The 72,089-nt window shown below is 44.5% G+C and overlaps 2 protein-coding genes across 2 annotated transcripts; one reads left to right on the forward strand and one right to left on the reverse strand.

Annotated features, from left to right (window-relative positions):
* Positions 1-5,362: 5,362 nt before the first annotated feature.
* On the forward strand, positions 5,363-7,448 carry LOC127314282 (BTB/POZ and MATH domain-containing protein 1-like). The gene is made up of 2 exons (XM_051344729.2): positions 5,363-5,469; positions 6,212-7,448. The coding sequence occupies exons 1-2, from the start codon at positions 5,363-5,365 to the stop codon at positions 7,374-7,376; spliced, it is 1,272 nt and encodes a 423-aa protein (XP_051200689.2). The 3' UTR covers positions 7,377-7,448.
* A 38,402-nt stretch (positions 7,449-45,850) lies between these two features.
* LOC127317236 (uncharacterized) lies at positions 45,851-46,990 on the reverse strand. The gene is made up of 3 exons (XM_051347761.2): positions 46,933-46,990; positions 46,333-46,849; positions 45,851-46,253 (listed from the first exon to the last, which is right to left on the reverse strand). Exons 1-3 carry the CDS (start codon positions 46,981-46,983, stop codon positions 46,003-46,005), a joined length of 819 nt encoding a protein of 272 aa, XP_051203721.1. The 5' UTR covers positions 46,984-46,990; the 3' UTR covers positions 45,851-46,002.
* Positions 46,991-72,089: the final 25,099 nt, after the last annotated feature.

Here is a 72,089-nt window from a genome sequence, read left to right on the forward strand (position 1 = left end):
GTCATACTATTAATTGCTTTGCATGTTGGTATGAATACTATTAATTGCTTCGCATGTTGGTATGAATACTATTAATTACCTTGCATGTTGGTATGACTAAATGAAGCTATCAAGAAACTATCTTTGCATGATGGTTAACTCTTATCTTTTACCATATGCTTTGTTCGTTGTAAATATGATCTTATGTATACTTACAAACTACCACCGGGAAATATTTCCTAATACCTCTTGTCCTAGGACATTTGGTAATCAATTATGAGGTAGATATTTATTGATCATATCTACATTGGCTCTTGTATTTATATTTCCTTATTTATTGCCATGAATTTGTTGTGCTTTGACTCCCATGTGTCTTCCTTGCATCTTATGGATCTAAGTTGTCTATTCAAACTTTCTTAGCATTGTTAGAAGATATAGGTAGCGTGATGATCCTAGTTTTGTGCATTTTGTATTCATATAAAAAATCCTAGATAATGCACCAATCTTGGGGGAGCTCTTCTATATTTATTAGAATGCTTAACATCTCTTGATCTTTATCAAAAATTTGGTTTTGGGAGACATAAAATTTTCTTTTTGGTACTTTGTGCCATCATAAAAAGTTTCGAGGGTTTGGTTTATTTGTTAGAACCTTGCTCTCTTGGGAGTTGGTTATCTCATTCCTTTGTGTTTAGGTTTAATTAGCTTCTTATAATGAGATAAGTCTTTGGAGTCAATCTTGTGTTGATTTGATTCTTTGATATATTTTGGACAACCATTGTCTCTTGGTTTATTTGGTGTTTTGTCCAAATTGTATCTTCCTTTGGTTCTTGAAAGTATTGTGCATGCATATTTAATAAATGTATATCTTATGGCATGTGTCACTTTCTTTGATCCAAAATATAGGGTAAACTCCATCAAATCCTAATTTGGTTAAGATGTGCATAAAATTCAATTTCATATCTATATGCACATAGAATTGTGGAGTTTGTCCTATATGTTGTAGTGTCTAACTACTTCGGACCTAATTAGTCTAGGGACCATTTTGTACTTACCTTTGTGTTAGGTACAATGGATATGCATTGAATGCTTGTCTCACTCTTGGAAAGAAGTGGTGACTCAATGGTAACTTGAGGCAAGCTAGGATGGTCAACGAACAAATATCTACTACATCCACACCAATGCTATCTTGGTAACAAGTATCTTCTCATGCATACTTTTCTTGTATCCAACCTTATTGTTGCATCTTGGCATGAATCTCTTGATTTGCAAATGTTGTGCTTCTTGCAAAAGTCTTAATGAAATCTCTTTATCGTGAATGTGAGTAATTTGAGATGAGTGCATTTGTTGGGAAGTATTTTAAATCATGCTCATGATTCATCCATCCCAACTATGCCTATCTAGCAATTTTGTTGCATATCAATTCCTCAAGGCTCTCACATGTGCAATATAGATGAAAGTGCAAATTTAGTTACTTCTTTTGGTATCCCCGTTTGTGATACTTGTTGCCTTTCTCAAATGCATCCCAACTATCTTCTTTCCCTTGTTGATATTTGTGATGTATTTTAGATGTTTGTGGTTGAAGTTCATGAATGTACAATAAGATAAAATTGAGCATTTGGCCATGCTATTAAGCAAAAATTCTTATTGGTATATTGCATGACTTCGTCTTGGATATCATGCTATTTTTCTTGCGTATCTATTTTGTGTGTGCATGTTTCTTTGTGGATAAATATCTTTGTGATATTGCCCACTTAGAGAAACTTATACACATAAGAGATGATACATCTCCTTTTGATATCTTATTTATTTATTGCATGTTGATTGGTCATGCCAAGCAATATAATTCATTGAAGACTATGATGATGCTTTTTGCTCATCATTGTAATAGTCTTATAATATGCTTTATCATGACTTTCACATATCCTCTTGGTTGAGCCTTTTTATTATGGTGCCTCTTACTTGTTGCTCAACTATTTGTTTGTTGCAAGTGTTAAGCTTATTGTTCTATCTATGATCTATTGCAAATGTTTGTGTTTTAAATGGTAATAAGGGAGTGAGGATTCCATGTTATGCATATTGTATTCAAATACAACATTTTAATTTATGCATGTACCTTGGGGAGCTTCCTCATTTGATTTAGAGCACTATCTTGTGGCGATCATTAGAGTTTGATTCACTTGGTATCTTTTGTTTTTGAATGATATTATGGGAGTGATGATTCCATGTTTGTGCACTTTATACTCTAATGCAAATTGTCTAGTTTTGTGCACAAACCTTGGGGAGCTTCCTCATATTATTTAGAGCAATCTTCTTGATCTTATCATAATATCTATCTTTCTTTTGGTATCTTCCTTGTGGTTCATTTGGTTGCTTGCTTCATTTGTTGAAGCTTCTTGACTTTGTTATCTTTTTGCAATCTTTGATCCTATCTATAGTGTGATTCCTTCCGAATGTTCGTCATTGGATATGTGCATTTGATTCCACTCAAATTATGAGAAATGCACACGCTATGGAGGAAATCTCACTATATTGGTCTTCTAAATTTTTCACCCATTTCGGCAATTGGTGCCAATGGGGGAGAAGTTTGGAGGGTTTAAGGGGATTTGGTTATGTCTTTGCTTTGTGCTTAAGCATGTGCTTTTATTGCATTGCATCTTGTTGCTTTGCATAGTTGAATATTTAGAGGAAACTCCACTAGACTTTGAATGCCAATATATGCAATGAAAGTCAAGATCATTCACACATGCATATATTATGGGGGAGTTTGCTCTATATATTCAACTTATTTGTTACTTCAATTCCTTATATAAACCCTCTCAAAGAGATTATCATCAATTACGAAAATGGGGGAGATTGAAAGTGCATGGAGCCCCCATGTGTGGTTTTGGTAATTAATGACAATCCCTATGGACTAATGTTTGCATTGAGTTATATTTGTAGGAGTTGTCCATAGGCAATTCTTGAACCATATGTTGGCTTCAAGGTTGCAATAAGAAGAAATTGATGAAGGATATCAAGTGTCAAGTATGTCTTGAAGATGAAGATGAAGTGAGCCCTCAAGTTACTTCAAGACATCAACATGATGAAGAATGAAGAAATGAAGTGCAAGTTCAAGATGAGCCATCTCGAAGAGATCCTTTGCTTGAGTCTTGCCATCCATATGGTGATCATGGATATGTGAAGATGCGCCGAAGAAGAAGCTCTCCCATGCTGGATTATGGGGGAGCAATCCACATGGTGGTCATGGTTATGTGAAGATGCGCCGAAGAAGAAGCTCTCCCATGGTGGATTATGGGGGAGCAATCCACAAGACTTCGTCAAGCAAGCACAAGCAAGAAAGGCGTTCCATCTTCTTGAGGTCAAGATCGTCTCATCGAGCTCAAGTGGAATGCGCAAGTATAAGGTTTGCTCTTGATAGGGTTTGTTTCTCACCGGTCTCATAGTGTAGTTGGAGACCGGTTTATAGTTTAGTTGCCGTACTATCAAGAGGGCTCTCGAGTGACTAACTCGATCGTATCGTTCGGAGAGAGCTCAAACCTTTGCATCCTTGCATCATCTTTCTTGGTTGTTATTTGGACCTTATCCATGTGATGTTTTAGAGCTTGTGCTTATTCTCATGACAAGCTCTAGTTCATCGAAAACGGATTTCGCATAGATCACTTGTTGCGTTTTCAAGTTTGGTTCATCATCTTTCTTGGTTTTATTTGGATCTTATCCATGTGATGTTTTAGAGCTTGTGCTTATTCTCATGACAAGCTCTAGTTCATTGAGAATGGTTTTTGCATGGGCAACTTGTTGCATTTTCGAGATTGGAGGTTTTACCGGTATGTCTTTTTTAGATAGGTCAAACCTTTCATCATTTGTTTCTATCCTACCTTGTTGGACTATGATGGTTTCCTGCATGATCTTGTAGAGCTTGTTCCTAGCTTCAAAACAAGCCCAAGATCATCAAAATCGGAGTCCGGATGCTAAAGTTATGCCCGTTTTAGTTTTGGTGTTTCTGCAGTTTTGCCAGGCCGGATTTTTCAGAAATATCCGGGCCGGATTATCCGGGCCGGATATTTCGGAAATATCCGCCCCCCCCCCCCCCCGAAATCGGCTAAGGACCGGAAGAAAAGCAGCTCTGGATAGGGGCCGGATTTTTGGCCGGATTTTGTCCAGGTTTTGTCCCTGAGGCCGAATTATCCGCCCCCCGGATAATCCGGCCCCAACTTGGGCCGGAATATCCGGCCCTGGTTTTGCCCAAACGGCTCGATTTTCTTGGGGGTATAAATACCCCCCTTCTTCCTCCTTGGGCTGCTGCTTCTCTCACTCTCTCTCTCCTACATTGTTGAACTAGAGAAGCTTGCTCCATCTCTCAATCCCTCCATGATTCTTGCCCCCATTTGAGGGAAAAGAGAGAGGAGATCTAGATCTACATTTCTACCAATCAAATCCATCTCTTTGTGAGTGGAACTCTCTAGATCTTGATCTTGGTGTTCTTTGTGAATTCCTTTGTTCTTCCTCTCTTATTCCCCCAATAGCTTTTGTAGCTTTGTTGGAATTTGAGAGAGAAGGACTTGAGCATCTTTGTGGTGTTCTTGCCATTGCATTTGGTGCATCGGTTTGAGTTCTCCACGGTGATTCGTGGTGGTGAAAGCAAGAAGGTTGTTACTCTTGGGTTCTTGGAACCCTAGACGGATTCTAGGCCTTTGTGGCGGTTTGTTGGGAGCCTCCAATTAAGTTGTGGATGTGTGCCCCAATCTTTGTGTAAGGCCCGGTTTCCGCCTAGAAGGAAATCCCTTAGTGGAACCGTGACCTAGGCCTTTGTGGCGAGGGTCACCGGAGATTTAGGTGAGGCGCCTTCGTGGCGTTCGGTGTGTGGTGTGAGTACCGCATCTTGGGGTGAGGCCTTTGTGGCGTTGGTGTGCATCGAGCAACCACACCTCAAGGTGAGCCTCTTGTGGCGTTCGGGAGCACTAAGCCACCGCACCTCTCCAACGGAGATTAGCACTCGCAAGAGTGTGAACTTCGGGATAAATCATCGTCTCCCGCGTGCCTCGGTTATCTCTATACCCGAGCTCTTTACTTATGCACTTTACCTTGTGATAGCCATCGTGCTTGAAGTTATATATATCTTGCTATCACATACTTGCTTGTATTGCTTAGCATAAGTTGTTGGTGCACTTAGGTGAACCTTTTCTTAGAATAAGTTGTTGGTGCACATAGGTGAACCATAGTATATAGGCTTTGGGCTTGACAAAGTAAACGCTAGTTTTATTCCGCATTTGTTAAGCCCATCTCGTAAAAGTTTAAACCGCCTATTCAACCCCCCCCCCCCTCTAGGCGACATCCGTATCCTTTCAGACTTTCAGAAGGGGATGGGAGCACCTCGCGATGGGACATGGCAGCACCATCGCCATGGATGTGGTTACTCTACAGAAAACTTCCCGCCCCGCGAATAGAGAATGCCATTCAACCGCCCCCAGCACGTGATCTATTCTACTTGAGGTGAGAAGATTGTGGTAGGGAGAGGAAATCTAAAACAGTTGTGTGTTCAATCTGACTGTGTTCAAAATGGAAAAGAACATATGTTTTTTCGATAAAGAAAAAAAAGAAAAAAAAACATATGTAGGGAAATTTGATTTGATTTTTGGGAAATCTTCGCACACGCGCACACCTTTGCACTTTTTGATTTTTTATTTTTTATATCTCGAATAGGGGGAAATAGTTTGGATATTTTTTGCAATTTCAAATTTCAAATTATTTTAACATTCAAAATAAATTCTTGAAATATATATATACGTAATGACATAGAAATCCAAAATATTTTCTCCAGATTCTAGTTGTTATGTTCGAGTGATCTGCAAAATTCCAAGTTCAAAGATTGTTTGGTGTGAGAGATACAAAAATAAGAAGTTATTTGAGAGGGAGAAAAAAGAGCTACCACAAATCTTGATGCAATATAGATGGTACGGATACGGCCACGCGCGGAGCATCTGCTCTAAAAGTCCACCTTGATTTTTCTTTTTGACATGTTGATCTGATTTAATTTGAACGGAAAACAGACAGATTTGATTTGATTTGAGTATAAGTTAAGCCGTCCGAGTAAAACCTCCCAAGTCGTGCAAACCCTCGCCTGTTAAATCGCCTCGACACCAAGTCACCAACCCCGTCCCCCTCCCGAATCTCCTCGCGCGCCGCCCCCCCCCCCCCCCCCCCCCCGCGAGCGTACCAAATCGCCTGGTAGCAGTTCTTGTTCTCCTTCCCCGCTGATCTCCAATCGAGCAATGGCCGCGTCATCCCCCCCAAGCCCAAGCGTTTCGGGCTCGACCTGCACCCCAGAGACCGCGCGGGGCACACACTTGTTCAAGATTGACGGCTACAGCCTGTACACGGGCCTCGGGGTTGGCAAGGTCGTCGAGTCCAACACCTTCGCCGCCGGCGGCTACGATTGGGTCATCTGCTTCTACCCCGACGGCGACGAGGAGAGCAGCAAAGACTACGTTTCACTTTATCTCGAGCTCAAGACGGAGAACGCCGAGACGAGGGTGCTCTACGATCTGAGGCTGGTCGACCAGGTCCGGACGGCCCCGGCTTTCACCTGGCCAAAATCTTTCCATGAAGGACCCCGTGTGTTTAGCACCCGTGAAGGCAGTTCTGCCTCCTGGGGCTACAACAAGCTGATGAGGAAGAGCGAGCTCCAAGAGTCGCCCTACATCCTGAACGACGCGCTTGTCGTGGAGTGCAATCTCAGCGTCATCAAGCTCATGCCCCCGCACGAGGAGTCCGATGTCAAGCTTTACAGCATCACCCCCAAGGTGCCGCCCTCCGAATTGGTCGACAACCTCAGTAGATTGCTGGAGGCAACCGAGGGCGCCGACGTGTCTTTCAAGGTCAAAGACGAGGTTTTCCCGGCTCACAAGATCATCCTAGCGATGCGGTCGCCCGTCTTCTGGGTGGACTTCTACGGGCCGATGAGGGACGAGAGCAGGCGCAGCGTGACCGTCGAGGATATGCAGCCCGCCGTTTTCAGGGGACTGCTTCACTTCATCTACACCGATTCGCTGCCTCCCTTGGATGACCTCGATGACGACGACGACGGCAACGATGATGAGTATGATGAAATGCTCAGGCATTTGCTGGTGGCGGCGGATAGGTATGGCATCGAAAGGATGAAGCTGATGTGCGAGAGAAAGCTTTGCCAGAATCTCTACGCCGGGACCGTGGCCACCACCTTAGCTTTAGCCGACCAGCACCATTGCAGCCACCTCAAAGATGCCTGCATTCAGTTTATCAACTCTTCAGATAGAATGGATGATGTGGTGGAAACTCAAGGGTATAAGAACCTCAAAAGGGACTGCCCTGCTATCTTTGCTGATATATGGGAGAAAGCAGCAAAGACTCGCAAAATCTAGTAAGATGGCCGTGGATCAACTACTTCAGCCTAGTTGCTTCAGTTCACATCGTACCAACCTGAGATTAGCTTCTATCAACGATTATTTTGCACTCGTCTAAGTTTAGCAAGTATCAGACTATCAGTATCATTCTCTAAGATTTTTTTGTTTCGTTCAGTAGCTGTACATTATTGTTCAATTTTTTCCAGTTGTGTGCAGTGCGCTTATTTCTAAGGCCATGTCTATTGTGAAAATGTGAATATTTATTAGCAGTTAGCAGCATCATGGCAAGTTATTTAGCAACATATATAATTGATTGGTGCTGAATTTTGAAATTATCAAAGTGCTGATGATGCACTATATTCCAAAATATTAAGCTGTTTTGACATGTGTTTCTTTTGTTTATTCGTAGAATGGTAAAACTTTGAACACCTAATTTAACTCGAGATCATTTAAGCTTTTGGAACGAAATCAGTCCAGTTTCAAAAACCGTTTGCCCAGTCAGCCTCGCTTTTATTCTTTTCTTTTATCCTACATTTGCAGACTAGTTGAGAAAAGACATTATGGATTTGTTTCTTCTATGCCCAAGCCCAAGTCAGTATAGCTGCTGAGCGGTTGTTCATCGAAGGTCGTTGCCATATGAAATACAGTGCAAAACCTCTCTTGAGCTTTCGTCCAAAATTTGATCATGCCATGTTCTGAGATTTGCTATTCTTCACTCTTCAGAAACTAGTGTCCTGGACATGGCGTATGATTTTTTTTCTTCAGGTTTTCAGTTTGATCGTAAAATCTGATCGTGCCAGGTTCTGGAGATTTGCTGCTCGTAAAAACTTTGAAACCACGATTGGGAATAGACAGGAAACCGCTCCCGTCGCTCCCCCCCCCCCCCCCCGTGGGGCGACCGGGGTGCCCCCGCCTCCTCCACCTCTAGCGCCGCCCCTCCCCCCTTCCCCCATCGCCGCCGCCGGCTCTCCCGCCGGCGGGCAAAGCCCGGGCGGTGCTGACGGCGGCGGCTTTCCCCTCCCACCGCGCGCCTGCAGGGCCCAATGGGGCGGTCCGTGCCCTGGCCGTGGTGAGGCCCGCCGGAAGCGGCTCTGTCCAGCGCAGCTCCAGCCGTGGGGGGGCGCGAGGCTGTCGGCCGCGGCACGGAAGGGTCCTCGCGCGCGCCGCTGCTTCGTCCTCCGGCGGCATGGACGCCTAGGGTTTGCTCGTGGCCGTGGGATCTGGGCTTGTGGGCCCAGATCTGGGCCTGTTAGGGCCCGGCCGGCTCCTCTCGCTGCTGGTGGCCTTGACCGCTGGTGGTTGCCAGCGCCTCAGCCATGGCTGGCCCTGTTGTAGGTCCGTCGGGCCCGGGTCCGGCGACCGTAGTGTCCATTGACGTCGGAGTCCCATGTTCTCGGGGGCTCTCCGGCGGTTTTGGTGTAGCTTGGGGGCTATGTCCTGGTTGGCTATGTGGGATGGGTCCCTGGGCCGCCGCTTGCTCGCCGGCTTGGCAGCTTGCCAAGTACTGCAGCTGCCTCGGTGGCTAAAGTCTGGTTTTTCCCCCTCCGATCAGTTTGGCCGTGCCTGTGCAGGTGTTGACGCCCTCGGGATGGTGGGATCGTCGGGTTGCCGCCGACCTAGCGTCGTTGATGTCTAGATCTGGGCCTGGCCGGGCATTGCCAGCCAGTTGGCGTTCACCTTGCGGTTGAGTCTAGTTGGGGCTAGTTCAGGTTTCGACTTTGGTTGGGGCGCGGTAGTGATTTCTGCTCTATCTGCTCTACGTCCTCGCGATGGTGTCCGGAACATTGATCGGGTTTTGGACCTCGGTGAAAGATGCACATGGTTGTCGCATGTGCCGGTGACGGCGGCACCTGCGGGTGTCGTTCCCTTGTTGAAGGCGTCCCGATGATGTCTCTCCTGATCGAAGTGATGGGCTTCGTCCCTCCGTCTCAGCCTACTTTTCTTGGGGGGCTCGCTTTGGGCATGCCTCTCTCGAAGTGTCTTGTGGATCACCCTGTGACCTCCCGCTGGTGTCGCAGCCATCTCGTAGCGTCGGCTTGGCTACTTTTACACGGTTTGCTGCGGTAGCTGATGTCCTCCCTAGCGCCTTGGGAGGCTTTGCTAGGTCGGCGTCTGGTCGTGGTCTTGCCAGTGTGCTTATCCCAACGCCAGGGGAAGATGTTGTGTTCTTGGTCTGGACCTAGTCCGAGCTCCAGGGGTGGTGGCTCTCGGGTCTGGGAGAAAACTTTGCAGGACCTTTGTCTCTGCCGGCGACGATGATGCATACTTGCGCCATTCACCTTATTGGAGGCGGCGCCGCAAGACCCCTCCCTCCTTTGGTTCCTCATGCTCTGCCAGGTGGTCGGCCCGTTGTTGAAGTTCCCCGTGGATTGCAGTCTTGGTGCGGTGGAGGTTTGTTGGTGTGGACATGGCCGCGATTGCTCCGGTGCTGCAGAAGACAAGGCTCCCTCTTCATGGATCAAGTTGACGCTTCAGCGGGTTTAACATTATATGTGTTGTCTTTTGATTGGGTTTCAGTGTGCGCTTGGCGCGTGTGTGTTGTATTCCTAGCCGGTTGATGGCTTCGTTAATTCAAAGCCGGGCTCATTTCGAGCTTCCGTCTTTTTTTAAAACTTTGAAACCTTAGTTTCCAGTGTGCTGGGATATAAGATTTTGGAACTTAACTTGTTCTAAACCAAGCAGTTCTTTTTGGGGAAAGGACGATATTTGGAGTTTATAAGCTGCTAATTTTTTTCAAAATTTTCCTCCTTCATTTTTCTTTACAATCCTGCTGATCCTAATAAAGGAAGTAAGATTTTTTTTCAAAATTTTCGTACGTCATTTTCTTTCAAATTTGGAAAATGATTGATCTCCCTCGGGATCCCTTGTATCGCAACCTCCTGGTGCGTGGCCATTGGATGCGAAGCATTAGACGTGACATCGACACATCCGCGTGTGTGGGCTCGAGGTACCTCCTTTCTCTGCCCAACCTTATTCTCCCGACACAACCGCACGCAGCCATCCATCCAGCCTGCGCGACGCCAGCCCTCACCGCTTGCGCAGCGTCCGGTCGCAACAATCCGCGCGCCGCCGTTGACCCCGCGCCGCGCAACACCGTCGCTCGACCCGCCAAGCCGGCGAGCTCTTCTTCGCCATCGCCGACGAGCCCGCTTCTTCCCCTCGAGCCGCCGCCTCACCCTCCAACCACCGCCCCTACTTCTTCCAGATGTGCCGCAGCGTCGGGCAGTACGAGCTGCTGTCGTATCGATGGAAGATCGCCGCGCTGCCTAGGCCCATGCATAAATAATGATAGAACAATGCAATTAACTATAAGAACTAGTTCTATATGCTGCTAATATGATAGAACAATGCAATTAACTATAAAAATTTAGTATGTTCGCTGCTCCTGACTTTAAGATTATAGCTGAGATTATTCTGTTTCTTTTGTTGAAAAGGCTAGGTTTAGGAAAAAAATGTTTTGGCGGTGATGATACCTTGCTTATGAGCCTATGTAAGATCAGTTATCACTACATTAGTGAAGTCTCAAATTTTAGTATAATAGTTGATCGGTTACAAAAAAAAATATGTTACAGTATATTCCACATGCGTCAATACTATATAAATTGTCCGCATTCGTTTTGAAAATCAATTTTTACTTTACACTATTGTTTTCATATGTTTCATTTCTTTATTTGGAGGACGGTAAATATTTAAAATTATAATTTTTAATTGAGAGCATTTGAGCTCTCAGAACAACACCTGTGAATCTCCAAAACCATTTTGTTCGGTTGGACTCATTGTCTTTTTTCTTTTTCTTTTGCTTACCGTGCCACGTTTACTCCTCTACAGTTCTACATTGTTAAGCCACTTTGAGACAGATGATTGCCTCTAGACTTGACTAATTGTCGCGTATCTAGTGTTGAATAAATCTTGTGCGTCAGTATAGCGTTTTTTTCAGAGTTTCAGTTTCAGTTTCGTCAGGAAACTGTTGTTCGTCAGCCTGTTGTCGACAACAGTTAGTTTCCCTTCAGTTAAGCTCTTAGAGGTGGACCGGGGTTAGTGGTTTTTTTTTTTTTTTTGAGAATACGGTGACCTTTTTATTCCTCCATAATGTTCATGGGTTAGTGGTTAGTTGAATCCCGGATTTACCTAGTCTAATCAACGCACGATCGGGCCGTGGGGATGGCACGGATCAGTTGGATCGATGTGCATGAGTTTCACTCACGTTAGTTGGGCACGATCTCTGTAATCTATCTAATAATAAAGCAAAAAGGGTTCGCCATGATGCGGCTAAAAGGATTCCCTGAACTTCCTTGCAAATTCCTCCCAGGTAAATACCTTTCCTGCCGGATAAACGGCTACAATGTTGTCCCACCATGATGCGGCAGGTCCACATAGCAGATGGGTAGCATATCGAACCTTCTCTTGGTCGTTGCATCCAACAGTGTTGAGCATGCGCTCAGTATCCATCAGCCAATCTTCCGCGTCCATTGGCTCGGGCGCGTATGCGAAAGATATCGGCTTGGTGTTTTGGAAGTCTGCTAATGTGACTCCAGGGTTCTCAGGTCTCTCCACCCTGTTCTGCTGTAGCAACTCTTGAAAGAATTTATTCTGCTGTTCCAGCGTTACACGCTGCCTCTATTCCACCAGCTGCATGTACTGGATAAAGTTTTGCTGAGTCATGGGTGGTGGTGTGATGCGTGTGGTTGGCACGTCCGTTGGGAACCCCAAGAGGAAGGTGTGATGCGCACAGCGGCAAGTTTCCCTCAGTAAGAAACCAAGGTTTAATCGGACCAGTAGGAGTCAAGAAGCACGTTGAAGGTTGATGGCGGCGAGATGTAGTGCGGCGCAACACCAGTGATTCCGGCGCCAACGTGGAACCTGCACAACACAACCAAAGTACTTTGCCCCAACGAAACAGTGAGGTTGTCAATCTCACCGGCTTGCTGTAACAAAGAGTTAACCGTATTGTGTGGAAGATGATTGTTTGCAGAAAACAGTAGAACAAGTATTGCAGTAGATTGTATTTCAGTAAAGAGAATTGGACCGGGGTCCACAGTTCACTAGAGGTGTCTCTCCCATAAGACGAACAGCATGTTGGGTGAACAAATTACAGTTGGGCAATTGACAAATAAAGAGAGCATGACCATGCACATACATATCATGATGAGTATAGTGAGATTTAATTGGGCATTACGACAAAGTACATAGACCGTCATCCAACTGCATCTATGCCTAAAAAGTCCACCTTCAGGTTATCATCCGAACCCCTCCGGTATTAAGTTGCTAACAACAGAGACAATTGCATTAAGTATGGTGCGTAATGTAACTAGTGACTACATCCTTGAACATAGCACTAATGTTTTATCCCTAGTGGCAACAAAGACATCCGTAATCTTAGTGGTTCTTGTCACTCCTCCAGATTCACGGAGACATGAACCCACTATCGAGCATAAATACTCCCTCTTGGAGTTACTAGCATCAACTTGGCCAGAGCATCTACTAATAACGGAGAGCATGCAAGATCATAAACAACACATAGATATAACTTTGATAATCAACATAACAAGTATTCTCTATTCATCGGATCCCAACAAACGCAACATATAGAATTACAGATAGATGATCTTGATCATGTTAGGCAGCTCACAAGATCCGACAATGATAGCACAATGGGGAGAAGACAACCATCTAGCTACTGCTATGGACCCATAGTCCAGGGGTAGACTACTCACACATCACACCGGAGGCGACCATGGCGGCGTAGAGTCCTCCGGGAGATGATTCCCCTCTCCGGCAGGGTGCCGGAGGCGATCTCCTGGATCCCCCGAGATGGGATCGGCGGCGGCGGCGTCTCTGGAAGGTTTTCCGTATCGTGGCTCTCGATGCACGGGGGTTTCGTCACGGAGACTTTTTATAGGCGGAAGGGCAGGTCAAGAGGCGGCACGGGGCCCCACACCACGGGCCGCGCGGCCAAGGGGGGCCGCGCCGCCTAGGGTGTGGCCCCTCCGTGGCCCCTCTTCGTCTCCTTCGGACTTACGGAAGCTTCGTGAGAAAATAGGCCCCTGGGCTTTGATTTCGTCCAATTTCGAGAATATTTTCTTACTAGGATTTCTGAAACCAAAACAGCAGAAAACAAGAATCGGCACTTCGGCATCTTGTTAATAGGTTAGTTCCAGAAAATGCACGAATATGACATAAAGTGTGCATAAAACATGTAGATAACATCAATAATGTGGCATGGAACATAAGAAATTATCGATACGTCGGAGACGTATCATGGTGGTGGTGGAAACTGATCTCTGGCTGCACCCTCAGCCTCTTCCTTTTCTTTTGCTTCGCGCTCCATGCGCTGCGCTTCAGTCTCGTTTCCTAACGTTCCCAACATAATCCCCCTAGTTCTGCAACACAAGATGATACTCATAATTACTCCGTGCGCAAGTTTTCTGAGCTCAACTTTGTGCACAGAACTAGTCACGCAATGGAAATCAAGAAGCAAATCCAAATCATACAAAACATATACCCTGTATATACATACATAAGTGGTCTTATTACAATACTCAAGTCGATGTGAGTATGCAAACTCACTTATTAAAGTATATGTACAAATTTATACAATATTACAAACTATAATACACGTGGTACTTGTGTATTATAGCCACGCCTCCCTTGGTGGACTCTAGTCGATCTTCACTCCCGGTACATTCCAGGCTTCCATCCGGTCGAACGTGTCGTCCTCTGATGACCCACAAGTATAGGGGATCGCGATAGTCTTCGAGGGTAGTATAACCCAAATTTATTGATTCGACACAAGGGGAGGTAAAGAATACTTATAAGCCTTAACAACTGAGTTGTCAATTCAGCTGTACCTGGAAAAGCACTAGCAACAGGGGTGATGTGAAAGTAACAGTAATATGAGAGCAGTAGTAACAAGAATACAAAGAGCGTAATAGCAATATGAGAGCGATGGCACGAGAAGATAGTTGATACTACTTCCAATGACATGTAGAACGAGTATATAATGATGAGAGATGGACCGGGGTTCCCAGCGATCTACACTAGTGGTAACTCTCCAATAAGTGACAAGTGTTGGGTGAACAAATTACAGTTGGGCAATTGATAGGAATCAAAGCATTAAGATAGAACATCAGGCTTATTAATTATGTAGGCATGTTTTCCGTATATAGTCGTATGTGCTCGCAATGAGAAACTTGCACAACATCTTTTGTCCTACCAGCCGGTGGCAGCCGGGCCTCAAGGGAAACTACTGGATATTAAGGTACTCCTTTTAATAGAGTACCGGAGCAAAGCATTAACACACCGTGAAAACATGTGATCCTCACATCACTACCATCCCCTCCGGTTGTCCCGATTTCTGTCACTTCGGGGCCATTGGTTCCGGACAGTGACATGTGCATACAACTTGTAGATACAATCTAAGCAACAATATAGAGCTCAAATCTAAGATCATGCCACTCGGGCCCTAGTGACAAGCATTAAGCATAACAAGATTGCAGCAACAATAACTTCACAAACTTTATAGATAGACTAATCATAATGTATCATCCATCGGATCCCAACAAACACAACACCGATTACATCAGATGAATCTCAATCATGTAAGGCAGCTCATGAGACCATTGTATTGAAGTACATGGGGGAGAGTATACCGACATAGCTACTGCTAGAACCCGTAGTCCATGGGGGAACTACTCACGGAGCATGATGGAGGCGGTGGCGTCGATGGAGATGGCTTCCGGGGGCACTTCCCCGTTCCGGCAGGGTGCCGGAACAGAGTTCTGTCCCCCGACTGGGAGTTTCGCGATGGCGGCCGCGACCCTGGAGTCTTTCTGGAGTTTCGTCAATTGGTACTGCGTTTTTAGGTCGAAAGGGCTTTTATAGGCGAAGAGGCGGCGCAGGGGGGCACCTGGGGGCGCCACACCCTAGGCCGGCGCGGCCAAGGCCTGGCCCGCGCCGCCATGTGGTGTGGTGGCCCCCTGGCCCCTCTCCGACTCTTCTTCGGTGTTCTGGAGCCTTCCGGGAAAAATAGGAGGTTTGGCGTTGATTTCGTCCAATTCCGAGAATATTGCCCGAACAGCCTTTCTGGAACCAAAAACAGCAGAAACAGAACTGCACCGTGGCATCTTGTTAATAGGTTAGTTCCGGAAAACACATGAAATCATCATAAAGTGTAAGCAAAACATGTAAGTATTGTCATAAAACAAACATGGAACATCAGAAATTATGGATACGTCGGGGACGTATCAGCATCCCCAAGCTTAGTTCCTGCTCGTCCCGAGCAGGTAAACGATAAAAAGAATAATTTCTGTAGTGACATGCTACTTACATAACCTTGATCATACTATTACAAAGCATATGAAATGAATGAAGTGACTCAAGGCAATGATCTATAGTTGCTAACAAGTAGATAACATATAGCAAAACTTTTCATGGAGAGTACTTTCAAGACAAGCATCAAAAGATTGCACAAGAGTTAACTCATAAAGCAATAGATTCAAAGTAAAGGCATCGAAGCAACACAAAGGAAGATATAAGTTTCAGTGGTTGCTTTCAACTTTCAACATGCACATCTCATGGATAATTGTCAACACAAAGTAATATGATGAATGCAAATATGCAAGTATGTAAGAATCAATGCACAGTTGACACAAGTGTTTGCTTCTAAGATGGAAGGAAGTAGGTATACTGACTCAACATAAAGTAAAAGAATGGTCCTTCAAAGAGGAAAGCATCGATTGCTATATTTGTGCTAGAGCTTTGGTTTTGAAAACATATAGAGAGCATAAAAAGTAAAATTTTGAGAGGTGTTTGTTGTTGTCAACGAATGGTAATGGGTACACTAACTACCTCGCCAACCGGACTTTTAAGAGCGGCTCCCATTTTATTTTATTTTTGGGTGGCACTCCTTCCAACCTTTCTTTCTCAAACCATGGCTAACCGAATCCTCGGGTGCCTGCCAACAATCTCATACCATGAAGGAGTGCCTTTTTATTTTAGTTTTATTATGATGATGACACTCCCCCCAACCTTTGCTTACACAAGCCATGGCTAACCGAATCCTTCGGGTGCCTTCCAACAATCACATACCATGGAGGAGTGTCTAATTAGTTTAATTAATTTGGGACTGGGAATCCCATTGCCAGCTCTTTTTGCAAAATTATTGGATAAGCGGATGTGCCACTAGTCCATATGAGAGTCCGTCAAAAGTAAATGACAAGGTTGAAAGCTAAACACCACATACTTCCTCATGAGCTATAAAACATTGACACAAATCAGAGGTGATAAATTTTGAATTGTTTAAAGGTAGCACTCAAGCAATTTACTTTGGAATGGCAGGAAATACCACATAGTAGGTAGGTATGGTGGACACAATTGGCATAGTGGTTGGCTCAAGGATTTTGGATGCATGAGAAGTATTCCCTCTCGATACAAGGCTTAGGCTAGCAAGGTTGTTTGAAGCAAACACAAGTATGAACCGGTACAGCAAAACTTACATAAGAACGTATCGCAAGCATTATAATACTCTACACTGTCTTCCTTGTTGCTCAAACACTTTTACCAGAAAATATCTAGACCTTAAGAGAGATCAATTATGCAAACCAATTTTAACAAGCTTTACGGTAGTTCTCCACTAATAGGTTTAAACTACATGCAAAAACTTATGATCTACTTGAGAGCTCAAAACAATTGCCAAGTGTCAAATTATCCAATACATATGAGGCATTTTCTTCTTCCAACCAAATAAAGATAAGTATTGTAGCTTCCAACTTTTATCATTGAACATTAAAAGTAAAACGAAGAACAAGTGTTCATATGAAAAAGTGGAGCGTGTCTCTCTCCCAAACAAGGATTGCTAGGATCCGATCTTATTCAAACAAAACAAAAATAAAACATACAGACGCTCCAAGTAAAGCACATAAGATGTGACTGAATAAAAATATAGTTTCAGGGGAGGAACCTGATAAGTTGATGAAAGAAGGGGATGCCTTGGGCATCCCCAAGCTTAGACGCTTGAGTCTTCTTGAAATATGCAGGGATGAACCACGGGGGCATCCCCAAGCTTAGACTTTTCACTCTTCTTGATCATATATCATCCTCCTCTCTTGACCCTTGAAAACTTCCTTCACACCAAACTTCTCATAAACTTCATTAGAGGGGTTAGTACTCAAAAAATTTGAATCCACCTTGGTCCTGTAGTGGCACATTGCAAGAACTCAATAAAACATTAGCTACAGCTCTCTACGTCTAGAAAACCTCGCTTAAAGTCCACAAGAGACAATGCAAAAAACAGAGACAGAATCTGCCAAAACAGAACAGCCAGTAAAGACGAATTTTAATAAAATACTTCCGTTGCTCAAATCAGAAAACTCAAAACTAATGAAAGTTGCGTACATATCTGAGGAACACGCACGTAAATTGGCATAATTTTCTGAGTTTCCTACAGAGAATTAGACCAAGATTCGTCACAGATAGAAATCTGTTTCTGCGCAGAAATCCAAATCTAGTATCAACCTTCGATTAGAGGCTTCACTTGGCAAAACACAAAACTAAGATAAGGAGAGGTTGCTACAGTAGTAAACAACTTCCAAGACACAAATATAAAACAAAGTACTGTAGCAAAATAACACATGGGTTATCTCCCAAGAAGTTGCTTTCTTTATAGCCATTAAGATGGGCTCAGCAGTTTTAATGATGCACTCGCAAGAAATAGTATTTGAAGAAAAAGAGAGCATCAAGAGGCAAATCCAAAACACATTTAAGTCTAACATGCTTCCTATGCAAAGGAATCTTGTAAATAAACAAGTTCATGAAAAGCAAAGTAACAAGCATAGGAAGATAAAACAAGTGTAATTTCAACAATTTCAGCATATAGAGAGGTGTATTAGTACCATGAAAATTTCTACTACCATATTTTCCTCTCTCATAATAATTTTCAGTAGCTTCATGAACAAACTCAACAATATAACTATCACATGCAGCATGCTTCTCATGATTTCCAAACATATAATTTTTATCAAGTTCAAGAATAGTGGAATTAAAACTTTCAAACTTACTTTTATTAATAATATAACAAGGTAGTTGATCAATCTCAAGAGATATGGGACACATAGATAAAGTCAATAACTCTCCAATCCCATTTTCATTAGTAGTACAATTAATAGTATCAAGTAACATAGGACCATCATCTAGAGCTTTATCATAAACATTTGCTAAGCAAAATTCTTTAGTACCATGCATTTCGACATCAGGCACAAACAAAGCATTATCATAAGATTTATCAAAGTAGCATGGATTATCATAAATAACAGTAGCATAATTATTCTCACAAGTATTACTCATAGGTACTATTTCAAGAGAATCCACAGGAACATAACATTCAACCTCTTTCGGTAAGCATGGAGGACAATCAAATAGTGTAAGAGATAAAGAGTTACTCTCATTAGAAGGTTGGCATGGGTAGCTAATCCATTCTTCCTCCTTTTGTTCGTCGCTCTCCTCTTCTTTTTCATCCAATGAGCTTTCAAGTTCATCAATTTCCTCCTCTTTTTCATCCAATGAGCTTTCAGGTTCATCAGTTTCTTCTTCCACAGGTTCCTGCAAATTGTGAGTGCATTCTTGTGCATTAATGAGTCTCTCTTTATAATCAATGATATAAGGATTATTACCGAAGCATTCTATGCAACAATTAAGGATAGAAGAGACATAATCTTTAAGGTCCTTACAAACAACACAAGTTTCATAATTCTCAACCATGAAGGATTCGATCTCAGAGGCTCCCATAAACACGACAAATTGTTCTACCTCTTCGAACCCATAATGAATATAGCAATTCCGATTATAGTTCTTAATTAAAATTTCCTCACTAAAGCCACATTGAAATTTAAGATGTTTAGTATCCTGTTGAGAGCAACAGTTTATATCATGGCGTTTAAGCAAGATTTTAGCAATTGTATTCACTTTTTCTATCATAGCACTCATTACTTCACCCGCTCTTGATTTCTTATAATTATTATAACATTCTATGAGCTCCAAATAGGTTGTAGGTTCTCCCATAACAGCAGTTTTTAATTTTTTGGTTTTTCAAATTTTTATGGATTTTTGGGTATATAGGAAAAGTAAAACAAGACAAAAATAAACTAAGCAAAAGTAAACTACGCAAAATAATACTAGACAGAAATAAACTAAGCACAAATAAACTAGACAAAAGTAAACTAAGCAAAACAAAATAAAATAAAACAGAGAGAGAGGTAGAGTGTACTCCCCAGGTGAACTTATGAGTAGAGCTATGCCTCCCGGCAACGGCGCCGTAAAAACAGTCTTGATGACCCACAAGTATAGGGGATCGCGATAGTCTTTGAGGGTAGTATAACCCAAATTTATTGATTCGACACAAGGGGAGGTAAAGAATACTTATAAGCCTTAACAACTGAGTTGTCAATTCAGCTGTACCTGGAAAAGCACTAGCAACAGGGGTGATGTGAAAGTAACAGTAATATGAGAGCAGTAGTAACAAGAATACGCAGCGTAATAGCAATATGAGAGCGATGGCACGAGAAGATAGTTGATACTACTTCCAATGACATGTAGAACGAGTATATAATGATGAGAGATGGACCGGGGTTCCCAGCGATCTACACTAGTGGTAACTCTCCAATAAGTGACAAGTGTTGGGTGAACAAATTACAGTTGGGCAATTGATAGGAATCAAAGCATTAAGATAGAACATCAGGCTTATTAATTATGTAGGCATGTTTTCCGTATATAGTCGTACGTGCTCGCAATGAGAAACTTGCACAACATCTTTTGTCCTACCAGCCGGTGGCAGCCGGGCCTCAAGGGAAACTACTGGATATTAAGGTACTCCTTTTAATAGAGTACCGGAGCAAAGCATTAACACACCGTGAAAACATGTGATCCTCACATCACTACCATCCCCTCCGGTTGTCCCGATTTCTGTCACTTCGGGGCCATTGGTTCCTGGACGGAGTGACATGTGCATACAACTTGTAGATACAATCTAAGCAACAATATAGAGCTCAAATCTAAGATCATGCCACTCGGGCCCTAGTGACAAGCATTAAGCATAACAAGATTGCAGCAACAATAACTTCACAAACTTTATAGATAGACTAATCATAATGTATCATCCATCGGATCCCAACAAACACAACACCGATTACATCAGATGAATCTCAATCATGTAAGGCAGCTCATGAGACCATTGTATTGAAGTACATGGGGGAGAGTATACCGACATAGCTACTGCTAGAACCCGTAGTCCATGGGGGAACTACTCACGGAGCATGATGGAGGCGGTGGCGTCGATGGAGATGGCTTCCGGGGGCACTTCCCCGTTCCGGCAGGGTGCCGGAACAGAGTTCTGTCCCCCGAATTGGAGTTTCGCGATGGCGGCGGCGCCCCTGGAGTCTTTCTGGAGTTTCGTCAATTGGTACTGCGTTTTTAGGTCGAAAGGGCTTTTATAGGCGAAGAGGCGGCGCAGGGGGGCACCTGGGGGCGCCACACCCTAGGCCGGCGCGGCCAAGGCCTGGCCCGCGCCGCCATGTGGTGTGGTGGCCCCCTGGCCCCTCTCCGACTCTTCTTCGGTGTTCTGGAGCCTTCCGGGAAAAATAGGAGGTTTGGCGTTGATTTCGTCCAATTCCGAGAATATTGCCCGAACAGCCTTTCTGGAACCAAAAACAGCAGAAAACAGGAACTGGCACTGTGGCATCTTGTTAATAGGTTAGTTCCGGAAAACGCATGAAATCATCATAAAGTGTAAGCAAAACATGTAAGTATTGTCATAAAACAAACATGGAACATCAGAAATTATGGATACGTCGGGGACGTATCATCCTCCTGATAGACCCTGGAACATAAGGTCTCCCCGTTGGCTGGTAATCCGAATCAGATGATGATCCTAAGGAGAAATCAGTATTCACAAACTGATCGTTGAGTGCGTCATAGTCCACCCATCGGGTGTACTCTCCTGTAGCCCCACCATAAGGGTTACCAAAACTCATACCCGACTCAACTTGAGTCGGATATCCTCCATCCACTCCTTCATTACTAGGATAGCTCTGGTTCTGGGTTGTTGCGTCATCATTCATCTCTCCATCATAATACACAGAAGTACTATGAGTTCCAGTATCCGATCCCCAACGCCAACCCCTAGAATTCTCGATAGGAGTCTCGGAACGCTGGTTGTTTCCGGATTCCTCTCCTCCTTCGTATCCCCCATAGGAACTACCCAGGTAGTTCCCAGGTGTAGCAGGTGTAGGTTCACGTGCAAGTGGATCAATGCTGATGTAGTCACCAGCTGAATAAACTGGTGTGTGCACTACATTCTCCATAGGTTCTTTCCCCTTACTCTCCTCCTTGGGTTCAGTAAATTCCTCAAGCATCGTATCAATTGCTCCTATCAGATGATGGTTCAACTGAAAGAGTAATGATATGAAGTTACGGCTATTATCCATATATTTTGCCGCTGCTATGGGTTTGCGTTTAGCATATTTGTAGTGGTTGAGCATGGGATCTTCTTCCTCCTGATTATGAGGAATATGGGAGAACTCGGAATCCATAAGCTCCTTCGTCTTATGTTCCCTTATGTCGGTTATGGCTCTCATAACAGCTATATGGTAGGCTGTGTTGGTTGTCCTAGCTTCTCCAGCTGGCATGACTACGCTCATTCCCAAAGATTCGGGAAGTCGCAGTCCTACTCTGCACTTGGCCAACACCGGTCCATCATAGAACATGTACTTCTTTACTGGAATCTGGGGATCGCACCCAAATTCCAATAACATGGCTCGTAGGATATCTGCAAGTCCTCCATGGTATTCGTTCAGTGTGGAATCCATAACTTTCACGTTTCTTCCCGGTCGTGAACTTGCCATGTTGGCTGTAGAAATAGAAAGATTATAAGATTAGTAATAATGCATCATAATAGAGATAATAAAGAATTATCGCACTAAAAGATATGATTGTTGTATTCTCAATTGAATATACATCATATTTTTAGAGAATTCTTTACTAGTCCTATTTGACTCCTAACGTTTGGTCCCATTTACTAGGTTCCAACCTAAGGTCAAAGCTTTTGCTCTGATACCAACTGTGGTGACCCTGCATACCACTGCATGTTGTAGTATGCCAGTCGTTGATATAACATTCACGAAGTACCATTCCGCAAATATTACATCCCTCAGAGTAGTACAACAGAACATAGCAGGGTCCATAACTCATTCACATATAATTACAATTAACATACACAAGTCGTCTCGGAGCTCCTCTTGGGTCCTAAGAGGAAAACTCCTGGGTTCGAGGCGAACCCAACTTAACTTACAATATATGAGTCGCATTAAGTGATACATTTATTTCCTCGAGCAGCTAAATATTAAGACTTGGTGCTGCTCGGCTACAACTACTACTAGGTTTGTCTAGGCTTGATCTCCACCGGAAGCCTCCCCGGTTCCGTAGACTATGAGATAGTCTACGCCTTCAACTCCTCCTGAGAGGTCAGGTTCATCATAGCTGATAATCTCGGCTCCTTCATTGTTGTCGTAGTCCTCCTCCAGATGGTTCAGACAATCTAAGCATGGGATTAAGAGTGGTATGAGTACGAGCGTACTCAACAAGTTCATTATAGATAAGAGGTGTTTAATGCACTAGCTACGATATTAGACCAGAAAGTCTAATACCAATGCAAGTTTTTATAAACATTTCTTCAAGAGATTGCTTTTATTTCAAAGAGCTATGTCCGTCAGCCTTCACCGGTTTACTAGAACTTCATGGAGCTCCTTTCCGGCCGCGTTCGCAGTTCCTCAATCCCGGAACAAGGAGTGACAGGTCACAGTTCTTACACTCTGCAGAGGTGTGTTGCTTTACCCATAAGAGATCTTAACCTTGATGCCAACCGGGCAGCTTTCCCGTCCACACTTCCTTTGGTGTGAGGCCCGGTATAAGGTCTAGCCAATCATGTTCCTCCGCTACCTCGAACACCCACCCTTTGTTGCATGCCCCGACCCTGGGTCCTCGCCGGTCCCATTATTCCCATATATTTCAGGGTGGACCCCGACCACGACGACAGTCTGGGATCGAACCAAACTCCTTCGCCGGTAGCTGCAACCCATCATAGACCGCAATACCGTGGGGACTTAGGACTCCCCAGCCTCACCAGCTTGCTCCTTCGGGCGACAAGTGTACTACGGACTATGCCGTGGGGACTTAGGACTCCCCAGCCTCACCAGCTTGCCCCCTTGGATTACAAGTGTACTACGATAAAGCGCATCCGTTGATGAACGAGAGGTGGAAACACTTTTGACTACTCCGTCCCACTCCGGATCTTATGGTTAACACGGGTATTACGGCACAAGAATCACTGGCGACATTTGTTGTTTAATCCTAGATGGATATAAACCCGTGCAATGGAACCTCCACCATATCAACACAATCCATGGTTCCATTGCCCACCACATAGTCATATTCATAGTTATGAAAGTAGTGGTTTTGATTTTTGTGCAATAGTGATAACCATAATACTTTGCAAGTAATTTGATAAAAATACTCAAATGACATGAACAAGTGATGAACTTGCCTGAACACTGCAAAGTTTTGCAGTTGGAAGGTGTGGACTGACCCTTGTCCTCTTGTTCTGAAAAATAGCATCATTGTCCGATAAGGGCAATGGTTAAAGAAGCAATTATGCATGATTCCATTTTTAGGGTTTGTTCCCCCCTTCCGATGTCGTTATTATTTCATGTAAAAGGTTAATACTAAGAATAATTTGGGGATACTTGTTTAAAGTAAAATACCACCTTGAAATGGTGTCAAGATGTTTTTAAAGTCCAAATGCATTAATGGACTTATTTTCATTATTGAAAATAATATGTGATTTAAATCATTATTTACATCCTTAAAATAGGACTTATTCTTAATGGTATTCAAAAATTCTCTTTGATATTTTATTTAAATAGAGAATTTTATGCTGATTTATTTTCATATTTTTAAGTTATTTTTAAGAGCTTTTAATAATTTTCTATTGCATTTCCAAGTTTCATGTTTTTATTGAATTATGAAAAGTCCTTTTTGCCCCTGGGCCCACCTGTCAGGGTGGCCCAGCGGTTTAACCCTAACCCGAGCCGCTCGTCCGGCTCGGTCGGACGCACCCGTCCCCTTCCTCTCGCGCACGCGCTAACCCTAATCCCTCTGGGCTCTGGCGACACCCGCGTCGCCGCCGCCTTCGCCGATTTTCTCCGGCCAACTCCGGCCACCGCCGGCGGTGAGATGGGTATCAATCGAACCGCCGTTCGACGGCGCTTCGATTGATCTGCGTCGATCTGCTTTTCCTCGCCGCCGCCGTTCTTCCTCAACGCCCCGGTGACATGGCCGCGGGCGAATCGCCGCGATCTCGTCGTTGCCGACGAGCCTGACGCCATGGCGTGGCCGTGTGCCCCGCCGTGGTGCTGCTGGGATCCGTGCGCCCGGCAACAACTGGCTTGGCGTGACCATGGCCTGGCGCCGCCGTTCGTCCGGCGTGTGCCGCCATGCCGTCATGGCCGTGCCCTTCTCCGTCTACTGGTAAGCTCGCACCGCCTCCCTGCTGCTCTATAGCTTGTTCTTCCTCTCTCCCTTTTCTTCTAAGCTAGCTCTGGCCACGGCTTTCCTCCTTGTGGAGGTTTGCCATGCTGTTGCTGCTGCTCTGCTGCGCTTAGCTCGTTGTATGTGCTTATGTTGCTCTGCTGCTGCCTTGATGCCTATGCTGCTGTGCTGCTCATGCGGCTCTCGGCTCTAGCTAATGCTTGTGCTGCTAAGCCTATGCTCATATTCATGCTAGTTCTTCTTCTATGCCGCCTCTATACTTGCTCATGAGCAAGCTGTGATGCTCATGGCTTGCCATGTTGCTCCAGTTGTTGTTGCTGTGACTGGATAATCATGTTTGGCCCTGGTTTCTTGCCCCTGGCTTGATTGTTGTGCTTAATCCTTGCATATTTGCAAGTGCCAGTGCCTCTGACTAGATCATTGTGTTCAAATTCATGATTATGCTCCAGTGAGCATTACTGTTGGCTTAGCAGTGTGATTCAGTGATGAATTGATATGTGCTTTTCTTGTGTATTATGATCCTTTGGTTCATCAAGCCTTTGATGTGCTTCTGGATACAATTATAAAGTTATTAATTCAGTTATCTAATTATTCAGTTATGACTTGGTTGGATTTTTTCAGTAGCTGGTTAATTCCTGTTGTGGTACTAGGCTATGGCAATCTGTAGCAAGAGCTAGCAAGCTCTGATGATCCTCTGATCATCATTTGCTTGATAGTTAACTGTTGTGCTCCTTTCTGTGCCTCTCTGGGGCTCACTCTGTGCTGTTTATGCATCACACAGGCTTGACCTGATGTGTGCTGTTGCTTGATTAAGCATCAATTGATGCATGTCATGATCCATTTGATCATTTGCAAGACCCTGGTGCATCAATTGCTTGTCTGTTTCATTTATTTGTTTATCCTTGCTTGGTTAGATGGATAAATGATGTGAACTGTGATTCAGTGATGATCATATCAATGAATTTGTTAGGGCTAGCAGGATGCCAACCACTGGTTGGGTACCCTAGCCCACTACTGAACCTCTCTAGTGATGATGTGGTGGTTCTAAGTGTTGGCTTGTGGGTTGAGGTAGCCCTGGCAGCACTGTGATGCTGCCAAGGGTAGCTCCCCCTTTCTATGGCTTGTTGTGGCTTGGTGGATACATCTCTGGGCAATCCTTGTTGGATTTCCAGTGTTCTTTGCTGTTGACAAACTAGATTAGGCACAAGTGCCTATCTGTCTGATGGTTAGCCAACCATGTAGTGCTAGGTGAGTTGGGTAGGCTAGCTGTGAATCTTTCCCTTGCTGGATGCTTTGGTTTACCTCAGTGTTAATACAGTGGTTTGACCATTTCTTCCCTGGGATGATTTCTTCTGGCTTAATTCCCTTTTTGCCAGCATCAAATGGTTTGATCACCAAATGATGATTCACACAGGGTAACCACACCCTCTGGCTTGTGTATATGTTATGCACATGCTTATTTATGAGCAAAACAAAGTTTTGCTCAGGTTGATCTTGTTTATACCTCACTCCTGGTGATTTGTTGGTGTAGAGGTTTTGCTTCTGTGATGATCTTGTGGTTGGTTTACTTGCCCTGCTCCTCCTGGTGATCTTGTGGGGCTTGATTCAGTGCTGTGGTGAGTTAGCAGATTGAACAGCAGTGGCTGTTCTTGTGTTCTTGTGTTCTTGTGTTCTTACCAGTGAAGCCTGTCGATGAGAATGACTTAGGGTTTGCTTCTGAAAAGCTTATATGTGATGCTCCCTTGCTTCCCTGGTCGACAGCTCCTGCTTGTCACTTCGGTGACTCACTGTGTGTGTGTGCTGCATGCACATTCAGTGGCTTGGTGTTGAGCATGCACACATGATGTGTGTGCTGCTTGTGTGTCTGTGTGTACCAGATCCTTTGAACCTGGCTTGGAGAGGATCAGCTCGGCAGAGCTGTGATATTATCCACCATATTCACTTCTTTCCTAATCTGCCGAGTGGCTATGCCACTTGGCATCACTTCTTGTTGTTGTGATTTTTGTGCAGGGAATCAAGGATGTAATCAAGTGAAGATGAATATCATCAGATTTAATCATCTTATGAAACTAGACTTGTAATTTAGGATAGGTCATTATTTGTAATCTTCTTTTTCTTATTTGAGCAATTCCTGTAATTTGTTGTATTATTCATTTCTTTTCTCTTATGAATAATGTAATAACAATGTAAATTGTGTGATGATCAATAAAGCTCAAGGTTTTTCTCTAATGAGCTTTACTTTACTTTAATTGCTCATATTGTTTATTATTTATAATTTACTTAATGAATTTCCTCACAATTGAATTATTTAGGGTAATTATTTAATGTTTGAATTTGAAATTCAAATTCATCATTAGTTTGAATTCAACCATGCCACTTTAATTAGAATTCAATCGTGCAAACTCTCCCCTCTCTTCTCAAAACCCTAAACTCGTGAAGTGAGATGCAAGTTTGTCGCACTCTCGAAACCCTAACCCTGTAAGGTGTCGAGAGAGAAACTTGTCCCCCTTCGATGCAGTTTTTGTTCAAAAGCGCGAAATTTCCCCAGAATTTACTATGCAATGCACATCCCTTTCTAAAATCTACCCCTCGATTGTCTCTAAACCTAGGACATTACACTTTGCAACTTAATACTGGAAGGGGTTCGGATGATAACCTGAAGGTGGACTTTTTAGGCATAGATGCAGTTGGATGGCGGTCTATGTACTTTGTCGTAATGCCCAATTAAATCTCACTATAATCATCATGATATGTATGTGCATGGTCATGCTCTCTTTATTTGTCAATTGCCCAACTGTAATTTGTTCACCCAACATGCTGTTTATCTTATGGGAGAGACACCTCTAGTGAACTGTGGACCCCGGTCCAATTCTCTTTACTGAAATACAATCTACTGCAATACTTGTTCTACTGTTTTCTGCAAACAATCATCTTCCACACAATACGGTTAATCCTTTGTTATAGCAAGCCGGTGAGATTGACAACCTCACTGTTTCGTTGGGGCAAAGTACTTTGGTTGTATTGTGCAGGTTCCACGTTGGCGCCGGAATCCCTGGTGTTGCGCCGCACTACATCCCGCCGCCATCAACCTTCAACGTGCTTCTTGACTCCTACTGGTTCGATAAACCTTGGTTTCTTACTGAGGGAAACTTGCTGCTGTACGCATCACACCTTCCACTTGGGGTTCCCAACGAGCGTGTGCTTTACGCGTCATCAAACATGCGCAAAAATTGGCTTCGCAAAATAACGTTCTGGCTGTTTTTGAGAATGTTTTTGGTATCAGTCCAGAATCTGTTTTCAGGCAGCACTTCCCCAAATATCATCTCCCTCTTATTAGAAAACCACTTAAAGAAACTAAACAAGTATATACAAGTATCCAGCAACCATAATATGCAAATAATGAGTGATGCCGGTATACCTCCCCCCAAGCTTAGGCTTTTGGCCTAAGTGGAGTTCAATCCCATGGTGCCCATGAAGTAGCACCTCCGTAGTACGACGAAGATGGATCATATTCCGGGTATGTGCTGGAAGAAGCACCCGGATACGTAACGGTGTAGTCGTAGGAGGGCTCGGCGTCCTCGGAGTCATGCTGCTGGTGGAAGCCCTGTATCTTCAATTGCTCATCCACCTCCTCCTTAGAGCGCGACCATGGTTTCCTGTCAATACTGAACAAATCTGGCTGCGGCAAAGGGATTTCCCTCTCATCCCCGTCAGTAAACAACATTCTATAAACCATATTATCTAAACTAGAGTCAGTTGTAACAAATTGATGACTCTTCATAGCAGCAATATCAAGCCTTATAGGAGTTAGTTTCACATCAGTAGGGTCAAGAGGAAGATCTAGATATGCTAAAATGCGCGATGCAATAATTCCTCCAAAAATAGGCCCTTTGTTAGACAAGCGGCGAGCAATAAGAGCACCAAGATGATAAGGTGTCTCTCCAGTGAGTGCAGCAATTAAGAAAGCAAGATGATAACTAAAAATATTACTAGTGTTCTCCCTACCAAGAATGCTAGTAGCAATGTAATAAGCAAAATACTTAATGGCGGGGAGTTGGATGTTTCTTATCTTGCCACGCTGAATGGTGCGGCAATCATCATTGGTGATCTCCCGATAGAGCTACAGCAAAGCCTTGGGGTTGTCCTCGATCTTCTTTGTGGTACCTACAGGGGCAATATCCAATGCAATACAAAAATCCTCCAACTTCATAGTAACAGGATTACCATAGATCTTGAATGCAACTGTCGGATGATAGTGCTTGTTGTTGAACTTGAAGCTCTCAACAAAGATTTTAGTGAGCATGTGGTATTGCTCCCTCTCATCTCCCATATAGGCGGTTAAGCCCGCCTTACCAACGAGGGTCAAGAAATCATTCAGCAACCCTGCATTACTCAAAAAGTTATAACATGGGAAAGATGAAGTGTTAGGGACTCCATTGCCTTCTTCAGGTTCGAAGCTTGGCGCGATGACGTCCTCATTATAGGATCGCCTGAATCGGGTGGCGGTCCTAGAGGGCCTTCCCGTGCTTGTCGTCTCTCTCTCAAACACTTCTCCAAAGTTATAATTATCCATCTTCCTTTTCTGAAATTTTGAACAATCAATATAAAATTTGATTTGGTGACATATAATTGAGGGAAACTACTATAGGAACTTGCTACGGTACTAATCATGCATCAAAACTAGTTTCTACAACTTAGAACAAGCATGCAAGCTCACTAAACATGTTACCTACAGCAGCAAAATATTCAAGATATACTCAACCAAACAAAATTCTACTTGGATAATCGGAGGAGTCACATACCGGAGAGCAAATGTGCCAAATTTCAGACAGAAATCTGGGCTGAGCAAAGAGATCAAAAAATCTTGAGCTCTTGAGCAGAAACACGAGTGAGAGAAAGCTGGTGCGAATTTTTTTTTCGGGAGAGAGAAGAGAGTGGGAGGAAGAGATGAAGTAGTGGGGCAAGGAGGGGCCCACACGCCAGGGTGGCGCGCCCCCCTTGCTGGCCGCGCCGGCCTGTGGGGTGCCACCCTGGGGTGCCCCACTGGTCATCCCCAGGTGCTCCCAGGTGCGTCTTCGAAAAATAAGACCAACGGTATAATTTTTGTGAATTTTTGAAAACTTTGAAAAATGCACATTTCTGGGTATTAAATTTATTATTACTGGGCAGAAAAAGATTTTGAAACCTCTATACAACTAAATAACTTTGCAAAACAAAAGTACTACATCAAGTAGAACAAGTGGAGGAAGAAAGAAATGTTGTTTACCTCCTCTATGCATATAAAAAGTATTTGTTAACAAGGTTGATCAAGTCTTGCTACCAAATAAATTTTACATAGCATAAGAAGAAATAAACCTCAAATCAATCATCTTACCTTGAATTGTATCGATATGGATCCAATCATAATATTTTGATATCCTTCTTTAGGTTCATATATAGGACAATCAATAGCTCCAATTTTGATAGTTCTCACATTAGAAATTGTATTAACTCCACATACTTTATCAATCCTCTTGGGGAAATAAACGGTATGCTCCTTGTCATCAACATTGAAAGTAACTTTTCCTTTATTGCAATCAAGAACAGCCCCTGCGGTGTTAAGAAAAGGTCTCCCAAGAATAATAGACATATTATCATCTTCAGGCATTTCCAACACAACAAAATCAGTTAATATCAAGAAGTTATTAGTAACTTGAACAGGAACATCCTCACATATACCAATAGGAATAGCAGTAGATTTATCAGCCATTTGCAAAGATATATCAGTCGGTATCAACTTATCTAAATAAAGTCTCTTGTAAAGAGAAAAAGGCATAACACTAACACCGGCTCCCAAATCACATAGAGCATTTCTAACATAGTTATTCTTAATAGAACAAGGAATAGTCGGTATACCTGGGTCGCCCAACTTCTTTGGAACTTTGCCCTTGAAAGAGTAATTAGCAAGCATAGTGGAAATCTCCTCATTAGGAATTTTCCTTTTGTTAGAGACAATATCTTTCATATACTTTGAATAAGGAGGCAATTTAATAGCATCAGTCAAAGGGATTTGCAAGAATAAAGGTTTCATGCAATCACAAAATTTATTATAATGTTCTTCTTCCTTTGATTTCAGTTTCTTAGCAGGAAAAGGCATTTGCTTTTGAACCCAAGGTTCTCTTTCATTACCATGTTTCTTAGCAATAAAATCTTCTATAGTATACTTTTTATTTTTAGCATGCTTTTCAGGTTCATCTTCAACTTCTTCTTTATCAGAAGCATCATCCTTATCATTATCTTTATCATGTTCATTACCACTTTTAGTTTCAGCATCAGAAATAGAAATACTATTTGGATCATTAACAGGTTCAGAGGATTCTACAACATTTTTATGTTTCTTCTTCTTTTTCTTAGAAGGAGCACTAGTTTCAGTTCGTTGAGAATCTTGTTCAACTCTTTTGGGATGCCTGATACGTCTCCGACGTATCGATAATTTCTTATGTTCCATGCCACATTATTGATGATATCTACATGTTTTATACACACTTTATGTCATATTCGTGCATTTTCTGGAACTAACCTATTAACAAGATGCCGAAGTGCCGATTCTTTGTTTCTGCTGTTTTTGGTTTCAGAAATCCTAGTAACGAAATATTCTCGGAATTGGACGAAATCAATGCCCAGGGTCCTATTTTGCCACGAAGCTTCCAGAAGACCGAAGAGGAGACGGAGTGGGGCCACGAGGTGGCCACACCCTAGGGCGGCGCGGCCCAAGCCCTGGCCGCGCCGGCCTGTAGTGTGGGCCCCTCGTGCCGCCTCCTGACCTGCCCTTCCGCCTACTTAAAGCCTCCGTCGCGAAACCCCCAGTACCGAGAGCCACGATACGGAAAACCTTACTGAGACGCCGTCGCCGCCAATCCCATCTCGGGGGATTCAGGAGATCGCCTCCAGCACCCTGCCGGAGAGGGGATTCATCTCCCGGAGGACTCTACGCCGCCATGGTCGCCTCCGGAGTGATGTGTGAGTAGTCTACCCCTGGACTATGGGTCCATAGCAGTAGCTAGATGGTTGTCTTCTCCCCATTGTGCTTAATTGTTGGGTCTTGTGAGCTGCCGAACATGATCAAGATCATCTATCTGTAATTCTATATGTTGCGTTTGTTGGGATCCGATGAATAGAGAATACTTGTTATCTTGATTATCAAAGTTATGTCTATGTGTTGTTTATGATCTTGCATGCTCTCCATTACTAGTAGATGCTCTGGCCAAGTAGATGCTTGTAACTCCAAGAGGGAGTATTTATGCTCGATAGTGGGTTCATGTCTCCGTGAATCTGGGGAAGTGACAGAAATCTCTAAGATTATGGATGTGTTGTTGCCACTAGGGATAAAACATTGGTGCTATGTTCAAGGATGTAGTCACTGATTACATTACGCGCAATACTTAATGCAATTGTCTGTTGTTAGCAACTTAATACTGGAGGGGGTTCGGATGATAACCTGAAGGTGGACTTTTTAGGCATAGATGCATGCTGGATAGCGGTCTATGTACTTTGTCGTAATGCCCAATTAAATCTCACAATACTCATCATAATATGTATGTGCATGGTCATGCCCTCTTTATTTGTCAATTGCCCAACTGTAATTTGTTCACCCAACATGCTGTTTATCTTATGGGAGAGACACCTCTAGTGAACTGTGGACCCCGGTCCAATTCTCTTTACTGAAATACAATCTACTGCAATACTTGTTCTACTGTTTTCTGCAAACAATCATCTTCCACACAATACGGTTAACTCTTTGTTACAGCAAGCCGGTGAGATTGACAACCTCACTGTTTCGTTGGGGCAAAGTACTTTGGTTGTGTTGTGCAGGTTCCACGTTGGCGCCGGAATCTCTGGTGTTGCGCCGCACTACATCCCGCCGCCATCAACCTTCAACGTGCTTCTTGACTCCTACTGGTTCGATTAAACCTTGGTTTCTTACTGAGGGAAACTTGCCGCTGTGCGCATCACACCTTCCTCTTGGGGTTCCCAACGGACGTGTCAACTGCACGCATCAAGCAAATTTCTGGCGCCGTTGCCGGGGAGATCAAGACACGCTGCAAGGGGAGTCTCCACTTCCCAACCTCTTTACTTTGTTTTTGTCTTGCTTAGTTTTATTTACTACTTTGTTTGCTGCACTAAATCAAAATACAAAAAAATTAGTTGCTAGTTTTATTTTACTTGCTATCTTGTTTGCTATATTAAAAATACAAAAAAAAAATTAGTTACTTGCATTTACTTTATCTAGTTTGCTTTATTTACTACTGCTAAAATGGCCACCCCTGAAAACACTAAGTTGTGTGACTTCACAACCACAAATAATAATGATTTCTTATACACACCTATTGCTCCACCTGCTACTACAGCAGAATTCTTTGAAATTAAACCTGCTTTACTGAATCTTGTTATGCGAGAGCAATTTTCTGGTGTTAGTTCTGATGATGCTGCTGCCCATCTCAATAATTTTGTTGAATTGTGTGAAATGCAAAAATATAAGGATGTAGATGGTGATATTATTAAATTAAAATTGTTCCCTTTCTCATTAAGAGGAAGAGCTAAAGATTGGTTGCTATCTCTGCCTAAGAATAGTATTGATTCATGGACTAAATGCAAGGATGTTTTTATTGGTAGATATTATCCCCCTGCTAAAATTATATCTTTGAGGTGTAGCATAATGAATTTTAAACAATTAGATACTGAGCATGTTGCACAAGCATGGGAAAGAATGAAATCTTTGGTTAAAAATTGCCCAACCCATGGACTGACTACTTGGATGATCATCCAAACCTTTTATGCAGGACTGAATTTTTCTTCGCAGAACCTATTGGATTCAGCTTCTGGAGGTACCTTTATGTCCATCACTCTTGGTGAAGCAACAAAGCTCCTTGATAATATGATGATTAATTACTCTGAATGGCACACGGAAAGAGCTCCACAAGGTAAGAAGGTAAATTCTGTCGAAGAAACCTCTTCCTTGAGTGATAAGATTGATGCTATTATGTCTATGCTTGTGAATGATAGGACAAATGTTGATCCTAATAATGTTCCGTTAGCTTCATTGGTTGCACAATAAGAACATGTTGATGTAAACTTCATTAAAAATAATAATTTCAACAACAATGCTTACCGGAACAATTCTAGTAACAACTATAGGCCATATCCTTCTGCTAATGGTAATGGTTATGGTAATTCTTATGGGAATTCTTACAACAATAATAGGAGTGTACCCCCTGGACTTGAAGCTATGCTTAAAGAATTTATTAGTACACAAACTGCTTTTAACAAATCTGTTGAAGAAAAGCTTGGGAAAATTGATATACCCTCTTCTAAAGTTGATAGTCTTGCCTCTGATGTTGATCTTTTGAAATCGAAAGTTATGCCTAATAGGGATATTGAAAATAAAATTGTTACTACAGCAAATTCCATCCAAGTTAGAATTAATGAGAATATAAGATTAATGGCTGAATTGCGTGCTAGGTGGGATAGAGAAGAAAATGAAAAACTAGCTAAAAAAGATAATATAGCTAAAGTTTGGACTATTACCACCACTAGTAATGCTAATGCTACACATTTTGCTGCACCTCCTACTATTAATAATAAAAGAATTGGTGTTAGCAATGTTTCCACTTCTGATGCAAAGCGCGAGAAACTGCCTGAAACTGCTAAAACTGCTGAAACTGCCTGTGATAAAACTGCTGAAATTTTTTCCAACATTGGGGATGATGATCCCATTGCTTTAGACTATAATGGTTTGAATTTTGATGATTGCCACATCTCTGAAGTTATAAAGTTCTTGCAAAAACTTGCTAAAAGTCCTAATGCTAGTGCTATAAATTTGGCTTTCACGCAACATATTACAAATGCTCTCATAAAAGCTAGAGAAGAGAAACTAGAGCGCGAAGCCTCTATTCCTAGAAAGCTAGAGGATGGTTGGGAGCCCGTCATTAAGATGAAGGTCAATGGTTTTGATTGTAATGCTTTATGTGATCTTGGTGCAAGTATTTCCATTATGCCTAAGAAAATTTATAATATGCTTGACTTGCCACCGCTGAAAAATTGTTATTTGGATGTTAATCTTGCTGATCATTCTACAAAAAAACCTTTGGGGAAAGTTGATAATATTCGCATTACCGTTAACAATAACCTTGTCCCCGTTGATTTTGTTGTCTTGGATATTGAATGCAATGCATCTTGTCCCATTATATTGGGAAGACCTTTTCTTCGAACTGTTGGTGCTACTATTGATATGAAGGAAGGTAATATTAAATATAAATTTCCTCTCAAGAAAGGTATGGAACACTTCCCTAGAAAGAGAATGAAGTTACCTTTTGATTCTATTATTAGAACAAATTATGATGTTGATGCTTCGTCTCTTGATAATACTTGATACACACTTTCTGCGCCTTGCTGAAAGGCGTTAAAGAAAAGCGCTTATGGGAGACAACCCATGGTTTTTACTACAGTACTTTGTTTTTATTTTGTGTCTTGGAAGTTGTTTACTACTGTAGCAACCTCTCCTTATCTTAGTTTAGTGTTTTATTGTGCCAAGTAAAGTCGTTGATAGAAAAGTTCATACTAGATTTGGATTACTGCGCAGAAACAGATTTCTTTGCTGTCACGAATCTGGGCAACATTCTCTGTAGGTAACTCAGAAAATTATGCCAATTTACGTGAGTGATCCTCAGATATGTACGCAACTTTCATTCAATTTGAGCATTTTCATTTGAGCAAGTCTGGTGCCATTTTAAAATTCGTCTTTACGAACTGTTCTGTTTTGACAGATTCTGCCTTTTATTTCGCATTGCCTCTTTTGCTATGTTGGATGAATTTCTTTGATCCATTAATGTCCAGTAGCTTTATGCAATGTCCAGAAGTGTTAAGAATGATTGTGTCACCTCTGAACATGTTAATTTTTATTGTGCACTAACCCTCTAATGAGTTGTTCTAAGTTTGGTGTGGAGGAAGTTTTCAAGGATCAAGAGAGGAGTATGATGCAATATGATCAAGGAGAGTGAAAGCTCTAAGCTTGGGGATGCCCCGGTGGTTCACCCCTGCATATTCTAAGAAGACTCAAGCGTCTAAGCTTGGGGATGCCCAAGGCATCCCCTTCTTCATCGACAACATTATCAGGTTCCTCCCCTGAAACTATATTTTTATTCCATCACATCTTATGTGCTTTTCTTGGAGCGTCGGTTTGTTTTTGTTTTTGTTTTTGTTTGAATAAATGGATCCTAGCATTCACTGTATGGGAGAGAGACACGCTCCGCTGTAGCATATGGACAAGTATGTCCTTAGGCTTTACTCATAGTATTCATGGCGAAGTTTCTTCTTCGTTAAATTGTTATATGGTTGGAATTGGAAAATGATACATGTAGTAATTTGCTATAATGTCTTGGATAATGTGATACTTGGCAATTGTTGTGCTAATGTTTAAGCTCTTGCATCATATACTTTGCACCCATTAATGAAGAAATACATAGAGCATGCTAAAATTTGGTTTGCATATTTGGTCTCTCTAAGGTCTAGATAATTTCTAGTATTGAGTTTGAACAACAAGGAAGACGGTGTAGAGTCTTATAATGTTTTCAATATGTCTTTTATGTGAGTTTTGCTGCACCGGTTCATCCTTGTGTTTGTTTCAAATAGCCTTGCTAGCCTAAACCTTGTATCGAGAGGGATTACTTCTCATGCATCCAAAATACTTGAGCCAACCACTATACCATTTGTGTCCACCATACCTACCTACTACATGGTATTTCTCCGCCATTCCAAAGTAAATTGCTTGAGTGCTACCTTTAAATTCCATCATTCACCTTTGCAATATATAGCTCATGGGACAAATAGCTTAAAAACTATTGTGGTATTGAATATGTACTTATGCACTTTATCTCTTATTAAGTTGCTTGTTGTGCGATAACCATGTTTCTGGGGACGCCATCAACTATTCTTTGTTGAATATCATGTGAGTTTCTATGCATGTCCGTCTTGTCTGAAGTAAGAGAGATCTACCACCTTAATGGTTGGAGCATACATATTGTTAGAGAAGAACATTAGGCCGCTAACTAAAGCCATGATTCATGGTGGAAGTTTCAGTTTTGGACATATATCCTCAATCTCATATGAGAAAAATAATTGTTGCCACATGCTTATGCATTAAAGAGGAGTCCATTATCTGTTGTCCATGTTGTCCCGGTATGGATGTCTAAGTTGAGAATAATCAAAAGCGAGAAATCCAAAATGCGAGCTTTCTCCTTAGACCTTTGTACAGGCGGCATGGAGGTACCCCATTGTGACACTTGGTTAAAACATGTGTATTTGGATGATCCGGTAGTCCAAGCTAATTAGGACAAGGTGCGGGCACTATTAGTATACTATGCATGAGGCTTGCAACTTGTAAGATATAATTTACATGATACATATGCTTTATTACTACCGTTGACAAAATTGTTTCATGTTTTCAAAATAAAAGCTCTAGCACAAATATAGCAATCGATGCTTTCCTCTATGGAGGACTATTCTTTTTACTTTTATGTTGAGTCAGTTCACCTATTTCTCTCCACCTCAAGAAGCAAACACTTGTGTGAACTGTGCATTGATTCCTACATACTTGCATATTGCACTTGTTATATTACTCTATGTTGACAATTATCCATGAGATATACATGTTATAAGTTGAAAGCAACCGCTGAAACTTAATCTTCCTTTGTGTTGCTTCAATGCCTTTACTTTGAATTATTGCTTTATGAGTTAACTCTTATGCAAAACTTATTGATGCTTGTCTTGAAGTACTATTCATGAAAAGTCTTTGCTATATGATTCACTTGTTTACTCATGTCATATACATTGTTTTGATCGCTGCATTCACTACATATGCTTTACAAATAGTATGATCAAGGTTATGATGGCATGTCACTCCAGAAATTATCTTTGTTATCGTTTTACCTGCTCGGGACGAGCAGAACTAAGCTTGGGGATGCTGATACGTCTCCGACGTATCGATAATTTCTTATGTTCCATGCCACATTATTGATGATATCTACATGTTTTATGCACACTTTATGTCATATTCGTGCATTTTCTGGAACTAACCTATTAACAAGATGCCGAAGTGCCAGTTGCTGTTTTCTGCTGTTTTTGGTTTCAGAAATCCTAGTAATGAAATATTCTCGGAATCGGTCGAAATCAACGCCCAGGGTCCTATTTTGCCACGAAGCTTCCAGAAGACCGAAGAGGAGACGAAGTGGGGCCACGAGGTGGCCACACCCTAGGGCGGCGCGGCCCAAGCCCTGGCTGCGCCGGCCTGTAGTGTGGGCCCCTCGTGCCGCCTCCTGACCTGCCCTTCCGCCTACTTAAAGCCTCCGTCGCGAAACCCCCAGTACCGAGAGCCACGATACGGAAAACCTTACTGAGACGCCACTGCCGCCAATCCCATCTCGGGGGATTCAGGAGATCGCCTCCGGCACCCTGCCGGAGAGGGGATTTATCTCCCGGAGGACTCTACGCCGCCATGGTCGCCTCCGGAGTGATGTGTGAGTAGTCTACCCCTGGACTATGGGTCCATAGCAGTAGCTAGATGGTTGTCTTCTCCCCATTGTGCTTAATTGTCGGGTCTTGTGAGCTGCCGAACATGATCAAGATCATCTATCTGTAATTCTATATGTTGCGTTTGTTGGGATCCGATGAATAGAGAATACTTGTTATGTTGATTATCAAAGTTATGTCTATGTGTTGTTTATGATCTTGCATGCTCTTCGTTACTAGTAGATGCTCTGGCCAAGTAGATGCTTGTAACTCCAAGAGGGAGTATTTATGCTCGATAGTGGGTTCATGTCTCCGTGAATCTGGGGAAGTGATAGAAATCTCTAAGATTATGGATGTGCTGTTGCCACTAGGGATAAAACATTGGTGCTATGTTCAAGGATGTAGTCACTGATTACATTACGCGCAATACTTAATGCAATTGTCTGTTGTTAGCAACTTAATACTGGAGGGGGTTCGGATGATAACCTGAAGGTGGACTTTTTAGGCATAGATGCATGCTGGATAGCGGTCTATGTACTTTGTCGTAATGCCCAATTAAATCTCACAATACTCATCATAATATGTATGTGCATGGTCATGCCCTCTTTATTTGTCAATTGCCCAACTGTAATTTGTTCACCCAACATGCTGTTTATCTTATGGGAGAGACACCTCTAGTGAACTGTGGACCCCGGTCCAATTCTCTATACTGAAATACAATCAACTGCAATACTGTTCTACTGTTTTCTGCAAACAATCATCATCCACACTATACATCTAATCCTTTGTTACAGCAAGCCGGTGAGATTGACAACCTCGCTGTTTCGTTGGGGCAAAGTACTTTGGTTGTGTTGTGCAGGTTCCACGTTGGCGCCGGAATCTCTGGTGTTGCGCCGCACTACATCCCGCCGCCATCAACCTTCAACGTGCTTCTTGACTCCTACTGGTTCGATTAAACCTTGGTTTCTTACTGAGGGAAACTTGCCGCTGTGCGCATCACACCTTCCTCTTGGGGTTCCCAACGGACGTGTCAACTGCACGCATCAATGCCCCTCAGGATATAGAGGATCCTGGGTAGAGACACCGCATCTAGTTGTTACTTCATAAGCATGTTTCTCTTTAGAATTATTTTTTAACAAGTCATTTTGCACTTTAGTGAGTTGATCAATTTGAGTTTGAACCATATGAAAATGTTTAACAAGCATCTTAACATCATTGGAGGTTCTCTCCACAATATCATGCAAATTGCTAATAGCTTGAGAATTTTCCATTAGATGATTCTCTACTCTCATATTAAAATTTTCTTGCTTAACAATATAATTATCAAACTCATCTAAGCATTGAGCAGGAGGTTTTGAATACGGAATATCTTCCCTGGTAAAGCGTTGAAAGAGTTTACCTCGATCATGGATGAAGGGGGAATTATCTTGCATAAATCTTCTATGGGGGGTAAATTCTTCACATCTTCGGATTTAATACATTTATCCTTAAGAGATTTCTTGGCTTCCCTCATATCTTCATCATTTAATTTAATTAAACCCCTCTTCTTCAATATCGGCGTCGGAGTTGGTTCAGGTGTAGCCCAATCATCATGATTCTGGCCTATTTTAGCCAATAATTCTTCAGCTTCATCTGGAGTTCTTTTCCTGAAAACACAACCAGCACAACTATCCAAATATGCTCTAGACTCAACGGTTAGTCCACTATAAAATATATCAAGTAAATCATGCTTTTCCAAATCATGTCCAGGTCGAGCTCTGATAAGAGAACAAAATCTTGCTCATGCTTCAGGCAATTTCTCTCCATCTTCCTGGTCAAAGCTATAAATTTTCTGTAAAGCAGCATGTTGAGCACTAGCAGGAAAGTATTTCCGAAAGAAAACATCAAGCAAATCACCTGGATTATTAATAGAACCAGGAGGCAAACTATTATACCAAGTTTTAGCATCATCCTTTAATGAAAAAGGAAAAATTTTAGCAACAAAATAAGTGCGCATCTTGACATCATCAGAAAACAAGCTACTCATAGAAGAAAGTTCATTCATGTGTTCTACAGCACTTTCTTTTTCAGTACCACAAAAGGGTGTTTTCTGAACAATAGCTATATGAGATAGATCAAGAGAAAAATCATAATCTTTATCCTTAATGTTTATAGGAGATGTGGCAAATTTAGGATCAGGAGACAGCTTATATCTAACAGTATGTTGTGCGAGAAACTTTTTAATTTTTCTTGCATCAGTAATAGCATTGCATTTATCAATAAAATCATCATCAAGCTCCACATAATCCTCATCAGGATCATCACTAGAATAATCAACAGACTCAGGTGAATTAACAGGTGTAGCAGCATTTTCATTAGGAGTTTCAGTATTTTCAATTTGTCTAGACCTAGCAATTGTAGCATCTAGAAAAGATCCCAATGAACCACTATCATCAAGCATAGCAGAAACATTATCGATATTATAAGAATTTTCAGATTCAGCAGAAGTACCAGCAAGTGAAGCTTGTGGTGGTGAAACAAGTTGACTTATCACAGATGGTGAATCAAGAGTAGCAGAGGTACTCAGAGTTGTACCTTTTCTTGTAGTGGATGGTAATATGGCGACTTTAGAATCGCGAGATTTACCCATGATGGAGAATTTGCAGCGAACAATATCAATCCAAGTGAACTTCCAAATAAAGCTATGCTCCCCGGCAACGGCGCCAGAAAATAGTCTTGATGACCCACAAGTATAGGGGATCGCAACAGTCTTCGAGGGAAGTAAAACCCAATTTATCGATTCGACACAAGGGGAGACAAAGAATACTTGAAAGCCTTAACAGCGGAGTTGTCAATTCAGCTGCACCTGGAAACAGACTTGCTCGCAAGTGTTTATCAGTAGTAACAGTTTTATAGCAGTAGCAGTAGTGAAATAACAGCAGCAGAGTAACAAAGACAGCAGTAGTGATTACAGTAAACAACAGGATTAAAATACTGTAGGCACAGGGATGGATGACGGGCGTTGCATGGATGAGAGAAACTAATGTAACAACCAAAGCAGGGAATTTGCAGATAATAATAAAGCGGTGTCCAAGTACTAAGCAATCCATAGGCATGTGTTCTGTATATAGTCGTACGTGCTCGCAATGAGAAACTTGCACAACATCTTTTGTCCTACCAGCCGGTGGCAGCCGGGCCTCTAGGGAATCTACTGGATATTAAGGTACTCCTTTTAATAAAGTACCGAGCAAAGCATTAACACTCTGTGAACACATGTGATCTGATGTCTACGGGTGCTTCTATTCTTGTAGACAGTGTTGGGCCTCCAAGAGCAGAAGTTTGTAGAACAGCAGCAAGTTTCCCTTAAGTGGATCACCCAAGGTTTATCGAACTCAGGGAGGAAGAGGTCAAAGATATCCCTCTCGAGCAACCCTGCAACCACAAAGCAAGAAGTCTCTTGTGTTCCCAACACACCTAATACACTTGTCAGATGTATAGGTGCACTAGTTCGGCGAAGAGATAGTGAAATACAGGTGGTATGAATATATATGAGCAGTAGTAACGGCACCAGAAAATAGCTTGATGCTACAACTGGCGTGTGGTTGATGGTGGTAATATTGCAGGCAGTACAGATGCAGTAAAACAGTAAACAAGCAGCGATTTCAGTATTTGGGAACAAGGCCTAGGGATTATACTTTCACTAGTGGACACTCTCAACATTGATCACATAATAAAACCACTCTACACTCTGTTGTTGGATGATGAACACCACTAATTGTGTAGGATTACACGAACCCTCAATGCCGGAGTTAACAAGCTCCACAATATTTGATATTCATGTTTAAATAACCTTAGAGTGCATGATAGATCATTGCAATTACACCAAGTACTAACATAGCATGCACACTGGCACCTTCACACTATGAAAGGAGGCATAGATCACATCAATACTATCATAGCAATAATTAACTTCATAATCTACAAGAGATTACAATCATAACCTACGCCAAGTACTACACGATGCACACACTGTCACCATTACACCGTGCAGGAGGAATAGACTACTTTAATAACATCACTAGAGTAGCACATAGATGAATAGTGATACAAAACACATTGCAATCATAAAGGGATATAAATAAGCACTTCACTATGCTATCCATAACAGTGAATAAGTATTCTGTGAAATATAGCCTAAGAGACTCACACGGTGCACACAATGTTACCTTTACACACGTGGGACAAGGAGTCTCCAGAGATCACATAAGTAAAATCCACTTGACTAGCATAATGACATCTAGATTACAAGCATCATCATATGAATCTCAATCATGTAAGGCAGCTCATGAGATTATTGTATTGAAGTACATAGGGAGAGAGATTAACCACATAGATACCGGTACAGCCCTTAGCCTCAATGGAGAACTACTCCCTCCTCATGGGAGACAACAGCGGTGATGAAGATGGCGGTGGAGATGGCAGCGGTGTCGATGGAGAAGCCTTCCGGGGGCACTTCCCCGTCCCGACGGCGTGCCGGAACAGAGACTCCTGTCCCCCAGATCTTGGCTTCGCGATGGCGGCGGCTCTGGAAGGTTTCTCGTACCGTGGCTTTTCCGTCTCGAAGATTTAGGTCAGGGACCTTTATATAGGCGAAGAGGCGGAGTCGAAGGGCTGACGAGGCGACGACACAGTAGGGGGGCGTGGCCCACCCTCTGGCCGCGCCAGCCTATCATCTGGGGCCCACAGGGCCCTCCTCTGGTGGCTCTCGGGTGTTCTGGAAGCTTCGTCCAATTCTAAGACTCTGGGCGTTGATTTCGTCCAATTCCGAGAATATTTCCTTACTAGGATTTCTGAAACCAAAAACAGCAGAAAACAGGAACTGGCACTTCGGCATCTCGTCAATAGGTTAGTTCCGGAAAACGCATAAAAATGATACAAAGTGTGAACAAAACATGTAGGTACTGTCGTAAAACAAGCATGGAACATAAGAAACTATCGATACGTTGGAGACGTATCATGATCCTCACATCACTGCCTTCCCCTCCGGTTGTCCCAATTTCTGTCACTTTGGGGCCTCGGGTTCCGGACAGCGACATGTGTATACAACTTGCAGGTAAGATCATAAAACAATGCATATCATCATGAAACAATAACATGTTCAGATCTGAGATCATGGCACTCGGGCCCTAGTGACAAGCATTAAGCATAACAAGTTGCAACAATATCATCAAAGTACCAATTACGGACACTAGGGACTATGCCCTAACAATCTTATGCTATTACATGACCAATCTCTTCCAATCCCTACCATCCCCTTCAGCCTACAGCGGGGGAATTACTCACACATGGATGGGGGAAACATTGCTGGTCGATGGAGAGGCGTCGGTGGTGATGATGGCGATGATCTCCTCCAATTCCCCGACCCGGCGGAGTGCCAGAATGGAGTTTCTGGTCCCGAGACGGAGTTTCGCGATGGTGACGGCGTTCTGGAGGGTTTCTGGCGACTTCGACTTCTCTTCTCGCGTTCTTAGATCAAAACCCTTAAATAGTCCAGAGGAGGGCGTCATAGGCCAGCCGAGGTGGCCACACAGTAGGGCGGCGCGCCCCCCTCCTAGGCCGCGCCGGCCTAGTGTGTGGGGGCCTCGGGCCTCCACCTGGCTTGCCCTTCTGGCTCCGTAATTCTTCTGGAAAAATAAGACCTTCGACATAAATTCTGGGGATTTTCCTGAAAGTTGGATTTCTGCACAAAAACGAGACACCAGAGCAATTCTGCTGAAAATAGCGTTAGTCCGCGGTAGTTATATCCAAAATACACAAATTAGAGGCAAAACAATAGCAAGTGCTCGGGAAAGTAGATACGTTTTGGACGTATCAGTGGTGCACTTAGTTAATCCTAGCTTATTTAAATTTTGTGCTTAAAAAAAACATTGGTTTAATTCCACATTCTTACAAGACAAATCCGTAATTATTTTTTCAAACGTCTATTCAAAACCCCCTATAGGCGACATCTTTTCCTTTCAACCAGCAATGAAGCAGACATGTGGGCTTAACTACACTTAAAAGGAGTTTCTTCAGCTTCGCAACAACATACAGTTGAATGGACATCTCTAGCAGACTCCACAAAAGGATCTGGCCCACAATTTTTTTCGGTTTTGGCCACTAAACGACACAAATACCTCGTAAGAGCCCGGCCGACCTTGAAATAATTTTGCGCAAAACCCTAGATCGAGCTCCGCAACCACTTCATGTGCGGGTTTCGGGGTGAAATGTGGTAAACCGCATCGACGTTTCACCCCGCCCCTTTCTACGACCGCCTCTCCATCGTCGATTCCGGCCGATTCAGGTCAACTACGGCAAAATCTCCACCGGACTCGAGCGAGCGGAGGCCCAGTCTACCAACCTACGTGATGACATCGTTCAATTTTCGTGTGGCGGTCGAGTTTTTTCATCGCACACCGACGACTATTTGTCGGTGAGACACCCATGTCCCCGTTGGACGACTCTGACGAAGACAATGTGATGCTCACCGGCGCGGAGCGGGAGCATCGCTAGCTGCAGATTTCGCGTCGCCGCTCCCTTACCATTGTCCTCTCCGAAGTGTGGGAGCACGCCAAGCGCCGCTGCGACGAGGTCGAGGAGGAGTAGTGGAGGATGGAGGAGGCACGGAAGGCCTCCATTGATTTTGAGATGTGGCGCCGTGGCTTGGTCATCGTAGACTACTGTGACGGTTACTTGTGAAGCCTCGCTCAACCACCGCCAAGTCCCGATGAAGTACCTGGGCTAGCTTAACTTAGGGTTTAGGAACTAGTATATGATCTAGTTCCACTGTTAGGTCGTTTAATTATGTAAATTATGGATGAGCTCAAATGAAGTCGTTTGAAAATCTGGCGTGGATATTTTTTTTTGTTTTTAATTTGCAGTACGCTTTTGCAACATCTATTTTGCCGAGATAATTTCCGCAGCGCAAAACTACATGCATTCTACCGTATCTGAGCTTTGCAGTTCCGCGTTTTGCAGTATCCGTTGGAGATGCTGTAAATAAAGCTAGTGTAAAAGAAAAAAAATAAATTTAGTAACAAATCAGGCGAGGAACAATGCGGGCACACGAGAGGAATGCGCCATCAGCCGCCCGCATTATCATATCTCCGGAGCCTAGACAATATCCAAGCGAATTTTTTTTAAATAATACGAATTTTTTATTTAAGTGCAGGAATAGCGCGCGTTTTCAAATTTTTCCAAAAGTAGGACTCGGTCGGCCTGTAGTAGGCCGATCGGACAGCAGCAAACCGACTGGGTGACTCGTTGGTCGATAGCTGACCAACTGGACTGCTAGTGCCCAACTGGCCTGCTACAAACCAATTGGCTTGCTACTACCCGATTAGTTGTATGGATTTATTTTCTTCATTCGCACGACACGCTTAGGGTTAGGAGAGTACTGATACATAGTTCATACATAAATAGTTCATACATAAAGTCTGATACATAATGCATACATAAATATCTGATACATAGCATACATAAATATCTGAGATTATGGACGGCGTCTAGGGTTTCGTGGGGGCGGCGTAGCACGGGGTGTCCAACCGAACCTGTCCGGAGCCCTGGTTATGCGAGCAGGGATCCAGGAACCGGACTCGGGGTCGTACTGTGTCTCCTGTGTGGGCTCTGGTGGAGGAGTCTGCATACCGACATAGTTCTGCTGTGTGCTGTAATACTCCATGTGCTCAGGATCCTGATCACTAGCTCCCCATGAAGGATTGGACGCAGTGTGCTGCGTGTATCCTGTGCCACGAAACATAAGTGATGTCAAACTAAGTGGAGTATAGTTTATATGGAACACAATATATAGAATACTACATACCCTGTGTGTATCCTGCTCCTCCCATGAAAGGGGCTTGCTGCTGCTGCCACTGGTCGAAAGCAGCTTGCTGCTGATAGTACTGCAAGTCGTCGAAGGAAGGAGTGTGATGCTGCTGCCACGACGAACCTCCTGCCTGGTCAGGAGGTGGTGGTCTGGGTGTCGCCGTCGGCGTGAGACGAGGCCGTGATCCGTGTTGCTGGTACTGATAGTCGTCGACGGAAGGAGTGTGCTGCTGCCACGACGAACCTCCTGCCCGGCCAGGAGGCGGTGGTCTGGGTGTCACGGTCGGTGTGAGATGTGGCCGTCGCTGCTGCTGTGTGGAGGGTCGCGGTGGAAGGAGGTGGTGCTGAACGACGTCGGACCTACGGCTGCACGTGATAGCCGAGTAGATCCCGCGTAGCTTGTCCTCGAGTCGTCTCAACCATGACACATGTTGGTCACGCTGCAGAAGAGGTGCACTGGACACTTGACGTGTGTACCGAGCGACTTCATCCTGTAAGTCTGCAGTCAGCTGACCCTGAAAAATGATGGTAGCATATAAATCGTAGAACCCTATAGATAAAAGACAAGTATGATGGTGGAATAGAAAGTTATACGTACCGCATGCTGTCGACTACCGGCTGTGGACTGAATCGGGTACATATCGTGCATAGACGCAGGTGGCGCCCTCACTGGATCGATCCGGCTGGATGAGGCGCACTCGCGTGGCTGCAGTGTACCTCTGCAGATATGCGTCAAACTCCTGTGGGTCAAACTGCTCATCGTTCGGCCAGACGTGTGTTGTCGCGCCAGCCCACTCAGCAACATACGAGCCAACGCGCTGAAGCCACCATGTCGAGGAGTGGCTAGTACCCTTCCTGTTGTACCTGCAGAAAATAATTGTGTCGGTTAGCCGAACCATGATGAACAATCTTAAACTTAGCGATGCTCAGAACTTACTTGTGGACGTAGGCAGGGAGAGGCGCTATCGGTGGTGGAGGATCGACCAGCTGCCGAGAGCCGAACTGCCTCATGATCCTCTGCTGGGACATTATCTCAACGGACACATCGAAGATGATCTTCGACTGTGTCATCCAGTACGCACAATCTCTATAGCAGAGGTTAGAGATCCCGCCGGGGTACCTTGCATGCACGGCGGCGGCCGTATAGGGCTGCCAGATCACCGCCCTATCATCGAGCACGTCGAACTGCTCGGTGAACGCAGGGTAGCAGTTCCTGACCTGGTCGCGAGCAAATCGTCTCTGCGGAGAGAAATAGTCAGTACTCGTGCAAAACTATAAATTACGAAAGAACTATGTTCTACAGTCTACATACCTCGCGACGTGTCCAAAGTATGCCGAAAGTAGGCATATCGATATGGTCCGGATCATCCAACTCGTTTGCCCCGAAAGGGCGCTCAGCATCTATGTCTGGCCGACCAATCGGGAACCTCTCCCAGGACCACAGCTGCAACAACAGTGGGCAGCCAAGAAGCCCAGACTTGGGGGAGACAAGTGTACAAGCATTGCACAAACCTCGGTATGTGGCTGCTAGAACCGCGGAACCCCAACTCCGCTGTATGATGTCGTCGGCGGTTTGTGCCTCTGCTATCTCCAGTGCAATGGGGATGAAGCGCCTGCTGATGGTGGTCTGATGGTTCTCTGTGAACATGACCTTTCCAAGCAGCCACAATATGTACGCCTCGAGACTCCTAGTGATCTGTGCCTCACTCATCGGCGGTGTGAACTGTGAAACCTACAACCATGCCTGTCATGAAGGATGCAAACATTCGGCTTGTCCTTTACAATTGAAATCTTCAACTGCCTGAAAAACCATAACCAGCTTTCGGTGTTCTCACTCTCCACGAAAGCAAAAGCGAGTGGCACGATTTGATTGTTTCCGTCCATTCCAATGGCGGTCAAGATTTGACCCTTGTACTGACCGGTCAGAAACGTGCCGTCGACACATAACACGGGTCGACAAGAACCGAATGATTCGATGCATACACCGAACGAGAAATAGACTCTATGCAGAACCCTGTAAGATGGGGACTCCGGGAAAAACAAGTCCTGGATGTTCACATATGTGCCTGGATTCCTCGCCTGCAGCGTCTGCAGCATACGAACAACAGCGTCGTATGCGTCTCGAAACGAACCAAACCTCATCTCCATCGCCCTCTGCTTAGCCCTCCAAGCCTTGCCATAAGAAATGGTGTAAAAATGATGCTTCTTAACATTCTTCTGTATGGCGTTTACTCTCATGGCTTGCCCTTCCACTATTTCAGTGTACAGCAGCCGGGCTATGAGATTAGACGACAGGTTGCAATGATCATTGAGGATACTTACAAGCTCACAACTGTGCGGCACAAAGTCGCTCACACGCCATATTGTGTCATACTTAGGAACATACCCATGCACCCTTCCGGGACAATTGATGTCCACACATTCCATCGTCAGGAATTTTCCAGATGACACGGTTGTTCTCAGCTCCTCTCGGCTCACCATTGCCCACTTAATTATTGCATCCTGCATATGGAGCTTCGAAGGAAACATGGCCCCTACGGCGAGATTGTTCTCGTGATACTCCCGGTTAGAATCAAGGCCATCATTGATTGTCATTGCGGCATTTAAAAGCTGTGATTCCATCTACCAGGAATAGGCACCTCCTCCCCATCATCGGACTCATCGGAATCATCATCATCGGTTTCACCTTCGTATCTTCCTCTTCCATCTCGATTCCCGCCTCTGTATCCATTTTCTTCGTCACCATCAACCTCACCGTCTTCTCCTGTGTAACCATCACCCTGGCCACTATAAACATCTTCCGCATGGCTGCTCTGTTCAGGCTCGTAACCACCGCCACCGCCGGGTGCTTGACTGCTTTGGCCTGATTCGTAACCACCTCCTCCACCATAACCGCCTTCAGGAGGCGCTACCTCCTTCGCCACCGGAAGAACTAATGCCACAGGGTCAGTTCCTCTCCTTTCAGATCCTTTTAACCAGCTCACCCACTTAGAGGTATCATCTACAGGCCTCAGATACCATAAAATGTTTGATACCGACTTAGTCCATAATGCATGCACACCCACTGTGTGCACTTCAGGATTAAGCCCGAAACATTCTGTCAACCATTCCTTCACCTGCTCAATTGTCCATGTTCTAGGAGCAGTCATATTCATCTCTACAGATTTGAACTCACTCAGATTTACTCCCATTTCATCTGATCGAACAGTACCCACACCATAATAAAATACTATCTTCACTACATCTGTCATCTTTGCTCACCTAAAAAAAATGCGTCTGCGTCAACTACTAAAACCAGCCCACATTAATACACTAACACTAAAACCAGCCTACATTAACCTACACAGTTAACACTAATATGCAAAGATTAGGGTTTACCCTTGTAGCGTGAGCAGCCTCTCCAACAGCAGCAGCACGAACAGCACGAACAACACGCAGCACCTCAGCACCACCATGAACCAGCAGAAGCTCAGCCCCTTACACCACCACCAACCTCCACCACTTCATCACCATTGCTGCTAAACAGCACCACCAATCCTCTCCAAAACCTAACCCATCTGTAGATCGAGCTTCCCTCAACTAATAGCAGCAAAATGGTGAAGTTTTATTGGCTAAATCACTAGGGATCTGCGAAATATGCTGAAGTTTTCGAGCTGTTCTTGTGCAGCCAGGGAAGAAAGCAGGCAGGAAAGAGAGAATGGAAGAAGAGAGGAGAGAGGAGGAAGAAGAAAGAAGAAAGAAGAAAAGGGTGGCCGGGAGCGCGTGGCCGTGTCGACGAGTGGCGCCTGCGCGCGCGCGTGGCCCGGGGCCATGCCACCGTTTGGATGCTAGCGGCCGATCGGACTGCGGCAGACCGACAGGGTGCTGTCGTCTGACGGGCGTCTGTCGGGGCCCCACCGCGACCTGCAATCGGCCTGCTGTGGTCCGATCGGCCCGCGACAGTCCGATCGGCCTGCTGTTAGCCGACCGAGTCCTACTTTTGGAAAAATTTGAAAACGCGCGCTATTCCTGCACTTAAATAAAAAATTCGTATTATTTAAAAAAAATTCGCCACAATCCAATCGACTCCCATCTGCCCCTGCGCCCATCCAGAGAATCAATTGCGCAATGCCGGGTGGGGCCCCACCTGCCAGACATCAAAGAACCGATGAATGTGGTTGAAAGTGGACCACGCTTTTTTTTCTGCCCTTTCTCGTGACATTCGTCGTGAACATGGACCAACTAATAACTAACCATATACTAGCAGCACAAATACTAGCACGTGTGGAGTCAGGGCGGACCTGGAATATTGCACCTCTGGTTCGACTTCGACCGCTATTTCTCCTCCAATGGACAGACGAAGAGACGCTTGGAGAGGTTGGGCTATCAGTCGTGCGTGCGTGTGTATAGCACTCCATGAAAAAAATAGCGCGCTATTTCGGCGCTAATAGCATGCTATAGCGTTTTTAGACAGCCCGTGCTACATTATTTCGGCGCTATAGCACGCTATAGCATGCTATTAGCGCGCTAATAGCGTATTTTTCGGCAACGCTATTTTGTTATAGCGCGCTATTTTTTTCCTTGATAGCACTACGTACACTCGTGTGTGCGTGTGCCTATGGCGGCTGATCTGTGGAAGGCGTTCACAAATTGCACCTTTGGTTCTCCATGCAAGGCAGATTGTGGACGGCTGATAGGCTTCAGCAAAGAAGTTTGCAACACCCCAGTGCTTTTGCCCTCTGCTGCAAAGAGCCGGAGACGGTCAACCACATCGTGGTGCAGTGTTCCTTCTCGTGCGAGATTTCGTACACCCTACTCCTGAAGTACAGGCTTCACCGCCTAACTCCGGAGGCGTCGACGGATTTCACTTCGTGGTGGAGCTCGCTAGGGGAGAGTGCCCCTCCCTTGCTCCAGAAAGAGTTGAACACGCTCATAATTCTCGTGGCTAGGCGACTGTGGCGTGAGAGGAACAGTCGGGTTTTTGACAAGTTTGCAACGCTGCCTCGGGAGGTTTGCTGGATGATTCCTGAAGAATCCGAGCTGTGGAAGAAAGCGGGGTTGCGTGGGTTGTAGAGGCCTACGGTGATGATCTCCCTCTCCGGCAGGGTGCCGGGAAGAGTTTCAGAACCCTCCGAGCTAGGCTCGGCGATGGCGGCTGCGACGGAACTTTTCGTGGATGGAGGCTCGGGTATTTAGGTTTTTCCCGAACAGGTGAATAAATAGGCAGAAGGGCGAGGTCGGTGCTGGTGAGGCCGCCTCATGGCGCTTCTTAGTCTCCCCTCCGGACTCCGTCTTCGACAGTAAAATAGGAACTTCGGCTTTTGTTTCGTTTATATTTCCTATACAACTTTTTAAAATACAAAACAACAGAAAACAGGAAACTGGCACTGTGTCAATAGGTTAGTTCCGGAAAATGTATAAAAGTGCAACGAAGTGTAAACAAATCATATAGAAATTGGTGTAAACAAGCATAGAGCACCAAAAATTATAGATACGTTTGCAACATATCAGCCACTCCTCCTCAGTGAGGAGCAGCTTGCCGGAGTCGTCCTCTCCATCGACTGCTTCATTCTCCTCCATGACGAGCAGCCGCCCGCTCAGCTCCTCGATCGACATCGTCTTGATATCTAGCAGAGATTCAATTGACGATGCCATATGATGGTACTTACGTGGGAGGACGCGCAGAAACTTCCTCACGGCCTTGGGCTCGTACTCCGGATCACTGAGCATCTCCAGATCACTGAGGATTGTGGAGAGGCGCAGCGCGAAGGTTTCCACCATCTCGCCGTCCTTGAACGCGAGGCGGTCGTATTCGCGGCGACGTGTCTAGGCCTTGGCATCGCGCACGCGCTCTGCGCCGACGAGCAGTATCTTGATCGTGTCCCACGCTGCCTTGGCATTGTCCTTGGCAGCGAGGACGCGCACCAGTTCCGACGGCACGGCTCGGAGTAGAGCCAACAGGGCGGCGCGATCGTCATGCTCGACGCAGTCCCCTTCGTTCACGGCTTCCTACAGACTGTGGACCTGCAGCTGGATGCGCATGAGCACAGCCCAATCCGTGTAATTGGTGCGCGCGCGTCAGCGTCGGCCAATGCAAGCCTCCGGTGACGTCGTGCACCATCATCTCCCTCAGCGCCAGCTCTTGCCCATATGGTGCTGCCCGCGACCACGACGAACCGGTGAGAGGGAGGTGCGCCTCAGAGACTTTGATCCCGACCCTGACGCCGTGTCCGTGGGCTTCTTCTTCCCCGCCGACGCATCCCTCCTTGGCAGCGGTGTCTTTGATCCTGCCATGATCGGCAGGCTCTGATACCACTTGTAGCCCTGCTCTCTCTCTCACGACTTAGCACACAAGAGAAACAAGAACAGAGATGAACAAGATGGTTTTGCCTGCGTTCAACATCGCAGCTTTTCTGCTTATCTTTCATTCCTTTTATTATGCAAAGGGACCACGATCCCCATTTTCTGAACATGCCATCCCACGCTCAAGAGACCGATTATACAGGCAGGATCGGGTCTACTACCTATGTGAAAGATCCTAGGAAATAGCTGATCCTAACTGAACTAAACTGACGAAAAACAAAGACACTACTAACTGAAACTTGACACTTATTCAGAGACACGCTATATTAACCAACAGTCAACTATTGCAGAAGCGCCGCTGCCTCGATGTAGCACCAGCAGCCAGCGGTCGTATCAGCACTGTCTGCCCCTTGTAGCACCAGCGGTCAACCTTCGCAGCAGCACAACTAGCTCCATGTAGCACCGACGGCCACCAATCGTGGCAGCACCGCCCACCCCTTATAGCACCGGTGGTCAACTCTCGGAGCAGCACCACCACCTCCATGTAGAACCTTGTCCACCGATCGCAGCAGCGCCGCCCGCCCCTTGTAGCACGAGCGGAAAACGCATGAAGCAAACGCCGGCTGCGACAAGGCAGGAACGCCACCGTTTGTTGTAGCACTGACGCTCATCGCATGTAGCTTCCCCGCCACCGCCACCACTATTCCAATCGCAGCACCACGTGCAGGTACGCAGCTCCGCCGCCTTCCTTTGCAGAAGCGAAGGCGTCGAAGGGGACGGGAGCACCTCGTGATGGGACATTGTTAGACTGTATATTCTGTATATGTATTCTGTACGTACCCTTTGGTACCCATATATATATTGAGGCAGGCCACGCCCCAGAGCGTTGAGCCAATCCCACCCAAATATCCCGTGTCTCTACGTCTAACATGGTATCAGACTAGGTCAAAAAATCCTACCCTAGCCGCCGCCCCTCTCATCTACCGCCGCCGCCGCTCACCCTCTCCGGCCGCCGTCATGACTGAGCCCGGGGCATCGGCCTCCTCCTCCCCTGCGCTTCCCGCTACCGTCACTGCCGCAACGGCCCGCTCATCCCGCCGTCGTTGGCGGCTCTGCTTGCCGCTACCGCCACCAGCCAGATGGCTCTGGCGCTCTCCTCACGCCTTCTGCACCTTGGTACTGCGGCGTTCTCTGGTGGGTTCTTCCCGCCGCCGCCGGCTACACCGGTGACGCCGCCATCCTTCCCGCCTCCGCCACCGTCGTTTGCGCCTTCGGCGCCCATGGTGCCGTACACGGCACTTCCGACCAACCTCTCTGGCCCGCCGATCCCGCAGCTGCCGGGGTTTGCCGCGGCGCCTCAGGAGGCTCCGGTCCTGCCCCATGCCACCGCGGTGCCTGACGCCCCGGCCCTCGTCGATGCTGCTGCTGCACCGACTGCTCTACAACTGGCGAACCTCATCACCGTGCGCCTCACGCAGGACAACTACCTGTACTGGCGTGCTCGGATTCTGCCGCTTCTCCGCAGCCGCTATCTTGATGGCTACGTGGATGGGAGCTTCCCCTGCCCGCCGCGCTCGGTCGCGGCGTACCTCGCGGATGGAACGAGGGTGGTTGCGCCAAACCCCCTTCACCGTACCTGGGTTGCCCAGGACCAGACCATTGTCTCCGCGTTGCAGTCGTCATTGACGGAGAGCGTTGCCGGCCTGGTTCTCTTCGCCTCGTCCTCCTTCGACATATGGAGCACGCTCGAGCACACGTTCTCACAGCAGTCCACCGCTCGCGGCACGGCTCTTCAGCGTCAACTCGGTGATTGTAAGAAACTCGACTCCTCCGCGCATGACTACTTCAACAAGGTGAAGACACTCTCGGACACTCTGACGTCCATTGGGCAGTCGCTTCGTGATGAGGAGTTCACGGAGTACGTCCTTCACGGCCTCGACAGCGACTACGACAACCTTGTCGAGCACGTCAACGGCCGGGACACGCCCATACCGCAGCGGGACCTCTACTCACGCCTCATCTACACCGAGCATCGCGTCGAGGAGCGCCGCTCAACTCCGGTCATGGACCATGCTGCTGCACAAGCGGCGCACCGTGGCGCCCCCAGTGGCAGCCGCGCGCCTGCGCCTCGCCCGCCCTCTGGTCCGCCCGCTGGAGGTGGTGGCCAGTGGCAGCCGCGCGCCCCTTCTCCGCCAACTAACGGCGGCAGTCGACCTCGCCCCACCTGCCAGTTGTGCGGCATCCAGGGACATATGGCGTCCAAGTGCCACCGTCGCTTCAAACGCGACTTCCTCGGCATCGGCAACGACGGCCGTGGTAACGAGAAGCAGGCCGCCATCGCCGACAGCTACTCAGGCAACTACACGGGCTACACGCCATCCTACTTAGTTGACCCCACCTGGTACTTCGACACCGGTGCGACGGATCACATGACTACTGAGATGTCCAAGCTCAACTCGCAGGAGCCCTACCGTGGGCATGACAAGGTCCGCACCGCCGATGGTTCAGGTATGCCCATCACTCATGTTGGCTAGGCATCTCTCCTTTCTAGCACCTCCCGTAGACTCCACCTTCGTAATGTTCTTTGTGTTCCACATGTTACTCGCAATTTATTATCTGTTCGTAAGTTTACTTATGATAATGATGTTTTTTGTGAGTTTCATCCCTTTCATCTTCTCATTAAGGACCGAGCCACATGGGAGGTTCTGCTTAGAGGTCGGGTCCATCAGGGCCTATATGCGCTGGAGGCGCCGTCGTCGGTGTCGCCCGACCCGGAGGTCTTCAGTGGTGTGTGCGTGTCGCCGGCTCATTGGCATGCGCGGCTTGGTCATCCTACATCCCCCATAGTCAGCCATGTACTAAGTCGTCTTGAGCTTCCTACATCATCTAGTAATAAAATCTTAGCAGTATGTGATGCTTGTCAGCAGGGAAAGAGTCATCAACAACCTTTTGTTTCTTCCACTCGTACCGTTAAGTACCCACTTGAACTTGTTTATTCGGATGTATGGGGCCCTGCCCAAACCTCTGTTAGTGGTCATAAGTATTATGTTAGTTTCATTGATGCCTACAGTCGATTTACTTGGCTGTATTTACTTAAGAGCAAAGCTGATGTGTTTATTGTTTTCTTGCAATTTCAATTGCATGTAGAGCGCCTTCTAAATCATAAGATCATTCATGTTCAGTCGGATTGGGGGGGGTGATACGTCGATTTTGCATCACGATTTTATATCATAATTTACTGTTATTCATTGATATATTTCATATTTAGAGATGATACTTATGTTATTTCATATATTTTGCATGTTTCATGATTATTGGAGAATCGCGCACCGGAGTCAGGATTCTGCTGGAAAAAACATTGTTAAATTGCAATATTTGGGAAGATCAACAATTGACGGAAACTGCACTGAAAATCCTATTTTTCCAGAAGACGAAGCTAGCCAAAAGGAGGAGCCGAGGAGGGCCGCCATGGGCCCCCCATAGGCCGGCGTGGGCCCAGGCCTGGCCGTGCCGCATTGTGGGGAGGGGGCCCACAGCCCCCTCTGGCCTCCTCTCCTTCGCGTAATTCTTCGTTCCGAAAACCTAAGCTCCGAAGGATAGTCGCGAAGAGTCACAGCCGCCTCTGCGGGGCGGAAAACACCAAAGAGAAAAGAGCTCTCCGGCAGGCTGAAATCTGCCGGGGAAATTCCCTCTCGGAGGGGAAAATCGACGCCATCGTCACCGTCATCGAGCTGGACATCATTGGGATCATCATCACCATCATCTCCATCATCATCACCGCCATCTCCACCGCCGCACCTCGTCACCGCTGTAACAATTAGGGTTGAATCTTGATTGTTTGATAGGGGAAACTCTCCCGGTATTGATTTCTACTTGTTATTGATGCTATTGAGTGAAACCATTGAACCAAGGTTTATGTTCAGATTGTTATTCATCATCATATCACCTCTGATCATGTTCCATATGATGTCTCGTGAGTAGTTCGTTTAGTTCTTGAGGACATGGGTGAAGTCTAAATGTTAGTAGTGAATTATGTTGGGTAATATTCAATGTTATGATATTTAAGTTGTGGTGTTATTCTTCTAGTGGTGTCATGTGAATGTCGACTACATGATACTTCACCTTTATGGGCCTAGGGGAATACATCTTGTATTCGTTTGCTAATTGCGGGGTTGCCGAGGTGACAGAAACCTAAACCCCCGTTGGTATATCGATGCAGGAGGGATAGCAGGATCTCAGAGTTTAAAGTTGTGGTTAGATTTATCTTAATTACGTTCTTGTAGTTGCGGATGCTTGCAAGGGGTATAATCACAAGTATGTATTAGTCCTAGGAAGGTCGGTGCATTAGCATAGGTTCACCCACGCAACACTTATCAAAACAATGAAGATTAATCAGCTATATGAAGCGAAAGCATTAGACTAAATTTCCGTGTGTCCTCAAGAACGTTTGGTCATTATAAGTAAACAAACCGGCTTGTCCTTTGTGCTAGAAAGTTTTGGGCCACCCGCTGCAATTATTACTCTCGCATTTTACTTACTCGTACTTTATTTATCTGCTATATCAAAACCCCCTGAATACTTGTCTGTGAGCATTTACAGTGAATCCTTCATCGAAACTGCTTGTCAACACCTTCTTCTCCTCGTTGGGTTCGACACTCTTATTTATCGAAAGTACTACGATACACCCCCTATACTTGTGGGTCATCAAGACTATTTTCTGGCACCGTTGCCGGGGAGTGAAGCGCTATTGGTAAGTGGAATTGGTAAGGGAAACTTTTACTGTTCGTGCTGATTTTATTTCTGCCTGCTGCTATAATTCATTATGGAGAGATCTTCTCTTGAATTTTTATTTGGAAAATCTACTAGTACTGCAAAGGTAGTGGATGAGGCGCCAGGTGAGAAAGAGGTTCCATAAAAAATACCTATGAAAATTATTGAACGTGTTGTGGATAACCGCTATGAAGGGGATGGAACTGTCCATCCTGGAGATCATTTAATGTTCTTACATGAATTATGCGGTTTATTCAAGTGTGCAGGTATTGCTATGGATGAAGTTAGGAAGAAACTATTCTCTATATCGATGTCTGGTAAAGCGGCGCATTGGTATAAATTACTGAAGAATGGGGATTCTCTTGATTGGAATGATATTGTGCCTCTATTTTATTCTAAATTCAATCCTCCAAGTGAAATTCACAAAGATCGGAACCGCATATATAATTTCTAGCCTCATGATGGAGAGAGTATTGCCCAAGCATGGGGGAGATTGAAGTCTTTAATGCTCAAATGCCCCATTCATGAGCTTCCTGGTAATATTATTATTGATAACTTCTATGCAAGACTTTCTTTTCAAGATAAGACCTTGCTGGATACTTCTTGTTCTGGATCATTTACACGCAACAAAGAAGAGTTTAAAAGGGACCTTCTTGATCGGATTCAGGAGAATACTGAAGGATGGGAGAACGACAAAGATAGAGAGTCAGGTATAAATTATGATTATAAATGCATTGAAACTTTTATGGATACTGATAAATTTCGTATATGAGTGCTACTTATGGTCTTGATTCTCAAGTCATTGCAAATCTTTATAAAGCTTTTGCCTCTCATTTTGAATTGCCTAGGAAGAATTTTGATAAGTATCATGAACCGTATAAAGATAAAATTGATTCATCTATAAAAAAATGTGTTGTAATTGAAACTGTTGATCATATTCTTCCTGAAGCTTATATTGAAAAAACTCCTTTCCCTGCTAAAATGAAGGAGTATTCTGTTATAAATAGTGCGGTTAATAAAAGTGCAAAGAAACCTATAGAACCTGAAGAGCAAATAAAGGTTGAACCTGCTATTGCAATAGTTAAAGACCTTGTGACTGAAAATGTGGAAGATGGTCATATTATTTTCTGTGAAGATGCTTCTAATATTGTTTCGCATCCTAATAAGTCTAGGAAAACTAGTGTTCCTATGCTATCTGTTAGAATTGGTGATCATTGTTATTATGGTTTATGCGATATTGGTGCAAGTATTAGTGCTATTCCTTATGAGCTTTACACGGAGATCATGCATGAAATTGGTTCTTGTGAACTTGAAGATATTGATGTGGTTATTCGGCTAGCTAACAGAGAAACTATCTCTCCAATTGGTATTGTTCGAGATGTGGAAGTTCAATGTGGTAAGATTAAATATCCTGCTGACTTTTTGGTACTTGGTTCTGCTGCTAGTAAGTATTGTCCTATCATTTTTGGTAGACCTTTTCTAAATACTTGTGGAGCTATTATAGATTGCAAGAAAGAGAAAATTGTGACTAAATTTGCTAGTGAATCTTATGAGTTTAATTTCTCTAAATTTGCCAAAACTCCTTATAAAGCTGATTTGCCTAATAATGATTTTAGAGTTGAACAGTGTGCATCTATTGCTCTTGCTCCTAATAATCCTTTGCAGCAACATTTGGAGAATAGTGAGAGTGAAGTTTTTAGGGAAGAAAGAAATGAGCTTGATGAAATTTTCCTTCGTCAACCTTTTCTTAAGCATGATTTACCGGTTGAAGATCTAGGTACAACACCACCACCAAAGGAAGATCCTGTTTTTGATTTAAAACCATTGCCTGATAATCTTAAATATGCTCATATTGATGATAATAAAATATATCCCAGTTATTATTAGTTCTAAGCTTTCAGAGTTCGAGGAAGAAAGGTTATTGGAAATATTGAAGAAACACCGAGGAGCTATTGGCTACACTCTTGATGACTTGAAGGGAATTTCTCCCTCTATTTGCCAACATTCCATTAATATGGAAGATGATGCAAAGCCTGTTGTTGAACATCAGCGTCGTCTAATTCCTAAGATGAAGGATGTGGTAAGGAATGAGGTATTAAAACTTCTTGAAGCTGGTATTATATATCCTATTGTTGATAGTAGATGGGTTAGTCCTGTGCATTGTGTTCCTAAGAAAGGAGGAATGACTGTTGTACCTAATGATAATGATGAGCTCATCCCTCAAAGAGTAGTTGTAGGGTATAGAATGTGCATTGATTATCGAAAAGTTAATAAGGTTACTAAGAAAGATCATTACCCTTTACCTTTTATTGATCAAATGTTAGAAAGGTTATCTAAAAATACTCATTTTTTGCTTTCTTGATGGATATTCTGGGTTTTCACAAATTGCTGTTAAAACTAAGGATCAAGAGAAAACCACTTTCACTTGTCCCTATGGAACTTATGCTTATAGACGTATGCCTTTTGGTTTATGTAATGCCCCTGCTACTTTTCAAAGATGCATGTCTGCTATTTTTCATGGCTTTTGCGAGAATATTGTAGAGGTATTCATGGATGATTTTTCTGTCTATGGGAATTCTTTTGATAATTGCTTGCGGAACCTTGATAAAGTTTTGCAGAGATGTGAAGAAACTAACCTTGTTCTTAATTGGGAGAAATGCCACTTTATGGCTAATGAAGGAATTGTATTGGGACATAAAATTTCCGAGAGAGGTATCGAAGTTGATAGAGCTAAAGTTGAAGCAATTGAGAAGATGCCCTATCCAAGGGTTGTTAAAGGTATTCGTAGTGTTCTTGGTCATGCTGGGTTTTATAGGAGGTTTATTAAAGACTTTTCTAAGATTTCAAAGCCTCTTACTAATCTTCTTCGAAAAGATGTACCTTTTGTTTTTGATGATGATGGTAAGGAAGCTTTTGAAACTCTAAAGAAAGCCTTAACAACTGCTCCTATAGTTGAACCTCCTGATTGGAACTTACCTTTTGAAATTATGTGTGATGCTAGTGATTTTGTTGTAGGCGCTGTTCTTGGACAGCGAGTAGATAGAAAATTGAATATTATTCATTATGCTAGTAAAACTCTTGATGCTGCTCAAAGAAATTATGCTACAACTGAAAAAGAATTGTTAGCTGTAGTCTTTGCTTGTGACAAGTTTAGATCCTATATTGTTGATTCAAAAGTTACAATTCATACTGATCATGCTGCAATTAGATACCTTATGCAAAAGAAAGATGCTAAGCCAAGGCTTATTAGATGGGTGCTTCTGTTTCAAGAATTTGATTTGCATATTATAGATCAGAAAGGTGCTGATAATCCTATTGCTGATAATTTGTCTAGATTGGAAAATATTGCTTATGATCCTGTTCCTGTTAATGATAGTTTTCCAAATGAACAATTGGCTGTAATAAAGGTGAGCTCGCGAGATAGTCCTTGGTATGCTGGTTATGCTAACTTTATTGTTTCCAAGTACTTGCCTCCAACCTTTTCAGCTCAGCAAAGGAGGAAATTCTTTTATGACTTGAGGCATTATTTTTTGGATGACCCACACTTATATAAAGAAGGAGTGGATGGTATTCTGCGAAGATGTGTTCCCGAATATGAACAACAAGAAATATTGAGTAAATGTCATGGTAGTGCTTATGGAGGACATCACGCCGGAGATAGAACCGCGCAAAAGGTTCTACAATCAGGTTTTTATTGGCCAACTCTCTTCAAAGATGCAAGAAGGTTTATTTTATCTTGTGATGAATGTCAAAGGGTTGGTAATATCTCCAGACGCAATGAAATGCCTATGAATTATACTCTTGTTATTGAGCCATTTGATTGTTGGGGATTTGACTTCATGGGTCCTTTCCCTTCTTCAGAAGGTAACACTCATATACTTGTCGCTGTTGATTATGTTACTAAATGGGTGGAAGCCATACCCACAAAAAGTGCTGATGGTGAGACCTCTTTAAGAATGCTTTTAGATATTATCTTTCCTAGATTTGGAGTTCCTAGATATCTTATGACTGATGGAGGTTCTCATTTTATTCATGGTGGTTTTAAAAAAACTCTTGCTAAATATGGTATTAATCATAGAATTGCCTCCGCTTATCATCCTCAAACTAGTGGGCAAATAGAATTATCAAATAGAGAGATTAAATCTATCTTGCAAAAGACTGTTAATATATCTAGAAAGAATTGGGCTAGTAAATTGAAGGAAGCACTATGGGCTTATAGAACTGCTTATAAAAATCCCATGGGTATGTCACCTTATAAAATGGTTTATGGAAAAGCTTGTCATTTACCTTTAGAACTAGAGCACAAAGCTTATTGGGCTGTAAGAGAACTAAATAAAGATCCTAAACTAGCCGGTAAGAAGAGATTGCTACAATTGAGTTCTCTAGATGAATGGAGAAGTGAAGCTTATGAAAATGCTAAACTATTTAAAGAGAAAGTTAAGAAATGGCATGATAAAAGAATTATCAAAAGAGAATTTAATATTGGGGATAAAGTCCTATTGTATCGGTCTCATCTCAGATTCTTTGCAGGGAAATTACTCTCAAAATGGGAAGGACCATATGTCATTGTGGAGGTGTATCATTCAGGAGCAATTAAAATTAGTTCTCCCCAAGGCGATGTCACACAAGTGGTGAATGGACAAAGACTCAAGCATTATATCTCTGGAGATTCTTATAATGAAGATGTTGATGTTATTCGAGTGGTGACACCGAAAGCTTTCATCAAATGTCAAATTGATAGTCCGGCAGAGTTTGACTTTGAATAGGTAATAGTACTGGTAATAAAAAGTCCGCGTTTAACTTTCCGAACAATGTTTTTACTGTTTTTAGAAAATATGAAAAATTACGAGATCGAAACGGAGTGGAGGAGACGCACGAGGGCGTGCCCCCATAGGCCGGCACGGGCCCCAGCCTGGCCGCGCCGCCCTATGAGGAGGGCCCCTCGTTGCCCCTCTCCGACTCTGGTTCGACCTGGTACTTTCCTTTTGTCGCAAAAAATTATTCTATATAATCCCCCGGACCCCTGGAGGTCCGTATATCATTTTCTCGACGTGTTTTGTTTCGAGCTGTTTCTGCCAGGATCTGTTTCCAGTCTAGAAGCACCATGGTCTCCAAGAACAAGGGCAAGGAGCTTTCAGATGAAGATATTCAAGATCCCGAGTGGAAAGAGGTGGACAAGAGCGTCAAGGAAGAAGATGAAGAAGAGGTGGAGGAAGACTCGTGCGCACACCCGCGTGCTACCATCGCAAGCATCGAGGTGGTGGATGATACGTCCAAAACGTATCTACTTTCCCGAACACTTTTGCTATTGTTTTGCCTCTAATTTGTGTATTTTGGATACAACTAACGCGGACTAACGCTGTTTCAGCAGAACTGTTCTGGTGTCTCGTTTTTGTGCAGAAATCCAACTTTCGGGAAAATCCTCGAAATTTATGCAGAAGGCCCTATTTTCCCAGAATACTGACGGAGCCAGAAGGACAAGTAAGGTGGAGGCCCGAGGGCCCCACACCATAAGGCGGCGCGGCCTAGGGGGGGCCCGCGCGGCCCTATGGTGTGGCCCCCTCGGCCGGCCTCCGACGCCCTCCTTCGGACTACTTATTGGACTCGACCTAAAAATGCACGGGGAGAAGTCGAAGTCGCCAGAAAGCCTCCAGAACGCCGCCACATCGCGAAACTCCGTCTCGGGAGCCAGAAGTCTCCGTTCTGGCACTCCGCCGGGACGGGGAATTGGAGGAGATCATCGCGATCATCACCGTCAACGCCTCTACATCAACCAGCCATGTTTCCCCCATCCATGTGTGAGTAATTCCCCCGCTGTAGGCCGAAGGGGATGGTAGGGATTGGATGAGATTGGTCATGTAATAGCATAAGATTGTTAGGGCATAGTGCCTAGTGTCCGTAATTGGTACTTTGATGATATTGTTGCAACTTGCTATGCTTAATGCTTGTCACTAGGTCCCGAGTGCCATGATCTCAGATCTGAACATGTTATTGTTTCATCATGATATTCATTGTTTATTGATCTTACCTGCAAGTTGTATACACATGTCGCTGTCCGGAACCAATGGCCCCGAAGTGACAAGAATCGGGACAACCGGAGGGGATGGTAGTGATGTGAGGATCACATGTGTTCACGGAGTGTTAATGCTTTGCTCCGGTACTCTATTAAAAGGAGTACCTTAATATCCAGTAGATTCCCTAGAGGCCCGGCTGCCACCGGCTGGTAGGACAAAAGATGTTGTGCAAGTTTCTCATTGCGAGCACGTACGACTATAATTGGAACACATGCCTATTGATTGCTTTGTACTTGGACACCGTTTTATTATTATCTGCAAATGCCCTGCTATGATTGTTACATGAGTTTCTCTCATCCATGCAACGCCCGTTCATCCGTCCCCGTGCCTACAGTATTTTAATCCTGCTGTTTACTAAAATCACTACTGCTGTCTTTGTTACTCTGCCGCTGTTATTTCACTACTGCTACTGCTATAAAATTGTTACTACTGATAAACTCTTGCGAGCTAGTCTGTTTCCAGGTGCAGCTGAATTGACAACTCCGCTGTTAAGGCTTCCAAGTGTTCTTTGTCTCCCCTTGTGTCGAATCAATAAATTGGGTTTTACTTCCCTCGAAGACTGTTGCGATCCCCTATACTTGTGGGTCATCAGTGGATAACCCTTTTAGTGCAAACAAGAGCGCAAGAATTCGCACCGGAGGAAGGGTTCCACGTTATTACCTAGCTCCGAAGACATCTTCTTCAGGCACTCACCATCCCTTCCGCAATCTAATTTTCAATAGTCAAATTGAAAGGACTCCCAAGGCAGCATTGCCTAGCAATTGGGATATATATCGTTCTAACACTGCAGGAAGGATGAAGCCTGAGGGTGAAGAGTGGGGAAATAACTCCAAGAGTTGGGACTCGCCGTCGGACATACTTCTTAACCGCGTCGAGCACAATTCGGAGATGATTCGCAACCTCACGTACAAGATTGATGAGCTAAAGGAGCTTGTTAAGAAGCTTATCAAGAATTCATCACCACCACCGTTGAAGGAGTAATTCATCATCGGTATTGGCATCCCCTTGGTTTGTTCCAAGCTTGGGGAGTGCCACGGTATCACATCGTCACTATCTTTTACTTTTTACTATCAAGTAGTGTCATATCATGAGTAGGTAAGTTATCATATAAGATGGGTTGCAGTGTGGAAGTATCTCTTCTTTAGTTGGTTGTCTATGTATCCCTTGGTGTGAGTTATCGTTATGGAATATTAATGAGAAGTCTTATCATTTACATATTGCACATCTTATTTTAGTTTGCAATCTCTATTATATGATTGATCTTGTTATTAGTATTGGGATCACTTTGGGAGCATTGAATAAATCTATTTGGTTTTGGCAAACTTAGCATTGGTCAATAGCAACAACACTTTGAGGTTTAAGTAGAAAAGAGAAACACATGTAGTTGTTTCATTGTTTTCTTTCTTGTTAGCTCTTAGCTTATTATTCTGAAGTTAAAATTGTTTGTGCTTACAAGGAAGTTGCATGATTGTTTCTATCGCATGTATATTTGTTTGTTTCCCTCAACTTTTATGCTTGCTAATCAACCTTGCTAGCCAAAGACCTGTACTGAGAGGGAATGCTTCTCGTGCATCCAAACCTTAACCCAAAACCTATGCCATCAGTGTCCACCATAACTACCTACTATGTGGTACTTTCTGCCATTCCAAGTAAATACTTCGTGTGCTACCTTTAAACAATTCAAAAGTTGTTACTTCTTATTTGTGTCAATGTTTTATAGCTCATGAGGAAGTATGTGGTGTTTTATCTTTCAATCTTGTTGGGCAACTTTCACCAATGGACTAGTGGTTTCATCCGGTTATCCAATAATTTTGCAAAAAGAGCTGGCAATGGGGTTCCCATCCCCAATTAATTAACCTTCATAATTTTACAAATAGACACTCCTCCATGGTATGTGATTGTTGGAAGGCACCCGAGGATTCGGTTAGCCATGGCTTGAGAAAGCAAAGGTGGGGAGGAGTGTCATCTAAATAAAACTAAAATAAAAAGACACTCCTTCATGGTATGAGATTGATGGAAGGCACCCGAGGATTCGGTTAGCCATGGTTTGTGAAAGCAAAGGTTGGAAGGAGTGTCAACCAAAAATAAAATTTTATGGGAGCCGCTCTTCGAGAGTTTGTCTGGAAAGGGGGTTAGAGTACCCACTACCATTCGTTGACAACAACAAACGCCTCTCAAAATTTTACTTTCATGTTCTTTATGTGATTTCAAAACTGAAAAAGCTCTAGCACATGATTTAATCCCTGCTTCCCTCTGCGAAGGGCCTGTCTTTTACTTTATGTTGAGTCAGTAAACCTATTTCCCTCCATCATAAGCAAGCATTTGAGTTGTTGTGATCAAATCATTTATATTGTGATCTACTTAATCATGCATTTTACTCTTCCTTGTTTAGTAGAAGTTTTATCTTAATGAATATAGCTTTGAAAGTTATCAATGATTATGAGGAATTATTATGATTGAGTATGCAAGTTGTGCCATATAAGCTTTAACATAAGAGCGCTGCTCGATAGATAAGTACAATCTGTTAATCGTTCTCTGACCAAGAACGAAGTTTGCCATCACCAATTATGATTTCTTATGCACCTTTATTTGTGATCACCTTCTACTTGTTTCAAGTTGAATTATATGAGGAAGTTGTTCACTAGAATGTATTGTGTGAATTAATATGATGCTTCTTGTCCGTATTTGGTTTATCGACTCTTCACTCCATAAACATGTGGTCCTGTTTACCGAGTTCAGTTTCGCTTGGGGACAAGCGAAGTCTAAGCTTGGGGGAGTTGATACGTCCATTTTGCATCACTATTTTATATCATAATTTACTGTTATTCATTGATATATTTCATATTTAGAGATGATACTTATGTTGTTTCATCTATTTTGCATGTTTCATGATTATTGGAGAATCGCGCACCGGAGTCAGGATTCTGCTAGAAAAAGCACTGTCAGAATGCAATATTTGGGAAGATCAACAATTGACGGAAACTACACTGAAAATCCTATTTTTCCAGAAGACGAAGCTAGCCAAAAGGAGGAGCCGAGGAGGGCCGCCATGGGCCCCCCATAGGCCGGCGCGGGCCCAGGCCTGGCCACGCCGCCTTGTGGGGAGGGGGCCCACAGCCCCCTCTGGCCTCCTCTCCTTCGCGTACTTCTTCGTCCCAAAAATCTAAGCTCCGGAGGATAGTCGCGAAGAGTCACAGCCGCCTCTGCGGGGCGAAAAACACCAGAGAGAAAAGAGCTCTCCGGCAGGCTGAAATCTGCCGGGGAAATTCCCTCCCGGAGGGGGAAATCGACGCCATCGTCACCGTCATCGAGCTGGGCATCATTGGGATCATCATCACCATCATCTCCGTCATCATCACCGCCATCTCCACCGCCGCACCTCGTCACCGCTGTAACAATTAGGGTTGAATCTTGATTGTTTGATAGGGGAAACTCTCCCGGTATTGATTTCTACTTGTTATTGATGCTATTGAGTGAAACCATTGAACCAAGGTTTATGTTTAGATTGTTATTCATCATCATATAACCTCTGATCATGTTCCATATGATGTCTCGTGAGTAGTTCGTTTAGTTCTTGAGGACATGGGTGAAGTCTAAATGTTAGTAGTGAATTATGTTGGGTAATATTCAATGTTATGATATTTAAGTTGTGGTGTTATTCTTCTAGTGGTGTCATGTGAACGTCGACTACATGATACTTCACCTTTATGGGCCTAGGGGAATACATCTTGTATTCGTTTGCTAATTGCGGGGTTGCCGGAGTGACAGAAACCTAAACCCCCGTTGGTATATCGATGCAAGAGGGATAGCAGGATCTCAGAGTTTAAGGCTGTGGTTAGATTTATCTTAATTACTTTCTTGTAGTTGCAGATGCTTGCAAGGGGTATAATCACAAGTATGTATTAGTCCTAGGAAGGGCGGTGCATTAGCATAGGTTCACCCACGCAACACTTATCAAAACAATGAAGATTAATCAGCTATATGAAGCGAAAGCATTAGACTAAATTCCCGTGTGTCCTCAAGAATGTTTGGTCATTATAAGTAAACAAACCGGCTTGTCCTTTGTGCTAAAAAGGATTGGGCCACTCGCTGCAATTATTACTCTCGCATTTTACTTACTCGTACTTTATTTATCTGCTATATCAAAACCCCCTGAATACTTGTCTGTGAGCATTTACAGTGAATCCTTCATCGAAACTGCTTGTCAACACCTTCTGCTCCTCGTTGGGTTCGACACTCTTATTTATCGAAAGTACTACGATACACCCCCTATACTTGTGGGTCATCAGGGGGCGAATATTGCAATCTCAACTCCTTCTTTAACAAACTTGGGATTTCACATCGTGTTTCTTGTCCTCATACACATCAGCAGAATGGTGCGGTGGAACGCAAGCACCGTCACATAGTTGAAACTGGCCTAACTCTTCTTGCTCATGCATCTGTACCTTTTCATTTTTAGAGTGATGCTTTTTCCACTGCTTGCTTCTTGATCAACAGAACTCCCACTAGAAGCCTACACATGAAGACACCCCTTGAACTACTGTTTAAGGAAATCCCTGATTACACGTTCTTTAAAGTTTTTGGTTGTACTTGTTGGCCTCATCTTAGGCCTTATAATAACCATAAGCTTGAATTTTGTTCCAAAAAGTGTGTCTTTCTTGGGTACAGTGCGCTTCACAAAGGCTACAAGTGCCTACACGTTCCTAGTAATCGTGTTTATATCTCTCGTGACGTTGTCTTTGATGAAAATCAGTTTCCCTTCTCAAATATGCCATAATCTCATTCTGTGCCACCCACAAACTCCACTTATGTTAGTCCTGTCCAATTTGATGATGCTGCATATTCTCCTGTATTATTGCCTAACCACGGTGCAGGTACTGCTCGCGGCGGTTGTCTGGAGGTCCTGGATGCCCCAGTCAACGCCCACGTCGATCGGTGCATGGCGCATGCACCCGCGTCGCACCCCGAGGCACCTCCGTCGCCGCCTCTGGCGTCTAGGCCGCCATCGCCCGTGCAGCCTCCCTCGCCTCCTGCGGATGGGCCGCCCCCTGCGTCGCCCCGTCCTGGCTCACCACCCGCCTCGCCAACCCCAGCTGGGCCTGAGCCGCCTTGCACATCGCCTTGTGAGTCGCCTACGCCCTCCGCTACAGCTGGGCCGTCTTCACCTGGGCCGCCACCGGCGTCGCCCGCGTGCTCTGCACCACAGCCTAACGCTGATTCCCAGCATTCAGCTGCGTCGTCATCACCGTCTGCTTCAAGCGACGCTCCTCCACCGCCTCCTGTCACTGCCGCGCTGCGTCCCCACACTCGCAGTCGCAGTGGTATTCATCGGCCCAAGGAACGTACTGACGGTACTGTAGCATGGATTGATGCCTGCTTGGCTCAAGCGCAGTCTGATCCAACTGCTGAGCCCCATCACTACCAAGCTGCGATGAGCATCCCGCACTGGCGTGCTGCCATGGACCTTGAGTTTCAGGCTCTTCGTAAGAATGGTACCTGGCAGCTGGTTCCTCGTCGTTCTGGTGTCAATGTTATTGACTCCAAGTGGATATTTAAAGTCAAGAAGCATGCTGATGGCTCTATTGAACGATACAAGGCTCGGCTGGTCGCAAAAGGCTTCAAACAACGGTATGGGCTTGACTATGAGGATGCGTTCAGTCCTGTAGTAAAACCCACCACTATTCGGCTGCTTCTCTCACTTGCGGTTACTCGAGGTTGGGATCTTTGTCAGATGGATGTTCAGAATGCTTTTCTTCACGGTGTCTTGGAGGAAGAGGTATACATGCGCCAGCCTCCTGGTTTTGTTAATTCTGCTCGTCCACAGCATCTCTGTCGCTTGGTCAAGGCACTCTATGGCCTGAAGCAGGCTCCTCGTGCATGGCATGCACGGCTTGGTGCTGCACTTCGCTCACATGGGTTTGTGCCATCTACAGCTGATACTTTACTATTCCTCCTTCAGCGTCCAGAGGTCACTATGTATCTTCTGGTCTATGTTGATGATATCATTCTGGTTAGCTCCTCTGCTGCAGCTACGGATCGTCTCATTGTGGCTCTTGGTTCTGATTTTGCTATCAAGGATCTTGGCAAGCTACACTATTTCCTTGGGCTCGAGATCACTTATCCGGATGATGGCCTTGCTCTTTCACAGCAGAAGTACTCTCAGGATCTGTTACGGCGTGCTGGCATGCTTGAATGCAAGGCTGCTACTACGCCTATGTCTTCCACTGACACTCTGTCTGCTACTGATGGTACTCTGCTGTCTGCTGCTGATGCTACTGAGTTTCGGAGTGTTGTCGGGGGTCTTCAGTACCTCACCATCACTCAGTCTGATGTCTCATATGTAGTTAACCGTGTCTGTCAGTACCTTCATTCACCACGGGATACTCATTGGTCTGCTGTCAAGCGCATCCTGCGTTATGTTCGTTCCACTCTCACATTTGGACTTCACCTGAGGCCGGCACCTTCAGCTGTGCTCTCGGCCTTCAGTGATGCGGATTGGGCTGGTAACCCAGATGACCGGCGATCAACGGGGGGGCATGCAGTCTGGAGTGCACGCAAGAAACCTACGGTGTCTCGGAGTAGTACTGAAGCTGAGTACAAGGCTGTTGCTAATGCCACCGCGGAGCTCATTTGGGTCCAATCTCTGTTGCGTGAGTTGAGGATTGTCCAGAGACAGCCACCTGTTCTTTGGTGTGACAACATCGGTGCTACATACTTATCCTCAAACCCAGTCTTTCATGCTCGAACGAAACACATTGAAGTTGATTATCACTTTGTGAGAGAACGAGTTGCCAAGAAGCTCCTGCAGATCAGGTTTATCTCATCCAAAGATCAACTTGCTGATATCTTCACCAAACCATTTTCGCTTCCGCTGTTCACAGGATGTAGACGCAATCTTAACTTACTGAATACTTCAGGCCACAGTTAAGATTGAAGGAGGGCGTTAGACTGTATATTCTGTATATGTATTCTGTAACCTGTATGTACCCTTTGGTACCCATATATATATTGAGGCAGGCCACGCCCCAGAGCGTTGAGCCAATCCCACCCAAATATCCTGTGTCTCTACGTCTAACAGATATTGCAGCACCATCGCCATGGACGTGGTTACTCTACAGAAATCTTCCCGCCCCGCGAATAGCGAATGCCATTCAACCGCCCCAAGCACGTGATCTATTCTACTTGAGGTGAGAAGATTGTGGTAGGGAGAGGAAATCTAAAACAGCTGTGTGTTCAATCTGACTGTGTTCAAAATGGAAAAGAACATATGTAGGGAAATTTGATTTGATTTTTGGGAAATCTTCGCACACGGGTGCACCTTTGCACTTTTTGATTTTTTCTTTTTTATATCTCGAATAGGGGGGAAATAGTTTGGATATTTTTTGCAATTTCAAATTTCAAATCATTTTAACATTCAAAATAAATTCTTGAAATATATATATACGTAATGACATAAAAATCCAAAATATTTTCCCCAAATTCTAGTTGTTATGTTTGAGTGATCTGCAAAATTCCAAGTTCAAAGATTGTTTGGTGTGAGAGATACAAAAATGAGAAGTTATTTGAGAAGGAGAAAAAAAAGCTACCACAAATCTTGATGCAATATAGATGGTACAGATACGGCTACGCGCGGAGCATCTGCTCTAAAACTCCACCTTGATTTGATTTAATTTGAACGGAAAACAGACAGATTTGATTTGATTTGAGTATAAGTTAAGCCGTACGTCCGAGTAAAACCTCCCAAGTCGTGCAAACCCTCGCCTGTTAAATCGCCTCGACACCAAGTCACCAACCCCGCCCCCCTCCCGAATCCCCTCGCGCCGCCGCCCCCCCGCGAGCGTACCAAATCGCCTGGTAGCCGTTCTTGTTCTCCTTCCCCGCTGATCTCCAATCGAGCAATGGCCGCGTCATCCCCCCCAAGCCCAAGCGTTTCGGGCTCGACCTGCACCCCAGAGACCGCGCGGGGCACCCACTTGTTCAAGATTGACGGCTACAGCCTGTACACGGGCCTCGGGGTTGGCAAGGTCGTCGAGTCCAACACCTTCGCCGCCGGCGGCTACGATTGGGTCATCTGCTTCTACCCCGACGGCGACGAGGAGAGCAGCAAAGACTACGTTTCACTTTATCTCGAGCTCAAGACGGAGAACGCCGAGACGAGGGTGCTCTACGATCTGAGGCTGGTCGACCAGGTCCGGACGGCCCCGGCTTTCACCTGGCCAAAATCTTTCCATGAAGGACCCCGTGTGTTTAGCACCCGTGAAGGCAGTTCTGCCTCCTGGGGCTACAACAAGCTGATGAGGAAGAGCGAGCTCCAAGAGTCGCCCTACATCCTGAACGACGCGCTTGTCGTGGAGTGCAATCTCAGCGTCATCAAGCTCATGCCCCCGCACGAGGAGTCCGATGTCAAGCTTTACAGCATCACCCCCAAGGTGCCGCCCTCCGAATTGGTCGACAACCTCAGTAGATTGCTGGAGGCAACCGAGGGCGCCGACGTGTCTTTCAAGGTCAAAGACGAGGTTTTCCCGGCTCACAAGATCATCCTAGCGATGCGGTCGCCCGTCTTCTGGGTGGACTTCTACGGGCCGATGAGGGACGAGAGCAGGCGCAGCGTGACCGTCGAGGATATGCA

This window comes from Lolium perenne, chromosome 7 (genome assembly GCF_019359855.2).
Source record: "Lolium perenne isolate Kyuss_39 chromosome 7, Kyuss_2.0, whole genome shotgun sequence".
Lineage (NCBI taxonomy): Eukaryota > Viridiplantae > Streptophyta > Magnoliopsida > Poales > Poaceae > Lolium > Lolium perenne.

Coding starts and splice junctions, on each gene's coding strand:
- LOC127314282 (XM_051344729.2), top strand. CDS start 5,363: ATGGCAGCACCATCGCCATGGATGTGGTTACTCTACAGAAAACTTCCC. Junction 5,470..6,211: donor CGTGATCTATTCTACTTGAG/GTGAGAAGATTG, acceptor GCCTGGTAGCAG/TTCTTGTTCTCCTTCCCCGC.
- LOC127317236 (XM_051347761.2), bottom strand. CDS start 46,983: ATGCACGATATGTACCCGATTCAGTCCACAGCCGGTAGTCGACAGCAT. Junction 46,850..46,932: donor CCGGTAGTCGACAGCATGCG/GTACGTATAACT, acceptor ATCATTTTTCAG/GGTCAGCTGACTGCAGACTT. Junction 46,254..46,332: donor AGGAGCAGGATACACACAGG/GTATGTAGTATT, acceptor TTCGTGGCACAG/GATACACGCAGCACACTGCG.